The following is a 61,060-nucleotide window of genomic DNA, read 5'->3' as shown; positions in this document are numbered from 1 at the left end:
GGCCATTCTCCACGGCGGGGCTGCGGTCCCCGGCGCGGCTGGCGGGGGCCCAGGCTTCCCCGACGGCGGTGCCAGGTGGGCCCACTGCCGCGTCAGCACCGGCCCCGGGCACTAAATATAGCTGGGGTGGCCGGCAGTGGCCCAGCAGGGCCGCCAAGACATCAGGAAGTGCGGGGTAGGGAGCAAGCGTGCGGCAATGCTGCGGCGAGTGGGTGGCAAGCATGTGGCGAGTGCACGACTGCGCACCCGAGCCCCCCGCGCGTGTGCACCCCGCGGGGGGGTGGACGTGGCCACGTGCAGGCGGATGTCTGAGTTCCATGTGTTAAAACACGTGTGCAAGCGCTGCTGTCTGTGCACGGTGGGGTGCATGGGGCGGGACAGGGGCTGCAGTGTGCAACACTGCTTTGCATGGAGGGGCGTGCTCAAGCCGTCTGGGGTCTGCAGTGCGATGTTTTGCACAGTGGTGCCTGCACGGGAGGGGGTCTGGGATGCGTGGTGCAATGTGCCCTGCAGAGTAGTGCATAGGTGGGGGGTCTGGGGTGTGCAGTGCAATATGTTTTGCACAGTAGTGCATGCGCAGAGGGCCTGGAGCATGCAATGCGACATGGTTTGCAACACTTTTTTGCACAGTGGTGCAAATACAAGGGGGTCAGAGATGAGTGATGCAATGTGGGCAGCTCCAAAAAACCTTTTTGTGGGTCTCCAGAACATCTCCAGAACAGGCAGGCTGGCATGTGGGGAGCCTAGATCCTGCTATCCAAGAAAGCACCAAAACTTACCTGTATTCGCGCTGTGTTCTGCTGCCGTGCCCCCTTCTGCTCTAACACTCAAAGCCATCACTAGTCCCAGGCCTGCAACCCCCAGGAGAGACACCCCAACACAGAGCCACTGAACTCACTGCCATGGAGGTGCTTTATTGGGGGGATGTAAGGGGTCTCACCCAGGGGGCCAGCTCAGCTGCCGCCCCCCCAGCACATGGAGGTGCAGGTGGTAGACAGACTGGGCACCGTGCTTTCCATCGTTGATCACTGCCGGGAGAATGACAGGGGGTAAAGGACCCCTCTCCCCACACACCCCCAGCTGTCCTGGACCCCCCCAGGGAGTCCCATCCCAGGACCCCCACTCACCAACACGGTAGCCATCAGCCAGCCCCTCTGCCTGTGCTGTGCGTGCTGCCACTACCAGCAAGTGCCCCAGGAGCTGTGGGGTCGGGTGTGTTGAGAGGGTCACCACCCTGCATGTCACCTGCTCCTCAGTGTCCCCAGAAGCCCCCCTCCCCCAGACTCACCTCAGTGTCCTGAGGACCCACATGGCTGATCCGGGGGATGGGGCGCTTGGGGATCACCAGGAAGTGGGTGGGGGCTTGGGGGGCCACGTCACGGAAGACCAGGCACTGACAGGGGGAATGTAAGGTGGGCAGAGTGAGACCCACACACAGAGGTCCTGTACCCCCTGAAATCCCCCCTCCCCAAATCCAGGTGTGGACATTGCTGTCCCTCCTACTTTGTCGTCTTCATAGAGGATGGTGGCAGGCACGCTGCGGTCGATGATCTTGCTGAAGATGGTGGGCTGCCCGCCCTCCCCCTCGCTGGCTGCACGCTGCGCCTTGCCCACCTCCCCATCTGGGGGGTTCCGGTCCTGCCCCCCACGTCCCATCACGCACCGCTGGGCCAGGGGACAAAGAGGGGGTTTAGGGACCTGGGGATGAGGACCCTGTGGTGGCATGAGGGGGGTGTGTGTGTGTGTGTGTGTGCACATTGGGGTGTCAGGGGACATCATGGGGGTGTTAGGGGTATAAATGGGGGTTGCAAGGTGGGAGGGAGGGAGGATGGGGGGTGTCAGGAGTGCATGCTGGGATAAGGGGGGGTGAGGCATGGGGGGGATGCACATGGGGGTGATGAGGAACACAATTGGGGGTGATGGGTGAGGATGGTGGGGGTGCAAGTAAATAATGGGTGTGACACCGTCGGGGATGTGGGGTGATGGAGGCAGGGAGGGATGGGGAGCACATAAGGGTGCTGAAGGGTGCAGGAGGCACACGTAGGGTTGATGGAGGGGCTGCCATGCTGGTGACTGAGTTAGATGTGGGGATGACGGTGTCGTTGCTCATGAGGATGATATGGGGTGCAGGTGCGGGGTGATGGGGGAGATACCCATGGGGGTGACAAGGGGTGCGCTTATGTGGATCCCTGTGGGTTTCTGGGGTGCACGCTGGGGTAATGGGGGGCTGCCCAGGGGTGTGGCTGAAGGGTCCACAGGGGGGTGACGGCGAGGGCGGAAATTGCGGACTTCCCGACGGAGGTGTCCGATGTGGCGGGGTGGGTGGATGTCCATAGGGAGTCACAGGGGGCTGGTGCATACAGCGGTGACACACGCCGGGACGAGGTGGCCGCACACGCGCATTCCAAGACCCACTGCCGTGGGGCTTCGGCCCTCCGCGAACCTTGCCCGGGGGTGGGTGCAGAGGTGACCGTGGCCAAAAATGTGGTGGGGGAGCCACTGCCAGGACAGACCCCCCCACACCCCTCTCCCTCTGTCCCCCTCTCTTGCTCCCCCCCTTTCCCCCGTGCCCACCTGCCCCACGCGTGCCGCGCCACGAGCACCCCCGCATCGCGCTAATCCCCGCACCAGCACCGCCGCCATGGCCGACACGCGGCCCCGCCCCCTCACAAACTCTCGCTCCCCTTGGCTCCCAAACCCGTCACTCCACGACTGATCCCGCCCCCTTAAAGGGGCCGCGCCACAACGCAGCCGAAACGACCACACCCCCCGTTCCTTCACCACGAAGGGCAGCGGGGGGGCTCAGACACCCATCCATGGTTGATGTTTATTGGGGGGGTGGGAAGGGGTGTCAGAAACCCATCCGCGGGCGCTTTCGGCGGGGTTGGGAGGCGGAGGAGAGCTGGCTCTGGGAGGAGGGGATGCAGAGCTGGCTGGCCTGGCTGCTGGGGGGATCGGGGGGCTCGACGGGACTCTCAGCCCAGACGGCCAGGTAGTCCCGCAGCGTTTTCCGCCGCTCCTTGGGGATGCCGCGGCAGCGCAGGCTCTGGGAGGAGAGCAGGGCGGCTTCCTCGGGAGAATCGGGGGGCGGCGGGGAGCGCTGGCGGGGCTGGGGGGAGTCCCTGGGGGGCAGAGGTCCGGGGGAAGGCAGCGGGGGTCCCGAGTCGCTCAGCTCGGACAGCTCGGACTGGTAGGTGAGGGAGGAGGTGAAGCTGGCAGAGAGGCTGCGCCGACCCCGGGCTTGCTTCTGCCGGCGCCGCCTCTCCCGCAGCGCCCGCTGCCGCTCTGCCCGGTTGAAACCGCTCCTCTCCTCCCACCACTGCCCCCAGTCCCCGCACCAGGCCGCCGTCAGCCGGGCGCTCAGTGGGTCCGAGCCCCCCGAAGGCTCCGCGAGCTGCGGTAGGACAGGGGGTGGCGGGTGTGGGGGGTCCCAGGAGGGGATCCCGCCCCCTTCCCCCATGGCCTGGAGCAGCCGCTGCCGTGCCCGCCCGTGCAGGGGGTTGGGGGCTGCCGGCACCTCCAGGTCTTTGCGGGTGAAGAGACGCTTCTGGCTGAGGGTGAGGGGCCTGGAGCGGCGGGGGGACTCCCTGCAGACCTTGGAAAGACCCTTCAGCCAGCGGCGGTACTGCAGGGCAGCGGCTGGAGTGGACACGGCTGGGCAGGGCCGGGGGCTGGTACAGGGCTGCGGTGGGAGTTCAGGGTCCTCCAGAGATGCCGGTGTGCCCGCATCCTCCTCCTCGTTGATAATCACCTCCAGGTTGGACAAGTAGAAGGTTTGCTCCTCCTCCTCGATGAGAGGGGAAGAGCCAGGGGATGCTGTGGTCTCGTCCCCTGAGGTGGGTGCAGGTGCAGGGGCTTGCACTGTCTCATGGGTCAGCCTCTGGCAGAAGATGTCCCCAGCCTCGGAGAGCTGGAACACCATCAGGGATTCCCGCAGCCCCTCCTCCTTCACCGCAGCAGCCAGTCCTGTGGGGTCAGGGAACAAGTTCTCACTGGGCCTGGCCAGCAGTGGGGGCTGCCCCCACCCTACAGTACGCACACTCACTGCTGGCTCCTGTCTCCCACGTCCTTTTCCAGATTACCCTCTTCCTCGGGCTTGTTCAGGGTTTTGATTTTGTTTTTTGCCCAACACCCCAGGGCACAGGGAGGGCTGCACTCCCCCCTCCAGCCCACATCCTCCCCCCAGGACCTGAACCCCCGGGTGGTGTGGGACACCCACCAGCAGCCGGGGCTCCGAGGCGCTGCTGGAGCAGGTGGTGCCGGTGTGGGAGCTGGGCAGGCAGATGCTGCAGGCAGCTGGTGATGGGGTGCAGCTTCTGTGGTGGCCCTGCCAGCTGGCAGGCTGACCTGCTGCCCCCTGCAGAAGAACAAGCCAAAAATTATTTGGTGAGAAGCAATGCTGGAGAGAGAGAGGGAGGGGGGGGCAAGCCAGTCCCAGAAGTGAGGAGGCTGTGAGGGACGCGGGCATCAGGCAGTCCCAGCCCCACAGCACCCTCAGAGCTCTGTATCTCACCCTGATATTGCAGCAACAGCAGCTCCTGGGTGTGGGATGAGCCGAGCAGCACCTTATGGCTTCTCCCGGGGCCCCCCGGCGTCAGGTGGGCAAAGAGAGGGGGAGCCTTCATCATGTGTGCCCACTTCAGCACAGGCACCAGTGGCAACCGCTCGTCCAGCACGTACATGGAGAACTGGGATGGGAGGCACAGCTCAGCAGGGTCTGACCCAAACACACCACAGCAGTCCCCCTCAGCAGGGCAATCAATCCCTCTGCCCCGCAATTGCTGGGAGCCCTGTGTGCCCCTCCTGCCCCCCCCGCCACAACATAAGGTGAGACTCACCTGGGTGGTGACGAGGTGCTGGGAGGGGTGAGCCCTGCCCAGGTACATGGGCAGCACCACACGCTCACCCTGCTGGCAGTTGGCCTCCTCGCCCACCTTGAACAAGTCGAAGTGGCATCTCTCAGGGGCCTGCAGCAGCAGAGCGGGTTGCTGTCAGCACCCTGGGCTGGGAAACTCTCTTCCCCACCCGTCACCAGCTCCTTGCCCACTCTCCCAGGCTCACCCGGGCATCCAGGCACTGCAGGCCAGTGCGGTCAGCACAGCTCAGCACCCGTGGGTGGGCAGTGAAGTCACTCCAGCGCCATGGAGAGTGGTCCCGAAAAAACATGGTCTGGGGGTCGTGGCGGAGTCGCTGCAACCTGTGGAAAGAAAAGCAATGCCAGGGCAGGGCAGAGCTGCCCCTGTCTCACTTGCTTCCAGCAAGACCCAGGGGCCTGCGCTGAGTCTCCTCCCAGCCCCAAGTGCCCAATCTCACCGTGACTCGACGCTCCAGAGGTACACAGATCCGCTCTGGGTGCAGACGGCCAGCTCCCCGGGCAGGTGAGGGCTGCAGGGTGGATGGCATGGCATGGCTTCCTGCCAGGCAAGGAAGGCTGCAGAAGCAGCAGAACACCCTCCACATAAAGCTTTGTCTCCCCTGTACCTACCTGACAGTGAGGCAGGAGGCAGGCACGCTGGTGTGGATGACCTGCAGCGGGGTGGGGGCCACCCCCATCCTGGCTGGCACCCTCCAAACACCACAGTGATAATCTGAGCGAACACCAACGAAGTCTGGCCAGGGACAAGAAGCAACACATGAGATGGCAGTGTCCTGGGGGCTCCTGTCACCCCACAGTTCACCTGAGGTACTGATCCTGTCATCTGGACCCCAGGGCTGGCTCACCTTCCCCATCCACCCGGGCAGCAGCCACTTGCCGGATGAGGCCGTTGAGCTCAAACTGTACTGGGGAGCCTTGGGCATGGGGCAGCTCCTCCAGCACCACGTCCTGGAAATCTGGGATGCCACCAGCTAAGGACAATGCAACGCAACCCCTGCCTCTTCCCTCCCCAGGGACACCTCGCTGGGAAGGATACAGAGGTGGTTCATGGCTGGCCCACCAGGGTACACCAGGCGGCCTGTCTGTGCCCCCACCTCTTCAGGGGGCAGCCAAGCCAGTGCCCCCCCAGTTGGGCTGTCATCAAAGAGCAGGCCAGCCCACTGAAGCACCAGCTCCTCGTGCAGGCAGTCTGCCAGCAACCCCAAAGGCACCTCGAAGAGCCAGTCACGGCAGAGGTGGGAGAACCAGCGCAGGCGGGGGGAGAGGAACTGCCTGGGGCAGCCACTGCAGGGAAAGAGCTGGTGTCAGGTGTGGGGAGAGGGCAGAAGCCCCCCCAGCCTTCCCCAGGGCAGGGGATGTGAGGTTGCTCACTGCTTGGCCTCCAGACGGTCGATTTCTTCCATCAGGGCTGTCATCCGAATAGTGGTGTCCCGGGCTTGTCTCTGCAGGGAGGAAAAGGGGCTGAGGCTGAGGCTGGCAGCAGCAAGGAGGGGGGTGAGGGATGGCATTGTAACCCTGGATGCACACTGACCCTCAGCTTGGAGTTGCCAAGGTGGAAGTTTTGGTGCAGCAGCCGCCCCAGAGAGCCAAAGGCATCTTCAGGGTGATCCACAAAGAAGTGTCCCAGCTGTGCAGGAAGGACAGGGAAGGGTTGGGCTGTAGAGGGATCTTGCACCATCCCCCCTGGCTCCTCAGTGGGACACAACACCCCAAGCTCTACCTGCTTGGCAAAGTCCAGAGCAGCTCCAGACCTGCCTCCCCGAAGCTTCCTGCGCAGGAACCCGTGGTAAAGGATGTCCTGAGGCACAAGTGAGGGGATCCAGCAGCCTGTGAGGAGAGAGATGGATCTTTCTGGTTCTGCGTGAGTACTGGGCCTCTACTGAGTGACATCTCACCCATCCCTACTCCTCCTGCCAGAGCACTCCCGGGGAGAGCGCTGCTAAAGCTCCCAGAGATGTGGTGGGGATGGTGAGCTGCAGAGCAGCTCGGCGGGTGGGCTGAAGGGGCCCCTCCCGTCCCCCCGCGGCCCTCACTCGCGTTGGGAGGCACGCAGGGCACAGCGGCAGCCTCCGTGGGTTCCCAGCTCTCGCCTGTCCCGCCGCGGCGGGGCACGAACATCGCTTCCGTCTGCAGGGAGAGGAAGGAGAGAGGTGAGAGAGGGTCCGGCCCGGCCTCTCCAGACACCCCCAAACTCCCCGGGTCCGGGCAGGTCGGAATGCCCCGCGGCCTCACCTGGCAGCGGCCGGGACCGGCGTCCAGCACCTGCCCCTGCTCGCCCCACCCGGCGGCCGGAGCGGGGCCTCCCTCCTCCATGGGCGGCCCGCAGCCGAAGTACGAGGGGAAGAGAACGTCCGGGAACTCCATGGCCCCGGCGGGACGGGGCGGAGGGCGCTGGGGAGAGGTATGGGTTGGCCTGGGTCTGGTTAGGACTCAGCCGGGACAGGCGAAGCCGGGGGGTCCCGGGGTCAGCCCGGTCGGTCCCGGGTCCAGGAGCGGCAGCGGGTCAGAACCCGCGCGGAAAAGATGCCGCTGGCGGAAGTGACGTCACGCACCAATCAGCACCCGAGACTGGAGCGGGACAAGAGCGGCGCTGGAGGCAGCGCGCGGCGGGGCGCCACCGCACCCTGGCGGCCGGGAGGAGAAAACGCGCTCCTGCGGTCGCGTCTGGGGCGAGCGGCGGGGACCGGGACCGAGTCCGGCATGGGGGAGCGATGGGAAGCGGAGCGAGACCGGGAGCGGGACCAGGACCGGGAGGAACGTCTGGGAGTGGGCAGCGGGATCAGGATGGGCAGGGGCAGGGCGGTGGGGACCGGGATGGGACCGGTAGCGGGGAGCGATGGGGAATGGGAGGGACGAGCGGCGGGGACCGTGCTGGGCCGGGACCGGCACTGAGACAGCCACGAGGACCAGACCACATTGGGACAGGCATTTCCTCCGCTTCTTCGGACCCGGAGTAGCACAGGGGAACCACCCTCATGGCCTGTCCTGCCGTGGACACGCATCGTTCTCCGGGGCCGTGGGGGTCGTAGTGCAGCCCCAGACACTTGGGACACGTGGGACTGAAGGGGGAACAGACCCCCCTGTCCAGGCTGCAGTGCCTTTTACCCCGGCAGGGGGGCTGCAGGTGCCCCCTGAGGGTCCCGCCTGGCCCGGTACCCCTTTGGGTACCCACCCCCATGGGTGTCTGCATCCCGCAGAGCTGCGGTGGCGTCTTGGAGCCTTTGGGGGGCATTCTGGTGGACGACGACGCAGCCTTCCCAGCCCCCCTCCCGGGAGGGAAGGATCCCCGCCGTTCCGGCAAGGGGGGTGCGTTCTGAGAAGGGGCCCCTGGGCCGCCGCTCCCTCCGCAGATCCCGGATTAGTGGACGGGAGGCAGCGGTGCTGGCGGGGGGCAAAGGACCCTCGGGAGTCACCTGCTCGCCTCCGCCGCGGCCAAGGGGGACGGTGATGTCAGGGGATTCTGGGGATGATGTAAGAGAGTTTGGGAAAGAGGGATGAGGTCGTTTCCAGTCGGGATGCCCTCTTCCCTGCAGACGGTGCCCCACACCCCCTCTCCGTGACACCTGCTCTAGAAAATAAATATAATTTATGATAGTAGCCGCTATTAGAAAACCATCCGGCCCCCATTAAACAGCCCCCATATTTAGCCCCACCCCCCACCCCATAGGCAGCCGCCCTTACCGCCCCTATGTTGCCTTCCCAGGCCCTCGCTGCTTCCCACCCCTTCTCCATAAGACGCTCCTCTTTCTTCCCTACATTGTGGCCCCCTTGTCCCCTTTGCCCTCTTGTAGCCTGGCCTCATGGACACTTGCATGTCCCTGTCCCCAGCCCCATGTCCATATTCCCAGCCCAGCTCCCTGTCACCAGCCCGTGTCCCTCTTCCCGGCCCATATCCCTGTCCCTAGCCATTGCTCCTGTCCCAGCACCATGTCCCTGACTTCCAGTCTCGTATCTCTGTTCTCGGTCCCTTTTCCTGTCCCTAGCCTCATGTCACCATCCCCAGCCCATGCCCATGTCCCCATCCCGTGTCCGTGTCCTCAATCACCGTCCCTTTGCTGTAGGGACTGTGTCCCTGTCCCCAGCCCCAAGTCCCTGTCCCCAGCCCATCTCCGTATCTCCAGCCCATGTTCCGGTGTCCAGCCCAGCGTCTCCCTTCGTCCCCCAGCCCTATATCCCTACCGTACCCCGTGTCCCCGTTCCAAACCCGTGTTCCTGTCCCCAGACACATGTCCCCCATGCCCACCCGATGCCCCGAGCAGCGGCGGGGACACCCCCGGGTGTGCGGGTGCGTCCGTGTGTATGCGTGGTGTCACGGGGTCGTCCGGGGGGCTTGGGGCGCCGGTCCCTGCCCCCGGCGAGTGACGGGGCTGGTGGCCAATGTTGCCGGGGGGGCGGTCCCGGGGGGCGGGGCGGGTGACGTCATGGGAGCCGGTAACCGGCGGGGCTGCTGGCGGCGCGCAACCCACGGCAGCCGGCGCGGCGGCATGGGCCGGCGGGGCGGCGGGGGCGGCGGGGGCGGCGGGCAGCGGCGGCCGCTCGCCCCCCCCCTCCGCCTGCCGCTCCGGCTCCTGCCGCTCCTCCACCTCCTCTTCCTCCTTCTCCTCTTGCCGCCGCCCGGCGGTGAGTGCCGCGGGGCCGGGGGTGTGTGGCACACAGGATGGGGCACAAGCATTTTGGGGGGGGAGGCGGGGGGAGCTGAGTGATCGGTGGACGGTGCGGATGCCGTGGGGCGCAGGAGTGCGTCTGTAATGGGAATGTGGGGTACGGGGTGCTGTGGGGGTGTGCGTGCGTGCAGTGGGGCAGGAGGTCCGTGGGCTGTGGGGCGTGAGGTGCTCGGGTAGTGGGGCAGGGGGATGCGCTTGCGATGGGTACATGAGAAACGGGATGTGGGGTGTGCGATCAGTAGGGCAGGGGGTGGGTGAAAATGGCCACGGGTGTATGTGTGTGCCTGCTGTGGGGTGCAGGATACACAGGCAATGGGACACGAAGAGTCTGTGCAACAGGGGATGGGGTGCGCACGCAGTGGGGTTTGGGGCTTGCAAGCAACAGGGCACAGCGGTGTATCCAGATGAGTGTGGGGTGTGTGTGTGCAATGGGGAAAGGGATGGGACACAGAGATGTGTGTGTCCAGTGGGGCAGAAGGAGCGTGTGCAATAGGGCCCGACGTGGGTGCGATGGGACACAGAAATCCGTGTGCAACGGGGTGTTTGTGTGGGGCCATGGGGATGCATGTGCAGGGGTATACCAGATGCCCATGCAATGGGGTGCACTGGTGGGGCTGCAGACGCAGCTGGCGGTCAAGGCAGAGAGCTGTGAGCATGCGGTGGGGCAGCGGCGGTGGGCAGCCTGCGGAGAGGGAGATGCACAGGCAGCGAGTATCGGGATGTGGGGAGGAACACCGGCGGGATGGTGTGGGGCGATGGGAGCTGGCTTGGTGACGGGGCTGCGTGTGACCACGGGGGCCTTTCTGGAGGCTGTATGTGGGGGTATCCTCTGGGGAGGATGCAGCTGGCCGGGGGGCTGCCGGTGCCGTGGGGCGGGGGCCGCCGTGGGGCGGTGACGGGAGCTGTCCATGGTCCTGACCGCTGTTCGTGGTGCTGACCTCCCGCCGTCACCTGGGGCTGTGATCCGGGTTGTTGGGGGGTCCTGCGGCTCCGGCTGCTGTCCTAGGGCAGAGAGGTACTTGTGTTCCTCCTTTCCCCCCCACCTCATGGTTATAAAGTCCCCCTCTGTCCTCCAGCAACCCTCCCCCCCTTGCTCTGGTCATGGTGCTGTGGTGTTGTGGGTCCTCAGACTGACCTTCTGCCCAAGACCGTCTCCCCAAGCCTTGCCACGAGAGTGAGCATGGGACAAACACGCTGGGAGTACTCCCCCCCATGCCACCTCTTAGATATGTGCTCAATATCCTCTCCTCCCTGGGGCTGCTTGCCAGGTCACTCTCTCCACTCTGGAGTGGCTTGGTGGTTCATGGTGGGGGAGTTGGGATCAGGTGCTCTTGTATTGAGACAGGTATTTTGTTTCATGCCTGGCTTGTGCTGGCTGGCAGTGAAGGGGAGGGGGAGCTGCCTTTGTTTCAGGCAAGGGAGCAGATGCTGTCAGTGTACAGCCAGCTGGGGCTGCACACGCAGCAAAAACACACGTGCACACAAGCACATGCGCGCACACTCAGCCAGGCACAAGCTGTGCAAACATCACTCTTCTTCTAAACTATCCCACTTCCCACTGCATGAGTCCTCCTGTCCACAGACTTGCACCCAGCCCATCATCTGCTGGTATCTGTCTTGCCAGTACCATCTGGTACCCTTGCCGCACATCTTGTGCAGAGATGCATCTCATCTTTGGTGTATCTCTGGGGAATAATGGATAGGTCTTACAGTCTGGGATGGGGGGAGAGAATCAATGGTAGGGTGAAGTTACACCTGCTGTCTGGAGAGTAGTTCTCCCTTGTCTCTACTGCGCCAAAGAAGTGGCTGCCCCTCTGGTCCTCAGGCTCCTGAAAATCAAAGTGTCAGACAGTTGAGCATGGGGAGGTGGCCCCAGTGTGTGTGTGGGTTTGCAGGAAGTGTCTTGCAGACAGGGGACTGTGCCCAGCCACACTCACCCACGCATGTAGGCATGCACGCCTCCGCTTTGCAGTGTACGCAGAAAGCACCCACGTGTGCATATGTGCAACATATGTGCACCATCCCTCCTTCGCAAACCATGGGAGAGCTGATATGCTGTGCAGGAAGTGCACTGCTTGCTCCTTCTCATGGCTCTGGGATGGGACTCTGTGGTTTATGATGGGGTCTGTGCTGAGTCTCCTCGGCAAGCAGAGAAGGGGGAATCTGTGTCCCTGTGAGACCTGACCCACTGGGGCAGGAGCTGAAGCGATGAGGAATGAACATTTATTACAGGTAAATTTCAGGGAGCTGGTCCTCACTGAAGAGGATTATGAGTTGGGAGCAGTGAGCTGCACCTGTTCAGAGCCTGAGCAACCATGGCTAGTTGCTCCACAGGCTCTGGAGGATGAGTGCCCACAGCTCAGGGAACTGGGCTTGAGGCAGTGCTGAACCAGGCACAATGCAGGTTGTTCTAGGGCTGGGAGATGCAGCTGGGCACAACTGGCATCAGCCACGGAGACACATTGAAATGGCACAGCCCCCCGCCCCTCCTGCCTCAGGGCTGCTGATTCTGGGTCTTGTTCAGAGTCTGGGTGTGTGGGGCTGGTCTGGGAGAAGTGCTGCACCTCTCTAGTTGCTCACCCCACTGAGAGTCCCTTGGGTGTCCTCTGCAGATGGGCTCTTTGCAACCGACTACTTCACCCGCACACCACGCAAGCTCAGCCCCTTCCGCTCCTTTGCCAGCATTGAGCTGTTCCACTTCCACATCCCTGAGGACACGGTAATTGCTGTCTGGAACCTTATCACCTTCAAGGAGCAAGGTGGCACATTTGGGGATCAATGTCCAGACCGTAGCATCACTGTGTGAGTAAGCAGCCTGCTCTGTGTTTTGTTCCTGCCTGTTTCTGCCTGCACTTGCTGCCCCTGTCCAGACTTACCAGGGAGCCTGCCTGCTCCGGTCTGCTTCTTGTGCGTATATGCAGACAGATAGAGGAGCACTCACACATGCAGCACAGGTATGCACAGGTGCCTGTATGCACGCACACACACACACACACACACACACACATGCTTACTCTCTGTGACTCTTCTTCCCAGGGCCGGTGCAGGCTCCACTCTTTTGTGCATCTCATACACGAACAGTTTTGCTTGAACACCCACCATCAGGAAAGCTCACAGCCTTGAGCAAGGTCTCAGATGACAGATGGCTTCCCCATTATGTCTTTGAGCTTCCTAATAACATGGAGGACAGACCCTTCACATGTAGGGCAGGCTGTCCCTGCCTGCTCTCTGCTAATTGCCTTCTCTCCTGCAGGTATTTTCGCTCCGGGGCTCCCTCCGTCATTAACCCACTGCACACGCATTTCCCCAGGGACACAGCTGTCCCTGGCTCCTTTGCACTAACCCTCACTTGGACCCTGCCCAACCGCACCACCGGGGTGTTCAATGTCACCAGTCCACTGCCCGGGGACTGGTTCCTGGCTGCCCACCTCCCCAAAGATGAGGGCAAGATCTCCGTCAAGGTGAAGGGCTTGGGGGGGACCTTGGGGACAGCAGGGCTCACTGCAGGGCTCTGCTGGGATATGACTGTCCTGGGCTGGCAGTGCCCAGGGCAGGTGTCCCAAGTAGGGGATATGGGGGGCAGGAGGCTACTGCATCTCTTGCTGGGGGTCCTGGACACATCCAGATGCAGGGCACCTGGCCAGACTGCATCCCAACACCTCGCTGTGGTGCAGGGTCAGCAGTGGGGGGATGGTGGCTCTGTGCAGCTGGTCCCCTCTGGGCCCGTGCTGACTGTCCTACTGGTGCAGGGTCTCTACGAGGAGTGCCAGTATCTCTTCCAGCCACAGCTGATCGTCCAGCGCCTGGTTAACATTGCTGTGCTGTACCCTGGTTACGTCACAGAGCAGAGCATGGCCCCCCACAACCGCTCCTGCCTCTACAAGTGAGTGTGGGAGGGTCTCTGAAGAAGAGGGCATCCCCAGGGTGGAGATTTTTTGGGGTGCTCCATCCTGCTGGCTTGCTTTCCCAACCTTTGTTGATTCCTGCTGAGGGGTAGGACCTGATCCTGCTGTCCCACAGGGTGTTTGTGCCCAGCTACACATCGCGGGTGCTGGTGGAGGTGCTGCGGTGCCGTGGGTCGGAGGGCTGCCCACTCTGGCTGCGTGTGAGAGCCAAGGCTCCCCCCTTGCACAACTCCACAGCGCTGGACTGCCGGGAACATGCTCCCTGCCAGCTGGCACTGGACCTACCCTTCTGGCAGCACTGGTACTATGTGCTGGTGGAGAAACACCCCGGGGTGCCAGGCACTGTCTCCTTCCAGGTGACCGTGCAGCTCACAGGTGAGGGGCCACAGGGAGGTGTGGGTGGAGGGCATGGTCTCTACTCTGCTTGGGTGACTGGTAAAAGATGTCTACAGGATCTGGCCCCGGTTGAGTGCAGGGTGATGCCCACCTCTGCTGAAATAGGGACACCAGGGGGTGTTTGGGATGGGATGCAGATGAAGGTGAGCATTGAGCAAGAAGGGGAGGTGGGATCTAAGAGGGTGCTGGAGGGGCTGTGTGTGATGCTGAGGCTGATGACTCTGCTCTCCCCAGACTGCTCTCGACCCAGCCTGGCCCGGCCACCGTTCCTGCCCTCCAGTGCCTCCATGAACATGCCCCACTCCTTCGGCTCTGCTGGTGGGCTGGGGCTGGGGGACAGCCCTCCACCTGACAGCCCTAATGGCACGAAGTACCCGTTCCCTGTTCCCACCTCATCACCTGCTGGCGAGCAGTGCTGGCCAGTCCGCCCCACACTGCGCAATGAGCTGGACACCTTCTCTGTCCACTTCTACATCTTCTTTGGGCCCAATGTCTCGGTGCCACCTGACCGCCCTGCAGTCTTTGTCATCAACCTCCTGCCAGTGCTGGACAGTGGTGGGGTGCTCAACCTGGAGCTGCGGCTCAATGTGGTAAGGTTGTTACTGTGCCCGGGGTTGGGGGTGGGCTGGGAGACAGATGATGTCAGGGCTGCAGTAAGGTCTGGAACAGGGTTTGGGATAATAATTTGTGAGCTCTTGGGTGATGGAGCACAGATTAGGCTGCTCCAAGGGCAGGATGATGGCCTTGAGGTGTTCTTGAGTGATGGGGTGTGGGTTAAGGCACTGCTAGGTGGTGTGCTGTGATAGGGGTGCTGTCAGAGAAGGGTACATCCCTGGCACTGGCTTAGGCCAATCTCCTCTTCTGCTGCCAGAGCTCTCTGTGTGGTGAGAATGTGACAGTGTTTGGGTGTCTCAACCATGAAGTCCCCCTGACATCTGGTGACAACTCATCGGTCACCTGTGAGACGGGTAGGCTGAACTGTGCGTGTCCATCGAGAGACTGGGGGGGAAGATGGCAGAGGCTATTGGGGGCATCTGTCCCTGCTCTGGAGCCTGGTACAGGTTGCTCTGTCCCTGTCCCAGCTCTGTCTAGGGGAAGGGGCTTTCCCTTGCCTTGCTCACCCAGAGCTCTCCCTGCCCACAGAGTCCCTGGCAGGCTTCCTGCTCTCTGTCAACACCACAGCCAGCCTCAGCCGCCTGCGGATCCCCTACCCACAGACGGGCAGCTGGTACCTGAGCCTGCGTTCACTTTGTGCCACAGAGCATGGGTAAGAGCCCTGGCATGTACCCTCCCTGTGCTCCTAGAGGGATGTCCCCACTGTGGCCTGCATCTACGTGTGCTGTGGGTCCGTGGATGCTCCTGGCCTCTGGTCTGCATGTCACTGCTCACGTATGTGCACGTGGCTTCGTGGGCTGTGTGTCACCATCTGAGTGCCTGTGTGGGCATAGGCGGTTCTGTCTTGCTCCTGCTCGACCATCTGTGAGTCCCTGTGGCTCTTCCCTCCATCTCTCGGTGAGGAAGTGCCTGTCAGCTTGCAAACTCCATGTGCATCTGTTGGTGCCTGCCTGTCTCCCTGGCTGTGCCCATCTGTACCCATGCCCAGGAGGGGACGGGGCTGTCACTGCGAGGACAGGGCTTGGCTGTGCCCATGAGGGGGCAGCTCTGGTCAGGCTGCTGTGCCTCTGCTCTGCTCGGCACCTCCAGGGACAGCTCCTGTGTCTGCTTGAGAGCTCTGCGGAGGAGAGGGGCTGTTGTGTGCATGTTCTCTGAGTGTTCTGTGCCCTCCAGACGGTGCTGTGTGCGTGTTGGCAAGTTCTTGTTATGATAATTTCACAGAAAATATTGACTAATGGAAAATTTTTGTACCAAGAGAACTTAACCTTCTTTTTAGAGGAACTTTGAGCATTAGACTAGATGTACTTGTGTTGAAAGGGTTTTAATCCCTTGAAAATACGTGGGATATTTGTGTATGACTTAAGGAAGCAAACAAACCAAAACTCATCCTTCCTGTGCATCTAGCAAGAGTCCACAGAAAGAACAAATTTTTTTCCACATGGCTTTCCCCCTCTTCCAGGAAAATCTTACAATGTACCTGGAGGTTTTTCTCTGATTGCCTTGCAGAGAGACCTGTGCAGAACTGGGTGTTTGGTGCACACATGCAGGCAGCACTGCAGGCATGCTGGGGTACACATGCACAGGCAGCTTTGTGTGTGCATGTGGGTCTGTGACAGCTGACAGGGCTGTGTGTGTTCTACGTGCAGGCGTGTGCAGATTCAACTGTGCAAGGACAGGCAGGGACAGCAGGCAGATGTGCTGGTGTGCCCTGAGCATGCATGCCACTGGTGCTCTGTGTGTGTGTGTGTTTGTATGTGCTGGGGTGCCTAAGTGTGCACTGGCAGGAGCTGGTGCACACTGCCAGGACACCAGCCAGTCTGTGCTCCTGTTTAATGGAGCTGCCAAGGTGCTCGGTGTGACCAGAGCCCTGTTCATGGGTCCCGTGCCTGCTCTGACCCTCGTGCTGCATTTCAAGTCCGTGCTTCTGTATTGCCAAGTTGTGGTCAGTCCTTCCCCAGAGCAGTCACACTCAAGGATAGCCAGGCACAGTGTTTTCACACCAAAATCCAGATGAAATAGGAGTCAGCTGAGTGTGTTGCTAAAGGCAAAGTGAGTCTGAGCACTGAGCACCTCCTGCTCACCCATCCTGGCACGGACATCCACAGCACACGACATCCTTGGGGACCAGCTCTCAGCTGCCATATGTAGCACTAAGGCAGCTCACTCAGTCCCTGGGTCTCCCATCCTCTGCCAAACCTGGGTGTGATCAGGGCCTCTGGCAGAGGCAGGAGCTGCTCAAGGGGTCACGGCCGAGGGCTGACATCCTCCTCTTTCACCACAGGTTCGAGCCCTGCACCAACGTGACGGCCGAGGTGTACCTGCGCGCCTACCTCTCGCCCTGCATCAATGACTGCGGCATCTACGGGCAGTGCAAGCTGCTGCGCACCAACAACTACCTGTACGCTGCCTGCGAGTGCAAAGCCGGTGAGAGCTGCCACAGCGCCCTCTGCACCCAGGGACCCCCCCGGCATCCTCCCCTCTTCGTCGGGGCTTGTGCACCGCATTAGTCCCACCCGCTGCCACACCAGCTCCCGGCAGGACCTTGGGAGGGGGCTTCCCTGCTCCCTCCCTGGCCCCTGCCGGTGCTGCAAGGGTGATGGCTCTCCCTGGCCACAGGCTGGAACGGCTGGGGCTGCACGGACAACGCCGAGGCTTTCTCCTATGGCTTCCAGCTCCTCTCCACGCTGCTGCTGTGCCTCAGCAATGTCATGTTCGTGCCTCCTGTGGCCATTGCCGTCCGCAGCCACTACCTCCTGGAAGCTGCTGTCTATATCTTCACTATGTTCTTCTCCACTGTGAGCGGGGGTGGCTGGGGTGGCAGGAAAGGGGCCGGGGCTGTGTGGGATGGCTTTCACACCCTTTTTCCCTCTACCCTAGTTCTACCATGCCTGTGATCAGCCAGGCATCGTGGTGTTTTGCATCATGGAGTATGATGTTCTACAGTTCTGTGACTTCCTAGGCTCCCTCATGTCTGTGTGGGTCACTGTCATTGCCATGGCCCGGCTGCAGCCCTTGGTCAAGCAGGCAAGTGTGGGAGGACATCTGTGGGGTGGGCAAGGAGGGGACCCATCCTGATGGGTGCTCTGTTGCCCCACAGGTGCTGTACCTGCTGGGGGCCATGCTGCTCTCCATGGCTCTGCAGATGGATCGCCACGGGCTATGGAACCTGCTGGGGCCCAGCCTCTTCGCCTTAGGGATCATGGCCATTGCCTGGGTAAGGCCCTTTCCTCTTATACCCCTATTCCATCTGCTCTCAGCATCCTGCCTAGCTCTCCAGCCCCACTCCTCTGGGAGCATCTCCCCTCCGCTGCCTCTGCCCTTCTCCATGAATACTCCTCCCTGGCTCTTGGAGGTTGTGACATAGCAGCACAGACTCTGTGCCTGTCCCTGCCGGGGCTGCCTCTCCCAAAAAACTTTTCCACTGTGAGGGTGACAGATCACTAGAACAGGCTTCCCAGGAAGATTGTGGAGCCTCCTTCTTTGGAGACTTTTGGAGACTTTCAAAACCCACCTGGAGGCATTCCTGTGTGGCCCGGCTGAGGCTGATCCGGCTTTGGCGGGGTGGGGTGTGTGTGTGTGTGTGTGTGTTGGACTCCGTGATCTCTAGAGGTCCCTTCCAACCCTTAAAATTCTGTGACTGACCCTGTCACCCCCCCTGCTTGCTTTCCCACCACAGACAGCTCGCACCATCCGTCGCCGCCACTGCTACCCACCCACCTGGAAGCGCTGGGCTTTCTACCTCTGCCCGGGAGCGCTGATCGCAGCGGCCGCTGTGCTGCTTTACGCCTTCGTGGAGACGGAGGAGAACTACTTCTACATCCACAGCATCTGGCACCTGCTCATCGCCGGCAGCGTCGGCTTCTTGCTGCCACCCCGTGCCAAACCCCGCAGGCGCCTGGGGCCGCTGCCCCGGCGCAAGGGCTGCGGGTACCAGCTCTGCATCAATGAACAGGAGGAGCTGGGGCTTGTTGACCCAGCTGTGGCCTCCATCAACAGCATTTGTACCAGCTGATGCTGACGGCAGCCCGGACTCCTCCAGCGCCCCGTGGGGCCCAGTGCTCAACCTCTTTACAGGCTGCCCATCCTTGGGAGCACCAGGACTCCTCTGGGTGGGTGCGCAGCCACCCGTGCCACCCTGTTCTTGCAATTACAGCCTGGTTGAACTTGTCTCCAGGAATTCTGAGGCTCAGTCCAGTGCAGAGCGTGGGGAGGGGGGAGAGGAGGGGGTCGGAGGAGGCTCGAGGGTCAGCTGGGCCCACGCTCCTCTCTTTGATGAGCCATGGAAGTGCCCCTGTGTGGCAGATGGAACGGCAGGAATCTCTTGCCAGGAATCTCTCAGGCTCTTGCTGAAGGGTCTGTAGCAAAAGCTGCTGTTCTGTGGTGGACTGCTCTGGGCCTGACACAGTTCCAGTAAGGTGGGCTGCAAGAGCTGGGCGTCCAGGCGCTGTGGTCTTTTGGCTTGCTGCAGGGCAGGCTGCAGAGCTGGGATGGCTTTTCCATGGCACTGTGCTTTCACAGGAAAGTTGTTATGCCTGATTCACAGGAAGCTGTTGTGCTGTGCCAGGGCACCAGGGTTATCCCTCAGAAAACAGCAGGACCGTGGGGAGCCTGCAGCCCCAGGGGAAGCTGTGGCTGGGCAGTGGTTCTCTTGCTGCCTGCCATGGTGATGCAGGGAGCTGTGTGCTGCCTGCAGGGCCATGTCCCCAGAAACCTACAGCCCCTCAGTGTCACCATGCTACCTAAAGCAGCCTGTCTCAGTGGGTTGACCCAAGCAGGAGCAGTGGAGCAGGGATCCTGTCTCCTTGTTTTTGCCATTATTCATGAGCAGCTGACTGGTCTCTGCTGAGTGCTGAGCATCACTGAGGGGGCATTGCATGGACCGTACTCCCCATGTGGTTAAGACAACCCTGTCTCAGCCCCTGTTTCTTAGTCTGCTCTGTGATCAGACCCATGGACTTAGCACCCTCAGGAGGCATGGTGGTGGCCGTGGTGTGGTGGCAAACACCTGGACTGTGTGTGTAGCTCAAAGACAGGGCATTTACACCTGCTACTGCAGCTCAGAGGGGGAAAGATGGACCAAAGATGACAGGGGAAACCCCACTGCTTCTTCTACTGCCCATGTCAGGGGGTATGGAACTACATTCTTTTTTAGGTCCCATCCATCCTAAACCATTGTGTGATTCTATGATTCTCACCCCTCTGAGGACTGCTTCCCTGGGCTCTTCCCAACCCTGCAGGTGAGTCCCCAGGGAAAGCTCTGGAGTCCCATCTTGGCTCAGCAGAGCCCACCTGCCAGCAAACCCCTCCCCATACCCCAGGGACAAAGTCTGACACAGAGAGATTTACTGGATGCCTAACAGGATTAGCAACTGTGGGCGGGCAGGCAGCTATGTAATAGGATTGCAATCTAATTAAACCTGCTGCTTGGGAGCTGGGCCCCAGCTGTCTGGAGCAGGGTAGGCTCGGGGGGCTGCAGGAGTGGCAGTCAGGGACGGTGAGGTTGGGGTGGGCAGAGCAGAAGGAGCAGTGGTCTAGTCAGGTGGTGGTGTGCTCAGAGCTTTGCTGCCTGCACCTCCAGGCCCTGTGGAGGATGATGGCTGCAGGGTGTGTTGGGCAGCCTGGGGTGGCTGGGCAGGAGCCACGGTCACTCCTGCCCTTCTTACCCCGAGGGCTTACCCTCCAGTACTCTATCAGCCATGCAAAATGCCCTATCTGGTCCAATCGGCTGTCTGATTAAGGATTAATTTTTCAATTAAAAACATTACTCACCTCACCAAGTCCAATTGCATCCCCTGAGCAGTAGCAGCACCCAGAGAACAAGGAGCTCAGCTTCAGATTTCACATCAGCCACACGCTGGAGTGTGGTGATCACTGAGTGTGGGGCTCAAGCCTAGCGAGTGGTCCTGCACAAATGCACCCTGATTTCATGGAGATGGCAGTGGTCCATGCAGCCTCCTCAGCCCTCCCTTATCCCCCAGGCCACTGCTGCAGGTCTGAAGCACAAACCTGGCCACTTGCCAAGACTGTGCAGACCTTGCGAAAACAGAGCCCAGTCAGCATGTGGTGGGATGCACAAACCCTTTGGAAGCATCTTCTGCAGGCCTTGGCCTGCCCCACAGCAGGCACCATGATACAGTTCTTACCCCTCAAGTGGTCCTGGCAGAAGTGGGCAGGGGTCTGAGCCTGCAGGGCAGCCCAGGGAAGCCCTGAGGAGCCACTCACCAGTGCTGCCACACTCCCCTTCTCTGGGCTGCCAGAGTGGCTCCCTCTCTTTTTAATTAAACCTGCGACTGCATTTTTCATCTCAAGGACAGGCCAAGTGGCCAACTGTGCTGTTGGGGAGGGAGCTCAGCCAAGCAGCACTGGAGGGGAATCAGGCACTCTCTGTCAGTCCAGCTCATCTTCCAGGGTCCTCAGGCTGCTGGCTGGGAGCTGGGAATTCCTCTCTTCACTTCATCGTCCATCCCCTGTGGGGCAAAAAGCCATCATCCCCTTGCCCAGGAGGCTGGCATGGCTCAGGGGGTGCAAGTGCAGGACATGAAGTCTTGCAGGACTGGAAGGGTTTTGCTCAGTGCTGCTGGCACCAAACCTGGCCAAACTGCCCTGTCCTCTGGGACAGTCAGCACAGGGTGTGCAGCTCAGTTTCTCCCACCACACCAGTCTGGGAATGTGCTGGGGCACCCCATGGCAGACTCTGCAGCATCTCAGCCACCTTTCTTTCATCACAGCCAGCCTCTCCATCCCTGTGGGGCTGTGTGAGCTTTGCTGGTGCTCTCCCCATGCTGCCCACCCTGTGAAGATGTGCTTGGGGAGAAGGCTGGGCTCTGCCTTTCCCCTCTGCTCAGACTGTTAGGGTCTCTGTGATCATCCCTCCTACCACACCCTCCAGTGTAAACAGCCTTACTGATGGTCTATCCCTGCCTCTTCCAGGCACAGCAACGGTGTAACCATGGCAACAGTGTCCCTATGACAACCAGGTACATCTGACATCCCCACGGCAACCAACTCCCTGAACAGTCGGTGAAGAGCTACAGTTCCTTGGTGCTGGGCAGGAACGGTGTGTGTGGGGGGGTTGAGCCACATCAGGGCAGGTGGCTGCAGGAATGTGGGGACAGACAAAGCTGGGAAGGGCTTGGATTGGGTCTTTAGGGCAAGATGAGCCTCTGTGGTCTCTGTCCTGTCAGGGAAGCTGCAGGGGACACAGATGATACAGGAGAAGGGGGTGGCCCTGAGGAGGGCATCACCCCAGCTAAGCCTCCTGCATCCCAGCCCTGTCGTTCCTGCTGCCTGGGCTGCCAGTGCTATCCTGCTGGCATTCCCCTCATCAGCCATGTTCTTCTCAGAAATGCATATCCCAAAGGCCTTGTTCATGCTCCCTCCCACCACCTCCCATCCTGGCCCCAGCCCCCCACTGCAGGTGCAGGGATGCTCTGCTGGCTGCCTGCATCCTGCCCTCCCCTCCCAGGCCCGGCTCACCAGGCAGCAGCCCTGACGCAGTCTGTCGTTGCAGAAGGCATTTGCACGCCATGCAACTTTAATGTGTCAGGCCTGAATTATTGAGCCCTGCAGTGGGCTGCGTGCGTGCAGGCAGGACCCCTCTCCCCTCCTCCTCTCCCTGCCTGAGCAGGCAGCAGCAGTGATGGTGGTGGGGCAGGTGGAGGGTCCCAGCTCTTGGGGTCTCTCTGGGTGCAGGAGGGTGCCCCTTGCTAGCCTCAGGGGCAGGTGTGGGTATCGCCAGATTGGTCACCTGGGGGTTGGTGGTACCCAAAGCATGGCAATGACTCGTCAGGGTGCAGGGATAGGGATGCCCCAAAGCTGGTCTGTCCCCACATCCCTGCAACCTCATGAAACCCAGAGGTATCAGAGGTATCAGATCCCCACTGCTGCCCTGGGAGGTCCTCTCACCCTTTCTTCTCACTCTGATGCTAGTGAGACAGAGCCTTTCCACCACAGTCAATGTAAATCCTGCTGTGGGTGCAGCCAGAACTTGCTCCCTGGCTGGGCATTACAGTCACCATGCCATTCTGAGGATGATGAAGGGCTGGACAGTGACCTGTCTGCTCTCTTCTATTGCAATTTGTCTAATGCACCCTGCAGTCACTCAATGATTTTCTCATCAGAGTAGCAAGCCCTGACCTCCCCCTTTGTGCAGACCCATCCATCACCCACAGCAGGCACTGGAGCCACAGACATTGTGAGCCACCAGCCCTGCTCTGTCCCTGGCTGTCCCTCAGCCCTGCAGACAGTGGGCTTGCCATGGCCAGCCTGGGGGAAGCAGATGTGCACATACAGAAGGAACCTGTGTCTCCTGAAGCAGCACAGGAGGAGTATGCTTGCCCACCCCTCCCTCTTCCCCACCTCCTAGCCCTGTCTGTGTCTCACTCTCCCTCAGCCATCCCCAGCCCTCCTTCTTTGTCAAGGACCCCTCAAGGCTTCAGCCCCCATCTATTGGGTGCTGGGTGGGAGCCAGGCAGCCACAAGCAGGAGATAAAGCTACAGATGGAGCAAGTCCAGGCACAGTGCATGCTCCTGTGTTGTTCCTGCCATGGGGCATCTCTCCAGCTCCCTACTCTGGGGCAGCACTGTGCCATGAGGTACCTGTCCCATGTAACTGGGACAGAGTTGAGTGTGACAAAGGCAGCTCAGGGCGGGGACAAGGGACTTGGAAATGGACACAGGGCACAGGGAACCAGCCTTGCCCCAGCAGTGCCCACAAGATGTGAAGTGTGTGAGAAAGCAGCAGGGTGGCAGGGCATGCCCTGGTCTTGCATGAGAGGTCCATCAAAATGAGGGGCAAATGGCTTAGCCGTGCTCAGAGGGACTGGAGCATGGCAGAGGGGCTGTGTCAGGGGAAAACAAGGAGCTGCCAGGGTTGCCTGGATAGATGGAAAGAGTGGACAGGGAAAGGGGACACTGTGACATGGGAGAGCTGGCAAATGTGGGGATGATGCAAAGCAGCACGATTCTTAGCTGCTAGTAATTGAGTTTCTTGGAAAGGTGGAATCCGTGAGGGAGCAAGACTCAGGACTTCATCCTTGGCAATTTAGAAAAAGGCTGCAGAAGAGCTGCTCTGCCAAGCAGAAAAGCCACTTGAGTCATGCTTAACTTCATCAAGGGAACTGCATAGAAATCAGGGAGCTTGCTAGAAGAAATTAATAGAGCAGCCAGAAGGGCAGAGTGCCTGGAGACAGCTCAGAGCAGCATGCTGGAGACTTCCAGTAAATGAACGGGTCCTTTAACGAGATTTTCAGGGCCAATGCAGCCAAGAAGCAGAGTGGGGTGGGTGAAGGGATGGGAAAGGTCATTCCTCAAGGAGAGGAGAGGCGTCAAAATGAAGAGCACAGGAGAGGGAATGAAGATACATGGAAAACCAGAGTAAAACAACCCACAAAAAGGTTTGCAGGAAGAGCTTGGCAACGGCATGAAGTTGTCAGTAATTTTCCCATGCCAACTTTGAGGCATTGCTGCAGCAATGAGGCTTTGGGGGGAGGTCCAGGGGTGCACCAGAGTGCTGCTACCTGGACCTGCCTCCTCTGGGATGAATCTTGGCGTAGGACCTGCGTGTCCTGCAAGCTTTTTGCCTTTTTATGTTAGGATAAGGCAGTCAAGTGTTTCTCGGAGCTGACATCCAGTGCCCATATATGAACACAGAGGGATTCTGCTGAAGAAGCAGCCTCGGTGTGTTGCAGCCAGCGAGCAAGAAGGAAAGGATTTCCCATGGGCTGTGATTGCCAGAACTATGTCTGCAAGCACAAAATGCAGCTGTGCTCACTGTCAAGTGGTAGGAAATGCAGGCGGTTATTCTTGTGAGAAATCAGCCTCTCACTGACAGAAATCAAACTGCTACACCAAATGCAGTCCTGGATGAATCTCTCAAAAGAAGAAAGCCCATAGAGGAAGACAAAAACATTTTAAAGGAGGCAGAAAATGTTTTCCATGGGGTGCAAAGCCACTACTCCCTTTATGGCTTGCAGATTAAAGTTTTCTCATAAAAACCCTTTCCCCCCTCTCAAATACCTCCACTAGAATTTCTCTCAAGAGAGCCAAGTGCTAAGCAATAAGTTGCTATGTATGAACAGTGTTCCCCATGGAAGCTGTATTAAAGAAATCACACTGAATCTTCCTGTTGGTGTGCGAGTGGTGCCTACACCAAGGGGAATATTACAGTTTATTCTTACTTTTTATGAAAAAGCTTCACCACCTCCAGGGCTAAAACCCAGGGCTCCGCATTTGGAGGAGGAATATTCTGGCTAAAATTAAATGGACTTGGAACAAGAGCAATCCAGAGGCTGCCGGCTCAGCAGCAGGGGAGGTAATTCCCGGTGGGCTCCAGGCCGCTGTGTCCTCCAAAGAAGCTTTGCCCCAGGGCTCGCCTGCAGTCAGCAAATCTCCTGCCAGCACAGCTACAAATCCCAGACGAGCCCGTGAGGGTTGTTGTTCTAATTAACTAACGAAGGCATCTCCTCAGGGGGAAGATGGATAATCTGAGCTGGAGGCTTCCTCCGCGTTTGGGGGAGGGGAGGGGGGGGTCCTGGAGCAATGCCCAACCCCTCTTGAGGGACCTCATAAGCATTAGTACACCCCGAGGATCAGTGTGTCAAGTGCTCCCAGCCACTGAGCACCTTCTTTTATGCTGCCTTCAATTGAAATTCAGTCTCAGACCCAGGTGACCTCTGGTGCAGGGCTGCTTTCAAAAACCTTTCCAGCCCTGTCCTCTACCCAGTGGGTCTGGAGGCAGCTCTGCTGCTCACATCCCCGAGTTATCATTTCTGTCTCATCCTCTCTGCTGCGATCTGGAGGTTCTGTTTGTTTGTTTTGTTTCCTTCCAGGAAAATTACATGAGAAAAATTAGAGTCTGGCAAGGGTGAAGTCTGTACAGAATCTCCCTGAGCAGCAGCCATGTGCAGCACAAGGAGGATACACTTCAAAGGGGGGAGCTGCTTCATTAAAAAAGTGAGCTAGAGCTCTTGACATCAAGATAAACACCCCGATGCACTTCAAAGCAGTTTCCTCTCCTTGTCCTTAGATATCCTCTCTCTCCTCTCCATTACACCTTTTGCAGTAACAGTACTGTTTCCTCTGTCCTGCACCATATCCAGTCTGGATGGTTATTTGGTGGGGAAGATGCTGGGAACGACTTTACAGGACATGAACATGAGCCTGAGTGTTTTGGCACTGTTTTCTGGCCCACCTATGAAGGCCTAATAAAACCTTACACCTTGCTAAAAGAAAGGTGGCCAAGACTCTACCTTCCCTCAGATCCATACTGAGCATGGGATGGAATACTTGATCTGTTCTATTTTGGGTCACCTGTCTGGTCTGGTCTTCTCCTCCCCATAGGAGGGTCACAGGTGTGACCCTTTTCCCTCCCTTTTATTTCCAGTGCACAGTGCATACCACTCTTCAGTGATAACTATAAGCATCGAGTGTTATCAGCCCTAGCATCTATTCAGTCAATATTGGAAAACATGCTGCTAGTTTCAGAAAGTGCAGTTACTAAGAAGAGGTTTCACTGGAAAGTAAAATCAGTAAAAAAGAAAACTGGTTCTGCACTAGGTCAGAGCAGGACAGAGTTGCCAGTGAAAGTGCCTCCATTTCCATGGAAAAGCATCACATCTTTAGAAAAAAGAGAAATAGGGAAGTGGCCAAGGGCTGCCTGGGGATGCCTCCATGGCTAGAGGTGTCCCTCCCTGCAGACCCATCCCTGGCAGCCAGGCTGGTGTCCATCAGCCTGGGGGAATGCAGCTCCCTTGCACCCTAACAGCAGGGTCGGCACCAGAGCTAGGCTGCAGGGTGAGCCGTGGCCAGGGGGAGGGTGTGGGGGGTGTCTGTGTGCCCTCACCTGGTCACCCCAGGGTGTGTGGCACCATTTGGGGCAGGAAAGGAGAGAGGCTGGTACGGTGGATAAGCCACAGAGAGGAGAGGGACAGGAGCAGGAAAACACAGGGTAGAGCCCAAATGTGCTCTCAGGGTTGTCATTTGTGTCATGCTGATGGTGCTTCTGCTTTCCGGGGTGGGACCGGGCTCCAGTAGGCACAGAGCATCATCCCCGGGGAACAGTGTACCAGTGACAACAGGGTACAGAGACAAAAGGTCCACTGCCTGCTTCATCAGCACCTACAAACGTGCTATTATATGTTGTACCTGTTGTTATGTAAAGGATCTGGACAGCTGCTTACCCCAGATCCTCCCTCATTGGCATCCCTTCAGTGCACGGTTCCCTGTGCAGATGGGTGAGCTGGAACTGCCCAGTGATGGTGAAGGTCACCACTCTGCACCCCAGGGTCTTGCTGAAAAGGGGCTGGGGCCCCCCTGGGCCTCCCTTGCACTTAAGATGGGAGTAAGATGGAGTCACCCCATGATTTTGGGGCAGGGTGCAGTGCGAGTGCCACAGCGTGCCCCTGCAGGACACCCCCACCCCAGCAGCCCCCTCCTCAACCCGGGTGGGGAGAGTAAAGCAAGCCCCGGGAGGGGTAGTTCCCCAACTTTGCACGGAGGGGGTGATCTCCACTTCTGGGGATAAGGGGGCAAAGGGGCCGGTGAATAAACCCAGGTGCATCCCGGAGGGACCCGAGGTGCTGCAGGGGTCCGCGACCCCCCTCCCGTGACGTCACGGGGAGGCCCCTCCCCTCTGCAACACTGGCCACGCCCTCGACAGGGAGGCGAGGCTTAAATGGCTCCACCCCCTTATCTATCTAATCTCCTATTGGCTGCAGAGCTGTCACTCTGCTCCCCATGTCCTGCAAGCCCCGACCACGACTTTATCCCACTGCGCCCCGTTGTGCCCCTCCAGAGCCCCATCACTACCCTGCTGCACTCCAGCGTGCTGGCGCTGCACCCTGACTGCACCCTGCTGCATCCCACTGCACCCCCCTGCACCTCACTGCACATCACTGTCCCCTCACTGCCCCTCTGCAGGCAGTGAACCCCCCCGAGGGGACAGTGTCCAGAGCTGCCAAAGTCAGGAGCAGAGCCCCTGTGGGAGCACCATCCCTACCAGGGCTGTCCCCACTCCCAGCAGTCCCTGTGGGCCCTGTCCTACACCATGGGGCTGCTGAGCCTCTGCAGGACATCCCTTCTCTCTCACCCAGGGCTTGCAGATGGCGTGGGACAAGGGGTGGTGCCACAAGAGGTAATGGGCTTCCCCAGCACACACGCTTCTTCCCTTCACACCCACGCTTCTCCCCTGCCAGATGCTGGCATTGTGGCACATCCTTGCCAAAACCCTCAGGCTCACTAGTGCTCTAGCACCTGCTGTCCCTGGCTACTTCGATGCTGGCCCCGTTGGGACTTATCTCTGCCTGTCTCTATAGATTGGCCACATATGGGGTGCTTCAGCCAACTGGCATGGGCTGCTCATCCTGGTGATGTGTACCATGGGCCATGTGGATGTTTGGAGTCACCTGGAGGAGTTTAGAGTCATCTGGAGGAGCTAAGGTGCCCTGACAAGCCCCTGGTAGATGGTGTTTCTGGGGGGAAAGGTGCTCCAGGCAGGGGTGTGCAAGCAGGAAGGTCAGGATTTTGTGAACACGGTGCTGTGGAGCTAGAGGTACTACAATCGTGAAATTCTGAGAAGCGTTGGCCCTAGTACATCCTCAAGATGATGACTGCTTCAATGTTGATTGCTTGCCCATTTTCCTGGCTGGGCTTCACCTGGAGCAGACCAGCCTCTGTGCAGGGCCCCTCTTCTCCTGGGTGAAGCAGGAGGTCACCCGACAGCCCTCCAGCAAGTGGCATGGCAGGACTACTGCCCTGATGTCTACCTGCCCTACAGCAGTAACCTCAACTATATCCTCTCCTTGGATGTGCCCAAGACATTCAGGAGGCAGCTGGCACATCCACCTCATCCCCACAGAAGGTGTAGGCATCCTGGTGGAGGTGATGGTGGGTTTGCTTTGCCAGTGGCTGCTTTGCCAATCACAACATGCCATGGCACGTCTGCAACTACTGCTACCTGATGGAGATCCGAGCCCTAAGTTCCCTGGGACCAGAAGGGTATCACAGCAACATGCTGCAAGTTTGAGGCGATGCCTATGACACCCCCACCTGGTCCACTGGAACCAACCCACCAAGGATCTGGTGGCTGAGGGACCATGGCTGCAGCACACTCTGGCTGCCCAGCCCTGGTGCTGCCCAGCATTGCCCATCCCGGCCCCTTCCCCAGTAGCAGCCTCATTGCCTTTCACAGCCCAGCAGAACATTTGCCAGGCCAGGGTCCTGCCAGCCCCAGGGACAACTGGAAGTCACCAAGGAGTGGGCAGAGGCAGAGAAAGTACTTCTGTTCTGTGGTGTGTGGCCTGGGAGTTTCTAGAGGTCTATAAATAGCAAAGTTCCTCTTCTGCTCATCTTGAAAGTGAGAAGGGAAACATGCCCCCAGAGAAGGGGAAATCATTGGTCGATTGTTGTCACTGGTACAAAAGTTATTTTTAATGTTATTAAAATGTCTCTCTTCTATAAACTTTCAAAATATCTGGGGCCTCTGCTATAAAGATTTGTGCCATGGCTGTGTAGCGAAGTGGTTGCTCCTGGAGCTGGTGGCACTCACAGGGGGTTGCAGCCAGTGGTGGGGGACACCTGAGGCTCCTCTTTGTGATCCAGGGAGATGTGGGGAACATCAGGGGAGCAGGGCACCCCGGTGTCACCCTCAAAAAGTGGCATGTGGGGGTTGTAGTGGTTGAGGGGGCTGAGGTGGGTCTGTGGCCGGAGCAGGAGCTGGTGCAGGGTCTCGCCCACCTGCACCAGGCTGTGTGAGAGGAGGTGGAGGTGGGAGATGGTGTCACTGGCCAGGCTCTCCAGCAGTGCCTGCTGCTGCTGGGATGTCTGCAGGATCTGCACCAGCAGCTGCTGGATGCTCTGGAGCAAGCCTGCCACGCCAGAACCTGAGGAGAGATGGGTGTCAGTAGCAGCAAAACCTCACCATGGCTCTGAGAGCCCCGTGAGAGGCTGTTGGGATGGGGCAGGGAGAACCCACTGTGCAGGCTTGTGTCTGATGCCTCCTGACCCGCTGCTGGCTGCTCGCTTATGGCAGCCATCCCAGGGGAGCTCAGGGCTGAGGTGCCCACTGGCAGCACTCGGTCTCCTCTTCCCATTGCTGGCGATGTCTCACCAGGAAAACCTGCCACAATGGTTTGGTGTGGAGGGAGCAACCAAAGCGCTGGAGCCACTCAAGCTCCCTGCTCAGTCTGACCCTGCTGCAGAGCCCTGGGAGAGCAGGGCAGAACAGAGCTGCTCCTTGGAGCAGAGGGAATTGTTTGAAGTTGCAGAGTCTTACCAGCCTTCTGTTCATCTCTTTCCTGCTTCAGGGAAGCGTGACAGCCTGGAAGGAGAGCAGACACAGACACAGTGAGCTGTGCATGGTGGCTGGAGGGTGGTACTCACCCAGGAGAAGAAGGGGAGGGAAGCAGTGACTGGTGTCTGCAATGAGAACTGTGTCAGACCCTGCTTACACAGCCAAGGGGGTTTACTGAGCTAAGCAGGGCAAGGAAAGCCTTACATGGCACAGTGAGGGGTGCAGGTGGCACTCCAGAGATGTGGCTCCCACCAGCTGCTGGGAGAGAGCAGAGAGGAGAGATGCGCTGTCTGATGGGACCTGCTGAGGGACACCACCATGCCGGGATCTGCCCAGCTTTCCCTGGCCAGCCCTGCAGCCTGACATGCCCTAGCCACAGCTCCACAGCTCCCTGCAGGGCCCCAAAGTGTTTCATGAGCTAGATACAAAAGCAGGAGTCACTCACCCACCACTGCAATGCAGCCACCTCTGGGCTGGACGCAGCAGCGGCGTAGCAGCACGCAGCAACACTACACAACAGATTAGGGCTGGAAGTGAAGGAGAATCCCACATCCACTTGAAACTGCAGGGGGAATTTAGGGAGACAGAAGGCAGTTACCCAGTGTGGGATGCTGGCATGCGGTGCCCATGCAAATCAGACCCAGGGATGTATCCTGCATCACCTTTGTGTCAGACCCTGGGAGTGTGCACAGTGAGGGTGGTGCAGGATCTGCCCCTGGGTGGGCTGCAGGGCAGGGAAGCTGCAGATACCTCTGGCCCTCACAGCCAATCCTAACTCATCTGAAGCTTTACTGGGGAAAGGGGGAGCCAGGACCTGCCAAGGGAAGGGGGGATCACATGCCCTGCAGAGCTGCACAGCCATGAAAGCCCAAAGGTCTGATTTGGGCCACTGTCCCTTAGGGACTTCGAGCCCCACAACCTGCCACAAGGCAACCAGTTGTCTTGCCATGCCCTTTGGCTGGGTCAGGGCTGGGGAACTCCTCCTGCCCCATCCCAGCCATCCCCATCCCCTCACTCTCTGGGGCCAAAGACTGGAGAGAGAAGCCTCAGCACCCTCATCAGTAAGCACCCCTGCTGAGGGACTCATGATGGGATGCCCCCAACCCTCTAGGCCTCCCCTGTTGCCCTCATGCTGACATGGCCTTGGGCTGGAGCCATGGCCATGCAGCCTGGTGCAGCAGGGCAGAGCAGTGCTTACAGCTCGCCAGCTCATCCTTCACGGACTGCAGTGTGCCTGTGGTGTCCCCACCAACATCGTGCTCTGCAGGGGAAGGATGAGGAAGACCTCATTACGTTTCAGTAATTACGATACAAGGAGTCCCAGCCACCCTATGTCCAGGAATAGCCCCATTTCAGATGCATGAGCCCATGGGTACCTGGCGGTTCTGGTGAGGGTGAAGAACGGGTGGTGAGGGCTGACCTGCCCTTCCTGGGGGGCAGCTTCACCAGGTCTAGAGGAAAAGGAAGGGATTATCACGGGGCTCTGGGTGGCCATGCAGCACCAGTGCTCCCCCAGTATCCCACACTCAGCCACCTTGCCAAGCCCACCCTCCCATCCCCACCACCCACCTGGCATCCTCCGCTCCCCGAAAACGGGCCGCCCAGCCGCCTTCCAGATGCTCTTCATGGCTCGGTAGTGAGAGGGCAGGCGAGGTGAGTGGCAGCCGGCCCTCCGGCGTGTCTCCCGTTCCGAGTGGAAAGCCTGCTTGAGTGCCTTCCACTTGGACCGGCACTGAGCCACGGTGCGCCCGTAGCCGGATGCTGCCAGCCCTTGGGAGATCTCCCTCCACAGAGCCTCGTTGGGTCGAGACGTCGAGGCCATGAGCAGGGCGGCCTCCCCTGAACCCCTCACCAAAGCCAGCAGCCTGCTGACCTCTGTCTGCGTCCAGGCTCGCCCACGGGGCATGCTTTCCGGGGTGAGGGTGGGAAAGCTCGGCCCCAGGTCGGTGGTGAGGCTGGGAAGGGCTGGGCTCAGCCCCTCGAGGATCGGCCGTGCAGTCCCGAGAGTGCACCGGGGTGCACCGCCGGGAGCTGCACGGGGAGTCGTGCCTGGAGCTGCACCAGGAGCACCCAGAATCCGCCGGAATTTTCACCGACAGCTGCCGAGAGCTGCAGCGGGAATCGCACCGGGAGCTGCGGGAATCTTGCACCGGGGGGCCGCACCGGGAGCCCCTTGGAGTTGCACCGGGATCTCCACCGGTAGCCGCCGGAAGCTGAACCGGGAGCCAGATCGGTATCCGCGCCGAGAACAGCCGGGGGCCGCACAGTGATCCGTGCCGGGGATCTCCGGGAGCCGCGCCGAGTTCCGCACCCAGCGCCCCTGTTACACACCGGGAACCGCGCCGGGAGCTGCCGGGAGTCTCCGGAGCCGCACCGAGCATGTGCGGGCCCAGGAGGAGCCGCTGGGAAACGTAGTCCCGGCCCCGCCATCCCGTAGTCCCTCATCAGCAGCCAGCCCGGCGTGGGGTAGCTTCTGGCTGCCTGCATCCCCGGCACTGCCTGCCCTGCTCGGCAGTAAGGGTGTAGGATCCCTGGGCAGGACAATCCCTGGAATGTCTGAAGCCACGGCCCCCGACCCCTGAGGGTCGAGGTCACCCATCATGTCAAACCCTCAGAGGCTGGATGGAGCATCCCAACCCCCTGCTTTCCAGAGCTGAGATGCAGCTACAGTCCCATACAAAAAGCATCAACAGAAACCACATCTGAGCAATCCCCCCCATGGCCTTGCTGCTTCAAGAGCAGGGAGCCTGGGCAGGTACCCCAAGGATACCCAGGTCCCCTGCACAGTTCCTAGGGCAGGTCTGCTGAACACTGAGGAGTTAGGACAGGGGAAACAGCCTCAAAAGGGCTGCCCAGCCCAGACCTGGGCCCAGGTCCATACTAGCAGCTATCACCACCTTTTGCTGCCCCAAAGCCAGGGGTATGGGATTCCACCATGCTGGGAATGCCTGGACCCCAGCCTGGCTGGAGCTTCCCGTTGACCCAGCGTCAGGCAGCACTGCAACTCCCCCAGAGTTTTGGCCCAGCTGGTGCCCCTGGGGACCTTATGGGGAAGTGACACTTTCCATTTCACATCAAACCTGTCTGCCTAAGGCGGCTGGGAAGGGGGTTACTGCTTCACCCGTGAGGTGTAGAGCAAAGAGACCAAGGGAGGGATGGAAGAAGGGGTCACATACACAGATCTGCGCTTGCCCCCCACACCAGGTAATGACACGCTGCTCCCTGGCCCTGGCACCCCAGCTCTCCCAGAGGCTTCCCTCCCCTCCTGCAGCCCCTTGTCCTCTGCAGGACTCTTCCTGCAGGCCTGCTCCCCTTTCGGGCATTCTCTTCCAAATATCTCCTCTCCAGCCCCCCTGCAGTCTGCTTGCTCTCAGGGTGGAGAGCAGGAGGGGCTGGAGGGCCCTGGGTGCACCCCAGTGCCACTGTGCACAAACACAGCCCTGGCTCTGCTCTCACCACCCTATGCCAAGTGCTGTTTGCAGGGACGCAACTTCTAGAAGGGCCAAGGTGTTGTAAACAGGCTTTCCTTCAGTTTTCCTGAGCTCTCCCACTGCCTTCGGAGACCCTCCTCAGGGCTGACAGATCTTTCCTGCACGGGGGTTCCCTACTCTTCCTACCAAGCCCTCAGAGCCCTGGTTAACTCCCTTTTGTCAGCTCCTCAGCAGCCGGCGTGGCTGCCCTGGTGCTGGGCATCCCTCAGCCTGGGTCTCCTCTCCCTGCTGCTCCTGATGGCACAAATCATCCTTGTTGGCTTGAACTTCCACTGTGAGTACTTTGCTTGTTCCTGCACCTCTCCAGCCAGTGTCTTGGGTTGGGGGTGGCACCATGAGGCTAGTGTACCAACAGACCTGCAGCTTGCCCACCAAGCTGGTCCCTCCTGCTTGGGGCTGAGAATGTTGTGGTTTCTGGGGCAAGTAGAAAAATTGGTGATGCAAGACCTCACCTGCCTGGTTGGGAGAGGAAGTTGGGGGGACTGTGTGGGCCTGGGGATGGTGCTGGGGCATTCCACTCCACCACAGTGGAGTGAAATGGAGACAGGAGGGAGAGTGGTGATACTGAAACCAAAAGGCAGAAGCACTTTCCCCGAAAGCCTGTCATGTCATGGGCTCCCACGCACAGCAAAACCGGCAAGGACCTTGGTGGGCTTAGCTGGCTAGTCACGTAAAGGTGGGGGACACCCTCAACTGCAGCCATGGGGCTGTCCTTTGGGAGAGGGCTCTGGGTGCTTCTGGGAGCAGGAGCCCTAGATTGGCAGGGATACTCCTATGCTCTTCTTCTGTAGATTTGAGAGAACAGGTGAGCTGCACCCATGGTCCCTGGAGCACAGAGTACAGCCCCAGCTATGGGCAGCAGGCAATGAAAGGTAAGAGAGCCCATCACGCTCCTGCAAGAGGTATGGTAAGGGCCTTTCAAGAGGCAAAATCTGTTCCTACTCTAGAATGTGTCCCTTCCTCCGCCCTTGCTGCCTGTTCCCTGGCTCCTGGCATGAAGAGCTGCCCCAGCACTGCCGAGTAGGCTGTGCTGCTGGTAGCCCTTCAGAAGAGATGACCCCAGCACAGCTCAGGGTCACCTGGACAGGCCACAAGCACCAGGGTTCCAGATGCAATGACTGTCCATGTGCTGGACAGCATCAGGCTCTCTCTATCAACCAGTCTCTGCTGAAGCTGAAATCTTAACTGCAGTCCCAGTGCTTTGCAGGTGATGTTTGTATTGCACCCCTAAACCTGGAGCTCCACTCCCTGACACAGCTGCCTGGTACCAACACTTTAATCTAACCAAACCCCCTACGCTGATGTTCCCTCTGGGGAGCTGGGGCTGGGAGGTGGGCTCCAGAATAAGGGCAAGTGGGTCGTCCCGTCTGTGGTGAAGCAGCTATAGGACTACAATGAGTTGGTTGGAATCTTGGCTGCTCATTGTCACCCTCCTGAGCCCTGGGCTGGGGGTTGGCAGCACCCATTGCCAGCTGCCCCATCCAGGCTGTTTTTCTGGTGTGCAGGACAATGTCAGTTCTGCCCATCTGGCTGGCTATGGGATGCAGGGCAGTGCTACTACTTCTCCTCTGCCAAAAGGAGCTGGGAGCAGAGCAGCAAGGAGTGCCACTCCAGAGAGGCACAGCTGGTCACCATCCAATCCAATGCCACCCTGGTTAGTGTGCCCAGCCTGGTCTATCCCAACTTTCCACTGCCATCAGGCAGTGTTGGTGACCACTGCAAGGTCCCTCAGCCACCACCCAGCCATCATCAGCATCATTTCAGCTCCCTGAGTCTGATCAATGTGCCCAAAGCCTAGCAAAGGCTCCAGGAGGCAGGGAACTGGTGATGCTGTGTACCTATAGTGCACAGCCCCCATCAGTAATCATATGGCTGGGTGGTCACCTGGTCACCTGGTCAGGCTGTTCACCTGTGGGAGCTCATGTACATTTTCTTATGCACTAGGCTTTCCTGACACGCACAGCAAACATGGAAGTCTTCTACGTGGGGCTGAAGAAGGATGGCTCTAGGACTGACTGGAAGTGGCTGGATGGCACCCCACTGAAGGGGTGAGACAATCAACTTGTCCCCAGCCCAGGCTGCTGAGAGCCCAGCAGCACCAGGGCTCAGGGGGGTGATAGGAGGACAGGCAGCTCAGTAGCATGTTAGGATGTGCTGCAACTGTTCATCTTCCCAGGACTGCACTGGGGTGTTTTAGGGAATGGAGGATTGCAGGGTGCCCACTCCCTGCTCGGATGAGGGTCTGGGTGGTACTCCAAAAGAAAGTTCCCAACACGGGGTTTTAGCTTTGCCCCTCGTAACTTCTGTGCAGCCTCTTGTCTCTGACTGTAAGAGTTGCTGCTGGGAAAATTCCACCCCACCTCTACTCACCCCCTCCCACCCCACTCCATCTTGATCTCTCACTGCAGGCTCTTCCCAATCCAGCGCTCCACCAGCTCCTTCCTGGCCTGTGGCCGGCTGTCAGGCTCAGGGCTCTCCAGTGGTCTGTGCAAGGACACCCTTGGCTGGATCTGCCAGAAGAGTGCAGCCACCCTGCAGTGGCTCCGGTCCTCACCCCCAGCCTTCCTCTGGGGAAACACCACCTACACCTGTGTGGGGCCCTGGTGACCATGGGGATCCCCAGCCTGGCTGTCTTACCACTCTCAACCCCACCTGACCCTACCACATGGGCATCTCTGGGTGTCACTTCCTCCTCACTCAGATCTTTTTACTCCCCTGGATCTCTGTGCTTTGGCAATAAACTCTGGCAGTTGGATGCTGTGGCTGGCTTTGGGAGTGGTGGGATGAGGTCTTTCAGCTCACTGACCCAGCCACACTGCTGCCTGGTGGGAAATGGCAACAGTGGCTGCACTAAAGGAAGTGGACAGGAGTCAGCATCAATGCAAATATTGCCTGCAATAAAATCCTCACTGCCTGCATGGAGCATCTCCTGTACAGAACGGAGCAGGTTCCCCAGAACTCTGGGCTTTGTGATCATGGTGGCTGCCTCGGGGATGTGCATCTCAGAAAAGGCAGCTGAGACCTGACCTCTGCTGTTCTGGTCCCACAGAGTTGAACAGCAGACTGTCTCCCAGTGCTTGCCCTCTCTGAGCGGGTCACAGCAAAAGCCCTCACTCTGCGTTGAGGACAGGTGATGTGCAAGAGCCTAGAAAGCCTTCTGGGGCTTGGCATGGAGGGGTTTGTTCCTGGGGTTCATTATGGCTTTGGTATAGACCACCTGGGTTGTCCATCAGAACACACCTTTGGCATGGGCATCCCTGGGACTCTCTACTGGCACAAGCAGAGGAGCAAGCCCACAGTCACTGCATCCTGTCTCCTGGGCAGAGGCTGGGATGGGGAAGGTGATGGCCCTGCCATGGCAAGTAAACAGGGGCTCTCAGGGCTCCTGTCAGCCTAGAGAGTTGGGTGCAGAACTTGCTGCCTGGGATAGAGATCAATCACTTCCCCACACACCCAAAGAAAGGGTGGCCTCAGAAATAGCACTGCTTTTTTGCAAATAAATCATTCACTTCTGCTTTTCTGTACATAAAGAAATGCCTCCACTCCATGTCATCTTGGCCCCAGCCTGCCACTTGAACACAGCACAGCAGGGCGGGTTTGAGTCCAGGTGCTGTTGTCCAGGGTGGCATGACCCGGAGTGTGGTCTACTGAAGTTCAACACAGCCCTTCAGTGCCCCACATCCCCCAGTGAGGATGACAGCCCCTATGAGAATGTGACCGTGGGGCAGCCAGCTGCAGCAGCACCCAGCACAGGTGAGAACCCAGCCACAGCCACCATTGCTGTGGGGGTGCCCTGGCATGGGATGATGGGAGGGAGAGGAAGGGCAAAAGAAAGTGAAGGCAATGGGAAGCAATGGGAATGCACTGTGAGGCGGTGGAATGGCAAAGGCAAAGGTGTCAACGCTGGATGGGAAAGGATGGGCAAGACAGGGCACAGGGACTCATCCACAACCATCGTCATGCCTCTGCTCACCCCTCTGTTCACCCAAGGCTGCTTCTCTCTCCCCGTACTACCCAGCTACCCCCAAACCGTGAAGGACCCATCCCTCTTCAACTCACAGCAAGCCCCCATGGACACCGTGGCCGCCACCAGCAGCAGGCAGGTTACCAACAATCCCACAGGGATGCACCACCGCCAGGAACAGCACCCTGCAAGACACAACCAGCCACGGCTATCACCTGGTGCGATGGAAAGCCCCAGGCAGCTCCAGGACCTCCTGCCTGCAGGCAGCATGATGGCACAGGTGGCACCCTGTGGGCGCTACGTCTCTTCAAATATGAGAGTCGGAGCACCCTGAAACACCCGCCTCTGACAATGCCAGGATTTCCCTGGGTCCCCGGGATGCCACCGGGGCAGTCACCTGAGCTGGGCTGGGCCCTGTCCTCATCCTGCCCCGCTGGTGCTCTCTGCGTGGTCTCGTAGGGGCTCTCCGCTTCGTCCATGCCGAGGGCTGTTGGAAGAAGGCAGGGGACAGTGGCTGAGTCCATGGGGCCAAGCATGGTGGAGGTAGTGTGGGAGCTCAGGCCAATTCTCACCTGCTTCCAGTGCATGGCTGGCCCCGCTCCGGCCCCCCATCACCTTGGCAAACCTCAGGTCAGCATAAACCAGTCGCTGGGCCATGTGGGCAAGTGCTGGGCAAGTCCCAAGCCCCGCTGGCTCTCACCCTGCCTTGGGATGGTTTTCTGGGAAGGTCCTGCCTCCTGCTGATCTCGTTGTCTCTTGGGGCTGCAAAGGAGAAGTGCAGCCGGTGTTTACAGAAGCAGAAGTTTGCTCTGAGCTGCAGCAGATGGGACCAGTGAGGCACGGCTGCAGGGACCCGGACCCTCTTCATTGGCCCCAGTGCTACTGGCCCATCCCCTCCTACACCCTGAAAGTGCTAAGGGTCCCCCTGGGCATGCAGCAGAACCAGGGCATCACAGCCTGAGGTCAAGGCAGTGGCAGAGCAAGGATGGACCCAAGTCACTGGGCCAAGGGAGAGCTGGGGGACAGCAGGACACAGGAGCACATTGCCCTGCGAGCAGACTGGTGGGAGGCTGGAGGTCATCATGGATGCAAATTTCTCCTCCCAGCCTCTGGGAGTGGGAATTTCCCCAGGATGTAACTTCTGCCACTGCTTCTCATCCTTTCCCTGGTCCTTTAATAGAAGAACCTGGTTTTGGTATTGCTCCAGTCTCAGCCCAGTGATTTGCAGAGCAATGACACCTGCACTGCCATCCCTTCCCCAGACCAGAACCTCAGTATTCTCACTGAGCATGTGCCCCTCAGCCCCAGGCTCCAGCATCTCAGATGTACATCCAGAGAAAGGCAGGATCCAGAAGGAAGGTTGAGGTCCAGACTAGCTGGGCACACCTGGACACAGCCAGGGCACACAGGACAGGACTGGAGATGTGCAGCTGTGCTGCTGGAGCACAACACTGCAAGATCACACTCCATCACCTCTGCAAGAGCACAGGAGCAGTGGAGAAAGGCAGAAATCATGGCCAGCTACAAAGGGAAGAGAAAGGAGGTTTGGGAAGCTAGAGGTTGAGCATCTTCCACTCAGTCCTGAGGAAGAAGATGCAACATGTCCTCCTGGACACACAGTGGTCCAGGGAAGACACGGTGGTGGCTGTGAGGAGCACAGAAGGATTTACTAAGGGTAAGTTGCACCTGACCAACCTGTATGGTGCTGGGGACAAGGGGACAGCAATGGGGGACATACATCATGACCCTGTGGAGGCTGGGACATCATCCACTGTGGTCTCCTTGCTGTCAGAATGGGGAGAAATGACCAGCAGAAGGGCAGAAGGGAAAGACCTCACACTGCAATGCCAAAAACCCTTATATATGTCAGCATAAAGATTTCTTCAGATCAGCAATGCACAAAGAGGGGGGCAGACCCAGAGCCACCAGCTTCCAAGTGGAAGCCATCCTTGCTCTCCCCTGCCTCACATTTGGCTTGATTCTCCACAGGCTGAGCCCTGTACCCCTGCCCCCATCTGCACCAGCCCACCATCCTCCCAGGGGAGGAGGCGTGGAAAGGGAAAGGACAGCGTCACCAAGGCCACTGGCTGTGCACCAATCCCTGAGACCTTCCTGCTGCCATCTTCTTCATCTAGTAGCAAACTTCTGCTTCTGCAGAACCCACAGTTCTCCTTCACAGCCCTGAGAGAAGAAGAGACTGCGGCAGAGCAGGAGCCATTGGGGCCATTGGGGCAGCACAGGGAATGGCCCAGAGTGTGATCTATGCTGACCTGAAGTTCAGCACAGCCCCCGATGAGGATGACAGCCCCTATGAGAATGTGACCCTGGGGCAGCCAGCTCCAGCAGCACCCAGCACAGGTGAGAACCCTACCATGGCCACCACTGCTGAGGGGATGATGCTCTGGTTTGGGTTGGGCTCCAGGCCCTGGGCAGTGGGTGATGGCCCCAGGACCATGGGGTGATGCCCGGGGCCTCATCTCTTGCAGGGTGCTGGCTCCGGCGATGGCGTCTCCCTGTGTGGCTGCTGGCAGCCACCCTGCTGCTGCTGCTGCTGGTGGCCACTGTGGCCCTGGGGGCTTGCTGTGAGTTGGGAGGGGGTTTTGGGGTGGGAGGCAGGGGAATGAGGGAGCAGCAGGAGCAGGTTTGGGGCTTGGGGCTGGGCTGCTGAGGTTGGTGCCGGGGGGGTGCTGGGCTGCTGGTGGCCTGGGGCCAGCGCAACCTGAGCTGCCTGCAGTGCCTCCCACTGCCTTCCCAGTGGCTCATACTGCCTCCCACTGAATCCAACTCTCTCCCAATGTCTTCCCAGTGGTTCCCATCGCCTTTCCATTGCTTCTCACTGTCTTCTCTCTCCAGCCCATTGCCTCCCCACTGTAACCCATTACCAGACTGTTGCCTTCCCACTGCACCCCGCTCCACCCCACTACTTTCCCACTGTTTCACCATTTCTTCCCCACTGACTCCCCATTGCTCCCATCACCGTGCCATTACCTCACACTCTCCCCACTGCCTCCCCTCCTCTTACGAACACCGGGGCTTCCAGGCCCTTCCCAATGACACCCCCATGTCCACTCCTGCCTCCGCAGTCTCACACTCTTATCCCACTGCCCCCACCTAGCACCGTGCTCTGGGAGCATGCCCGCTCCCGTGTCTGTCCCCGTTGCCCGGGGCTGCCCCATCGCCACGGCCCAGCTTGAGGCAGACACCAGCTGACCCAGGCTGTCCCCAGACTGGCAGGTGACCGCAGGATGCAGGACACCTCCCGGGAGCACGTGGCCGAGCAGGGCCGCCTCTCGCAGGAGGTGAGCGACCGGGAGCGGAGCCTGGAGCAGGCGCGGCTGGAGCTGGCGTGGGCCCGAGCGGAGCTGCAGCGAGCGTGGAGCGAGGGGAACGGCAGCCGGGCGGAGCTGGGCAGGCTGGGCTCCGAGCTGGAGCGTGTCACGGGGGTCCTGGGGAGGACGCAGAAGGAGCTGCAGGAGTTGCAGGGGCAGCTCAACAGCACCCAGGACACCGTGAGCAGGCTGCGCGCCTGCGTGAACACAGGTGGGGCAGTGGCGGAGCAAGGGGGGGGACTGGCGGTGATGCTGCCGGAGAGATGTGGGGGCTGACCCCGGCCACGCTGGGCATCCCCCCACCCCGAGCATCCCGTGGGTGGGCGAGCGCCTGAGCCCTGCCCCTGCCTGCCCCCAGATTGCTGCCCCCCAGGCTGGGTGCTCTACAGGAGCAAGTGCCTCTTCATCTCTGTGGGGCGGGACTCATGGGTGAGCAGTGACCGGGACTGCAGAGAGAGATCTTCTCAGCTGCTGGTCCGAGGCGACTGGCCGGCATTGTCTGTGCCGGTAAGGAGCAGGGGGCTCTGGGACCCAAGGAGGCTGGGGGCAATGTGGCAGCTGGTTAGACCCCATCTTCTCTTTCCACAGCATTTTGTCAAGGCATCAGGTGCCATGCACTGGATTGGAGCAAAACTGCCTTCGGGTAGGAAGGAGAGTGTTGTATGGAAGGGCAGCAAGGATTTTGATAGGTAAGTGCAGTGTTCCTTGACACAAGCACCTACCCTTTAGTCATGCTGGGGAGGTGCTGTTTCACCCCTCTGAGACCCTGAGACCCGCAAAAGAGATGATGCTCCAATAATCAGTGTCCAGGGGTGGGGGCTCTGGGCCAGGGGAAAGGAATATGGCCCTTCTACTGACAGGTCCCAGTGCCAGCCACCCTGCCTCCCCTAATGGCACTGGGACTTGTGGGAAGAAGTGACCATGGTGAGGATGCTGCTGTTGTGTCTCTGAGACCTGCCTTCTCTCCTAGCAGACATACTCCATACTGTGGGGTAACAGTTAATGGAAACATAGATGGTTCCCAATGTTGGAAAAGGCACTCCTGGATCTGCGAACAGCTCCCTAAGCTGACCAGCACATCTGAGAGCCTCCTTCCTCTCCTACTGAAGTAGTGACTGGGCTGTCACCCCGTTCCATGGCAGAACTAGGGGAGAGGAGCTGGGGGTGCACCCAGAGTTCATCTCCCCTGTGCACATGTTGCATCAACCACATTGCAAAGCACTGGGAAAGGTTGTCTGTATTTTAAAGCAAGGCTCATGGAAAACAGACCTTTCTCCCCTCTCTTGCACTGACATGTACATTTGCACCACCTTGCACCAGCTCATGGTGTGTGGTTGTTCAGCACAGCTGACGGTGACGCCCAGGAGGGACCTGCCATGCTGCCCCGAGGATGCTGAAGGTGCAGGATGTGCCATTCTCATCTCTCTGGAGCTGGTGGGATAATGGTACCCAACCTTTTCTCTTCAGGAAGTCCTTTTGGTTTGTTGCCTTCCCTTCCCTCAGCATCCAAAGCTCCCACCTTACCCTCTCTCCTGCCTCCATCACTTATCTGGGGCTTTGGGTTGGGCTTTGCCTGGGGATGATGCAGGTAGTGGGTGCCATCAGCATGAGAAACCTCTTAGACCATGGGAAGAGGTGGAGGAACACTGGGGAACTCTGAGATCATGGGGGAAATAGGGAAACACTGGGACCATGGGGGAGATAGGGGTGAACTGGGGAGCCCTAAGGTCAAGGATGGGGTGAATGAAGGATCCCTGAGACCATGGAGGGAAAAGGGGAGCCTGAGGCCACGAGGGAAGTGTTGATGCAGTGGAGATCCCTGACACCATGGAAAGCAAATGAGGGAGCCTTGATGCCATGGGAGGAAATGGAGATGCAGCAAGGAGACTTCAGACAGTGTGTGTGTGTGGGGGGGGGGAGGCATTGGGGAGGCCTGGGGGCATGGGGAAAAGGGGAGAGCCCTGCCACCATGGGGAAAGATCCTTAATTCCATGGTGGGAACTAAGGTGACGAGTGAGATGAGGGATTCGTACTCCAGACCCAGCTGGAGTACGTGGGGTACCCAGGGGCAGTGCTGGGCAGCCTTGTCTCATTCAGTGTTTCTGCAGAGAGGAGGATGAGGTGGAGATCACTTCATTAAGCTGGATGTGGGCAGCTCCTGAGAGATGAGGTGTGAAAGGAAGCTGATGGAGCCAGCCCACAGAATGGCAAGGCTGGGACAGGATTGCAGGAGGTTCCCTGCAATCTCCACGATCATGCAAAACAAGAACTTGCTGTGTCTGGCTTATCCTGACATGGTCTCCTTGGGGTCCAGAGGCTCAGGCTCCCTGGTGCCCTGACCTCCAACCACCACTGTCCACAGTGCCATTGGGCTCTACCACCACGAAGACACACTGCTGACTGCTGTCCAGCCTCTGGGTCATGGGTCCCCAGGCCTGTTCAGCACAGCTGCTTGGTCACCCAGCTTCCTGCTTGGGGCTTCTCCTTCCTTACCTGATGCAAGACTTGCCCTTGCCTCCATCCAAAACCAGCAAGGAAGAAACCCACTACCTTGTTTCTCCAGGCCCCTCTGTACACCAGTCCCTTGTTCCAGTATACCCACTGCTGCCCAGTTAATTATTGACCCCAGATGGCCGAGGCCATCCCCACCCCATCATCCTGGGCACCAGTGAAGATCAAGGAGCATCAGCCCCAGGATTTACAGAGATGTTGCCAGCTGGATGACAGCATCTCTGACACTGCTCTGCAGACCTCCCCACCATCCAGCTTCTTCTGCTCTTCTCCTAGCCACATCTCCCCATTCTGTCAGCAAGGAGACCATGGGAAACCATGTCCCAGATTTCAAAGGTTCATGAAAATTTTTGTCCATTGCTCTGTCTCTGTCCACAGCCCAATGTTCTCACAGCAGCAAGCAGGTCAGGCAGGAGTCACTTGCCCTTGGCAAATCCTGCCTGGCTTTTCCCATCCACGAGCATGTTCTCCATGGGCCTGGACCATTACATGCCTGGGAGGATGTGCTCTATGTTGTTCCTGAGATCAAGGCTGTGCTCCAACTGGGAGCTGTGCACAGTCTGTGACCAAGGGCAGGTGATGGAGGGAGGGGAGAAGGCAGGACAGGAGCCAGCTGCAGAGATGAGGGAGTGAGAGTAAAACCAAAGGACTCCCCCAGGGGGACAGTTTCCATCGTACCCAGCTTCAGAAGGTGCCAGAGGCACCTCCCAAACCTGGCTCAACAGAAGACAGCAGAGGTGAGCAAGGCTCAATACCAGAATCTGTTCCCTGGATCAGGGGAGCCAGGACAGGAGGGCAGGGGATGCAAACATGGGGATGAGTATGGAACACAGAAACATTGTCTCTTTTCCTTAAGTCTTGTTTTCTAAGGTAGATACCTTCTTTTTCAACATGTATCCCCAGACCTTCCCAATGCAGCTGAGGCAACAGTGCTCAGGGATGTAGCTGTGCAGGAGGAAAAGGGTGTCTTTGCACCCCAGACCCTACCCATGAGTGATGGAATAGAAGCCTCAGAGTTCACCACTTGTCTGGGAGAAGAGAGATGGTCTTGAAAGGACTGCTCAGATTTGGGGACTTCTCACAGATCCATGGAAAATATGCAGAACAGAACTGTTTTCCTATCTTTCCATTAATTATCGCAGGACAAAAATGGAACGTAGTGGACCTAGAAGGGAAGGAACAAATGAGAGGTGCCACCACCATGGTCCCAGTTACCTGCCAGACCTGTAGTGCCCGCTGGGACCTAGGGCACCTTAGACTGGGCAGGAAGGGAAGAGCACTGACCATGCTCAGGTTTCACCCCTATGGCTAGGACAGGTGCCTAAATAGTGCCAAGCACTTCTACCCGTGATGGTGAAGGTGGGAGAGGTACAGGTGGCAAAGATAGAACAGCTTACTCTTCGTCCGACATCTGACTTTCATCTCTCCCTCCAATCCAGTAAAATAAAGGTGTCATCTCCAAAAAGTGCTGTGGGTAGAGAAGCTGACAGACGCCTTCCCCATGTCCAGAACTTTCCTAGGCACCTGGTGCCAGGGAGCAGGTGCCATGCCCCTCCCCTCAGACCACAGAAGGGACACCCATTGTTTGTGGTGTCACCAAGCACCTCCACAAATGCCATTGGCCCCAATGGGTGTGCCCAACCCCTGCCACATTGCCCCCAGCCTCCTTGGGTCCCAGAGCCCCCTGCTCCTTACCGGCACAGACAATGCCGGCCAGTCGCCTCGGACCAGCAGCTGAGAAGATCTCTCTCTGCAGTCCCGGTCACTGCTCACCCATGAGTCCCGCCCCACAGAGATGAAGAGGCACTTGCTCCTGTAGAGCACCCAGCCTGGGGGGCAGCAATCTGGGGGCAGGCAGGGGCAGGGCTCAGGCGCTCGCCCACCCACGGGATGCTCGGGGTGGGGGGATGCCCAGCGTGGCCGGGGTCAGCCCCCACATCTCTCCGGCAGCATCACCGCCAGTCCCCCCCCTTGCTCCGCCACTGCCCCACCTGTGTTCACGCAGGCGCGCAGCCTGCTCACGGTGTCCTGGGTGCTGTTGAGCTGCCCCTGCAACTCCTGCAGCTCCTTCTGCGTCCTCCCCAGGACCCCCGTGACACGCTCCAGCTCGGAGCCCAGCCTGCCCAGCTCCGCCCGGCTGCCGTTCCCCTCGCTCCACGCTCGCTGCAGCTCCGCTCGGGCCCACGCCAGCTCCAGCCGCGCCTGCTCCAGGCTCCGCTCCCGGTCGCTCACCTCCTGCGAGAGGCGGCCCTGCTCGGCCACGTGCTCCCGGGAGGTGTCCTGCATCCTGCGGGTCACCTGCCAGTCTGGGGACAGCCTGGGTCAGCTGGTGTCTGCCTCAAGCTGGGCCGTGGCGATGGGGCAGCCCCGGGCAACGGGGACAGACACGGGAGCGGGCATGCTCCCAGAGCACGGTGCTAGGTGGGGGCAGTGGGATAAGAGTGTGAGACTGCGGAGGCAGGAGTGGACATGGGGGTGTCATTGGGAAGGGCCTGGAAGCCCCGGTGTTCGTAAGAGGAGGGGAGGCAGTGGGGGAGAGTGTGAGGTAATGGCACGGTGATGGGAGCAATGGGGAGTCAGTGGGGAAGAAATGGTGAAACAGTGGGAAAGTAGTGGGGTGGAGCGGGGTGCAGTGGGAAGGCAACAGTCTGGTAATGGGTTACAGTGGGGAGGCAATGGGCTGGAGAGAGAAGACAGTGAGAAGCAATGGAAAGGCGATGGGAACCACTGGGAAGACATTGGGAGAGAGTTGGATTCAGTGGGAGGCAGTATGAGCCACTGGGAAGGCAGTGGGAGGCACTGCAGGCAGCTCAGGTTGCGCTGGCCCCAGGCCACCAGCAGCCCAGCACCCCCCGGCACCAACCTCAGCAGCCCAGCCCCAAGCCCCAAACCTGCTCCTGCTGCTCCCTCATTCCCCTGCCTCCCACCCCAAAACCCCCTCCCAACTCACAGCAAGCCCCCAGGGCCACAGTGGCCACCAGCAGCAGCAGCAGCAGGGTGGCTGCCAGCAGCCACACAGGGAGACGCCATCGCCGGAGCCAGCACCCTGCAAGAGATGAGGCCCCGGGCATCACCCCATGGTCCTGGGGCCATCACCCACTGCCCAGGGCCTGGAGCCCAACCCAAACCAGAGCATCATCCCCTCAGCAGTGGTGGCCATGGTAGGGTTCTCACCTGTGCTGGGTGCTGCTGGAGCTGGCTGCCCCAGGGTCACATTCTCATAGGGGCTGTCATCCTCATCGGGGGCTGTGCTGAACTTCAGGTCAGCATAGATCACACTCTGGGCCATTCCCTGTGCTGCCCCAATGGCCCCAATGGCTCCTGCTCTGCCGCAGTCTCTTCTTCTCTCAGGGCTGTGAAGGAGAACTGTGGGTTCTGCAGAAGCAGAAGTTTGCTACTAGATGAAGAAGATGGCAGCAGGAAGGTCTCAGGGATTGGTGCACAGCCAGTGGCCTTGGTGACGCTGTCCTTTCCCTTTCCACGCCTCCTCCCCTGGGAGGATGGTGGGCTGGTGCAGATGGGGGCAGGGGTACAGGGCTCAGCCTGTGGAGAATCAAGCCAAATGTGAGGCAGGGGAGAGCAAGGATGGCTTCCACTTGGAAGCTGGTGGCTCTGGGTCTGCCCCCCTCTTTGTGCATTGCTGATCTGAAGAAATCTTTATGCTGACATATATAAGGGTTTTTGGCATTGCAGTGTGAGGTCTTTCCCTTCTGCCCTTCTGCTGGTCATTTCTCCCCATTCTGACAGCAAGGAGACCACAGTGGATGATGTCCCAGCCTCCACAGGGTCATGATGTATGTCCCCCATTGCTGTCCCCTTGTCCCCAGCACCATACAGGTTGGTCAGGTGCAACTTACCCTTAGTAAATCCTTCTGTGCTCCTCACAGCCACCACCGTGTCTTCCCTGGACCACTGTGTGTCCAGGAGGACATGTTGCATCTTCTTCCTCAGGACTGAGTGGAAGATGCTCAACCTCTAGCTTCCCAAACCTCCTTTCTCTTCCCTTTGTAGCTGGCCATGATTTCTGCCTTTCTCCACTGCTCCTGTGCTCTTGCAGAGGTGACGGAGTGTGATCTTGCAGTGTTGTGCTCCAGCAGCACAGCTGCACATCTCCAGTCCTGTCCTGTGTGCCCTGGCTGTGTCCAGGTGTGCCCAGCTAGTCTGGACCTCAACCTTCCTTCTGGATCCTGCCTTTCTCTGGATGTACATCTGAGATGCTGGAGCCTGGGGCTGAGGGGCACATGCTCAGTGAGAATACTGAGGTTCTGGTCTGGGGAAGGGATGGCAGTGCAGGTGTCATTGCTCTGCAAATCACTGGGCTGAGACTGGAGCAATACCAAAACCAGGTTCTTCTATTAAAGGACCAGGGAAAGGATGAGAAGCAGTGGCAGAAGTTACATCCTGGGGAAATTCCCACTCCCAGAGGCTGGGAGGAGAAATTTGCATCCATGATGACCTCCAGCCTCCCACCAGTCTGCTCGCAGGGCAATGTGCTCCTGTGTCCTGCTGTCCCCCAGCTCTCCCTTGGCCCAGTGACTTGGGTCCATCCTTGCTCTGCCACTGCCTTGACCTCAGGCTGTGATGCCCTGGTTCTGCTGCATGCCCAGGGGGACCCTTAGCACTTTCAGGGTGTAGGAGGGGATGGGCCAGTAGCACTGGGGCCAATGAAGAGGGTCCGGGTCCCTGCAGCCGTGCCTCACTGGTCCCATCTGCTGCAGCTCAGAGCAAACTTCTGCTTCTGTAAACACCGGCTGCACTTCTCCTTTGCAGCCCCAAGAGACAACGAGATCAGCAGGAGGCAGGACCTTCCCAGAAAACCATCCCAAGGCAGGGTGAGAGCCAGCGGGGCTTGGGACTTGCCCAGCACTTGCCCACATGGCCCAGCGACTGGTTTATGCTGACCTGAGGTTTGCCAAGGTGATGGGGGGCCGGAGCGGGGCCAGCCATGCACTGGAAGCAGGTGAGAATTGGCCTGAGCTCCCACACTACCTCCACCATGCTTGGCCCCATGGACTCAGCCACTGTCCCCTGCCTTCTTCCAACAGCCCTCGGCATGGACGAAGCGGAGAGCCCCTACGAGACCACGCAGAGAGCACCAGCGGGGCAGGATGAGGACAGGGCCCAGCCCAGCTCAGGTGACTGCCCGGTGGCATCCCGGGGACCCAGGGAAATCCTGGCATTGTCAGAGGCGGGTGTTTCAGGGTGCTCCGACTCTCATATTTGAAGAGACGTAGCGCCCACAGGGTGCCACCTGTGCCATCATGCTGCCTGCAGGCAGGAGGTCCTGGAGCTGCCTGGGGCTTTCCATCGCACCAGGTGATAGCCGTGGCTGGTTGTGTCTTGCAGGGTGCTGTTCCTGGCGGTGGTGCATCCCTGTGGGATTGTTGGTAACCTGCCTGCTGCTGGTGGCGGCCACGGTGTCCATGGGGGCTTGCTGTGAGTTGAAGAGGGATGGGTCCTTCACGGTTTGGGGGTAGCTGGGTAGTACGGGGAGAGAGAAGCAGCCTTGGGTGAACAGAGGGGTGAGCAGAGGCATGACGATGGTTGTGGATGAGTCCCTGTGCCCTGTCTTGCCCATCCTTTCCCATCCAGCGTTGACACCTTTGCCTTTGCCATTCCACCGCCTCACAGTGCATTCCCATTGCTTCCCATTGCCTTCACTTTCTTTTGCCCTTCCTCTCCCTCCCCTTGTCTTCAACTTGCCCACTCCTCACCCTTCTCTCACCTTCCCTTGCCTCCCATTGACTCCCCTTCCTTTTCCCCTCTGATAACTTCTATTGCCTTTCCATTGACTTCCCTCTACCTTCCATTGCTTTACCACTGCTTTCCCTTTCCTACCTATTGCCTTTCCCTCCTAGTAATATCTTTGGGGCTGCCTTGTCCTTCCCATGATCCAGCCATGCCCCCTGTGCCCCGGGAAGGCTGGCTCAGTCCCGTGTCTGTCCCCTTTGCCCGGGGCTGCCCCATCGCCACGGCCCAGCTGACCCAGGCTGTCCCCAGACTGGCAGGTGACCCGCAGGATGCAGGACACCTCCCGGGAGCACGTGGCCGAGCAGGGCCGCCTCTCGCAGGAGGTGAGCGACCGGGAGCGGAGCCTGGAGCAGGCGCGGCTGGAGCTGGCGTGGGCCCGAGCGGAGCTGCAGCGAGCGTGGAGCGAGGGGAACGGCAGCCGGGCGGAGCTGGGCAGGCTGGGCTCCGAGCTGGAGCGTGTCACGGGGGTCCTGGGGAGGACGCAGAAGGAGCTGCAGGAGTTGCAGGGGCAGCTCAACAGCAGCGAGAGCACGGTGGCCATCCTACGCTCCTGCACGGCTATAGGTAGGGCAGAGGAAGAGCAGGAATGGGGTACCCGAGGGGATTGGCTCTTTTGGCCACACGGTGAGGACAGGGTGGGCTAAAGGCTGGAGCTCTGCCTGAAGCAGAGGCTGAGTCTGTGTTGCCTCCTGGGAAGATGTGGGGCTGTTTCCGCTCCTCATCCCGGGGCATTTGTTGGCTGAGCAAGCACCTGAACTGTACCCCTGCCTCCAGACTGCTGCCCTTCAGGCTGGCTGCTGTACAGAGGCAAGTGCCTCTTCATCTCATCGGAGAAGAAGACATGGGAGGGGAGCAGAGATGAGTGTGAGAAGAAATATTCTCAGCTCCTGATCACCAAATCGTGGAGTCGCTGGACCGTGCCGGTAGGATGCTGCTGGGACCTGAGGTGTATTCATCCGCGGGCTCCCCAAGTGAGCCAATACCACTCTGGGGGTTCCTGGCTTGCTGAAATGTTGGAGGGTGCAAGGCTGACCTCTGGAGCACATGGCTGGTGGTTGACACAGGGCAGAGTCTTTGCCACCCCTGGATGCTTCCTAGGCTGGTGTGGAGCAACAGGGATGCTCAGCTGTCCGGCCCTATGGTCCCCTTGGGGCGATGACTGCCCCCTGCAAACACCACAGCATGTAAGTACCAATCAAAAAGCCATTAACAGGCCATTTTTCTTCTTTCCAAGACCTTCCTGAAGAATGCGGACATCCCATACTGGATTGGGCTGCAGAAGAGCAGCTTCCCCTGGTATGACTATGGTGGGCTGGAGGAAGTGTACCCAGAAGGAGAGGGTGTCTCAGATGTCTGGTTCTGGGTGGATGGCTCCCTTTATGAAAGGTATGTGGCAGTGTGGCCACTTGCTGAAATCCCCTGTCCTCCAGCACGGCTTTAAGAAGCAGTTTGAATCTCACCCATACCCAGTCTCAGGCTCAGGTACTGGGCAAAAAGGAGCATCAAAGCTACTGAGGCGGAGAGGAGGTGGTGCAGTGGTGGGATGAAGTGCTTAGAGCCCATCTAAGTAGATAGCTAGGACTTTGGGGGAGGCGTGTGCAGGGGAGGCATGGGCAGGAGGCAATGAGAAGGGACAAAAGAAGCCACAAATTTTATCTGGGCCATAGCCAAAGCTTTTGAACACCATCTCCATCCCTCACATGCTTCCCCAGACCCTCCTCAAGGGGAAATCAACCCTTCACACCCACAGAAGGTCCTGAGCTCCTCTCTGGCACGTGCACCCCTTCCCCAGACTGCTACCGCTTCCTCTTGTGGTGTCTGAGATCAGTGGGGAGGAACAGACCCATCTGGCCCAGTGCAGGGTGCCCACCTCCTACTAGCTGCCTAACCCTCAGTCCTCAGCCCTAGGATGGGGTGCTGCACCCCACCATGGTCTCCTGGAGCAGAGGAGCTCCTTCCACCATATACATGCCCTTGGAGAGGTAGAGACAAGATCTCTCCACATCCTGGCACTGCAGGGATGAAATATCCCCCAGCAGCCAGGCTGAGGTTCAAGTACAGGGTAGGTTGAGGTGATCATAATTGAAGCAAACCTTTTGCAGAGGGCTTCTTCTTTCTTCCCAGTGAAGGGTAGGGATGTATGAGCTGAAGCTTCAGCATGTGGAATCAGGAGGGGAGGGTGAGGGGATCTCTACTTTGCAGCATTCATCCCCTCCCATGTGAGCAGCCATCAGCAGCCATGGCTGCCTGGGCTGGGGAGTGGTGGATAGGGTGGTGGCAGCCCCCTTGATGTGTTGTGTGCCCATCCAGGCCATGGCAGTGGAAGTCAAACGGGTCCTGTGCTGTAATAAGTCATGGGAACATCAAGCCTGCCCTCTGTACTGGTCCCAAAGACCTGAACTTCTGGATCTGTGAGAAGGAGGCCGGGCCGAGCTCACCTTTCATGTGATGTGATGGCATCTGAGCCCAGCACTGCTGTGGTGAGTGTGCTCTGCTGAGCCTTGGGGTGCACAGGACCCGTGGGGTTTCTGAAGAGGAAAGAGGGGATCCTGGGCATTTGTGTGGGGCATGATGACCTGCTTCCTTGGAAAGCAAGAGGGATGCAGGCATCTCCCTGTGCTGAACAGAGCCTGTTCATCCCTTTGCTGCCATGGGAGAAGCAGGGATAGCAGGGGAAGCTCAAAAGATCCCCTATAAGCTTTGGTGCAGCAAAGGGGCAAGACTGGGAAAAACTTTGCAAGTTGCCTTCCCAGTGCCACTGTGTGGGGTGGTGTCTGGGCAGCACCTCACACTCACCATCTGCCTTCCTTTGCAGCACCTGCACCCTGCACCACCTCTGCTTCAAGCCCTTGCTGCACCCATGCCTGGGATGATACATCCAAGCAAGCAACCCCCTTCCCTCTCACAGACCCCTGCCCATGGGCTGCCCAGGTTCTTCTCATCCCCCTGCTGGGGGATGCTTTGGCACCATGCGGGCTGGGGTAGGCAGCAGCAGTGGTTGTTTTCCTTCCAGCTCACGTGCTTCAGCAGAAGGGACAATGCTGGGCCCCACAGCTCACCTGCATGGGGGCATGACGGGTCTCCCCAAGCAGCAGGGCTGATGTGCAATGGGGACCCAAGATCCAGCCCCAGTGCTCAGTGCTGCAGCCCTGCAACCTTCCCAGCATGGAGCGAGCTGCAGTGCTGGCATGCAAGGATGTGGGACTCGGGGAGGGCACAGCCCCATATCCAGCCAGGCCACCCCCTCACACCAGAAACCTTCTGCCAGGCCCCATCTCAGGAGCAGCTTGGCCACAGCTTTTAGCAGCAACTCACGAAAGAACAGCGTAGGCAAAGCCTCAGCACCCCAGGAGCGAAGCTGCACCTGAACCCACCAGCATCTTGGTTTTTGGTTTTGTTTTGCTTTTTTGCTAATTAAAGAGGAATGACCTTTAGGACTGTGCAGTGTGATAGCACCTTTCAAAAGTGAAAGCAATGCTGGTGATTGCTGGCAGACCGACAGCACTTTGTGACACAAGTCACCAGGACTTAAAATAGTTTCTACACACCAGTACATGTGAAGATTAAGCAAAATAGCCCTGATGTAACATTGCAGCCAGGCAAGAGCAGAGGAAGTCATGTTCAACCAGGCGAAGATAGTCTCAATCTATTACGGGGTCGTGTGTGCCATATATAGTTTATTAATTGCTGTGTGATTAATAGCTGGCTTGAAGAGCAAAAGGGTTGCTAAAGGCAGGCTTTTTGGAGGTGGCACGTGTCCATTCTTGTCCAGTGGATAAACCCATCGTGTAGCAATAAAGTGACACAGCTTGTCGGCTCTTTGCATTCTTGTATACCACTGCAAACATGATGCAAACTCACAGAATATAAATTATACATGGGACTTTAACCAAAGCCAGTTCAACTGAGATGGCCACTATGGGAGCACTGAGGTGTTGGGTTGAGCCATGCTGGCTTCTTGTCCCCAAGGGGCTCCCCTCTGTGTCTGATGTGTATCCACGAGACAAAAGCAGCAGCCTGAGTTGCTAGGACATTCAGTTTTTATTGAACACTTTAAATAAGCTGGGTATATATTACTAGCAATTATTATTATTATTATTAATATTAAAAAAAAAACAACCACAATAGTTCTGCATTCACCAGTGCATTGTGCAGGAGGGAGGAAAGCCGGCTCCCACCCTTGCCAGGGGCAGGGCAGCCTGGCCAAGCTGCCCACCAGCCCCTTATCCCCTGTGCCAGGATGGCACCACAGCCCTGTGTACCAGGGGGATGCAGGGTGCTGTGCCGGCTCAGCACCCAACCCTCAGCTTTGGGTGGCCAGAGGCAACCCCAGTGCTGGCAATCCTTCCCATGCACTGCCCCATGGGCATCGCCCTTCTCCTGGCCCCCTGCATACCCCTCCCCACTGTGGATAGGCTGTGCTCCCCGTTTGTGGGGAAGCACAGGTACACCCACCAGCCCCACAGTATCCCCAAACACTCACAAACACATGCTGACCCCCTCTGCCCAGCCCCGCTCACCCCCCCAGCCTGGGAGGCTGCAGGGGGGGCTCTTGGTTCTCCTGGGGGTGCAGGCTCAGTGAGCTCCTGGAAGGAGAGTCCTATGTCCAGGGTTTGAGCTCCAGGGACCCCACAGGGGACCAGCCCTGCCACATGGGGCAGTGCTGGAGCCTGCTCGGGGCAGGGGTGTTATTGCACTTCAGTCCCTGGCAGGGACCCAGCCCACCCCTGGGGCTCCCCGCAGATCCCCAAGGCTGATCCTAGTGGGATGGGTGCCTGAGTGCCTGGGAAGCTCTGTAGCAGCCACGGCACCACAGCCACCAGGAACAGATCAAGTGAGGAGGTGGGAATGCACCGGGCCCCTGCACCACCTCAGGGGGGGTCTGAGGGGCAGCCGGACAGAGCCCTGCTCCCCAGGGATCCCTGGCACTAGGACTGTGCCTCCGGCAGCTTCAGGCTGGGCTCCGCCAGCACTGGCCCCGGGACTTTCTGGTGGCGTCCCTGGTCGTGACAGAGGAGGCTCTTGGGCTCGCAGTTGAGGTTCTGGTAGCGAGGTGGGCTGGGTGCTGGCCGGTGGCAGAAGGAGGTAAAGCTGAAGGGCCCCAAGCAGCAGCCGGGGCAGGGCAGCACCTCATCCTGCTCCAGCACCACACCAGAGCTGTGCCCGGGCAGCATGGCAGAGCGCTCCGTCCGCTCCAGCGCAGCCGCACAGGAGATGCTCAGCTCGGAGAAGCCGTGCTCCAGCCCGCTGCCCCAGGCCAGGGGTTTGCTGACCACCACGTGGTTGTTGTTGAAGAGGAGCCCGTTGGGGGCTCCTGGATCCGGCTGCCAGGGTTGGGCACCCGAGGATGCTGTGCGGATGAAGTTGTTGTTGGGGGGGGGCTGCGGTGGCTCGAGGCTGTCGGAACCGCAGTCCATCCACTCCTCTGCCCTGGGGCTGGAGGGGGAGGCTCGCCCCCGAGCTGGAGGAGGAAGGAGGGCAGGGGGCTGGGGGCTGTTGTTGAGGTGGCAAAAATCCACGCCCAGCGCCGGGCCCTCCCGGCGTGGCAGCTCGGGGGAGGAGGGCAGTGAGTGGCATCTACGGGGGGTGGCAGTGGGGGATGAGAAGTCACACTGCACCTCCACGGCAGGCTCGGGTGTCACGGGGGTGCTGAGCTGGAGTGGGGCGGGAGGTGGCAGGTCGAAGGTGAGCGAGATGACCGACTTGCTCGGCGTGTCGAAGAGCTTGATCTTCCCCCCCTTCAGGTCCTCGCGCTGGGAGAAGGGGTTGACGCGGGGGGATGTCTCCTTGGTCCTGGCCCCACTGTAAGGCTCCGGTGGCCGCAGCAGGGAAGGGGATTTGGGGGGGAACATGTCAGACTGGCTGCGGGACAGGCGCTGGTCTGGCTGCAGGTGCTGCGTCCCCAGCTCGCGAAGGGGGGACTGCTTGGTGCATCCGGCTGCCCTCCCGGCTACTCCTGGGCACATGGACAGGAGCATGTCACCAGCTGCCAGCAGCTCCGGGTGTGGGGTGCCATGGGGTGCCATGGGTGCTGGGGACCCAACAACCCAGGAGCACAAGCCTCAGGGAGGGGAACAATGACTGGTCCCATCCCGCAGACCTTGTGCAACCCCAGCCTCCTTCCCCTATGGGGAAGATGGGATGGCTGCGGGCTAATGGGACACCCCACATCCCCTCTCCTTGCATCCCCCATAAGGCCTGTCCCTGGGGCACCCACGTACCATTGAGTGCAGCTGCTGTGCCAGGCGTGGGCAGGCTCTCCCCAGTGCTGAAGGGGGTGGTCCCGGTGCCCTCCAAGCCCAGCTGGTGCTGCAGGACAACCTCCAGGCACTGCGTGATTTCCAGGAACGAGGGGCGGGAGGTGGGCTCCATCTGTGAGCAAGAGGGGTTACGGGTGAGCTGTGCAGCCCACCCCCAGCACCCCAGAGAGCCCTGCCCAACAGAGGCAGCTCCCTGCCTCAGCCCCAACATCCCCCTGTCCTGCCCCATCTGAGACTGGAGGAAAGCTCACACTGCAGCAGTGGAAAGTGAGCTGGAGGAAGGCTGCCGGGCAGTCAATTCCCACCATGGTGCGGAACGTGGTGATGTCCAGGCCAAAATCCTGTGCCAGGGAAAGCAGGAGTAGTGAGGTTGGGGCCCTGGCATTTCCCCCAGGTTAGGTCAAGGTTGGGGGATGCTGGTGCACAGATTCCTCCCGCTCTCTGCCTGAATGCTACCATCCCCTTCTCCCACTTGGTCTGACTCCAGGCTCCAAGGATAGGTTACTGGTAGAGAGCAACCCTCCCTAGGGAGCAGCACTTGCTGCTGGGAGACATCTGGAATACCAGCACCCCTGCCTCAAGATGCAGGGCAGCTTCTGCACAGAAGCATGGCACCCCTCACTTGGCAAAGCAGCCCCAGCCCCAGTGTCACTGCCCATTGCCCCCCCTATGCCATCCCCATCCCCAGGAATCACCTCAGTGCGGGGCAGGTAGTCGGGGTCAGCGGGGACGCGGGCGATGGTCTCGCAGAGGATGATGCCGTACGCGAACACATCGGCCTGCAGGGAGCAGGGAGTCACTGCGGCCCCAAGGCAATCTGCCCACATTTCTGTGAACACACAGCCCCTCTTTGCCCCCCATGGAACCCTGCCAGGGGCCCTGCCACCTCCCCACCAGGGGGCCCCACAGCCCTCTTCCTTCCCTCCATGTGCCCCACTGCCCCCCCCCATGCCGAATCCTGCAAAGCCCTGGTGGTACCCGGTTGGACACAGCCCCACATGTGGCAGCCGCAGAGCCTCCTCACCTTCTCGTTGTAGATCTCCCCTCGCAGCACCTCAGGAGCCATCCAGTACGGGGAGCCCACCACGGCCAGTGGCTCCTTCTCACAACCCTCGCTAGGAGACATGATAGGACATCAGGGGCTGCCCTCAGCCCCCTGCCCCTTTCCAATACACTATCCACTGCTAGGGCAAATCTGGATTGTCATCTCCACCTCCCTGCCTGGGCTAAGCCTCCTTCATACATCCCATAAGCTCCCCTTCCCACTCACACCATCCCCTTCTCCATCCCCTTCAAGCTAGCCCAAAATGTGTCCACCTGACCCCAAGATCCCACCGCTGGACCATCCCCACTGTCCCTCATTCCTGGCCTTCTAGCTGCATCCCAAATGTCCATCACTCCCCAGATCCTGCTCCAAGTGGGCTGGAAACCTCCCACTCCAAGGATGGGGATGGACACTGCCCACGCACCTGTAGGTGGGAATCTTCTCTGCTAAGCCGAAGTCACCCACTACAGCCGTGTAGCCATTGGCCTCGCAGCGCACCAGGCAGTTCTGGGGACACAGGAGGGCTTTGTCACACCAACCATGCCAGCCTGCTTGGCTAGCAACCACTACCAGGATGCCCTGGCACAGCATGGCCTCCTGCTCCCCAGCTCACCGTGCCTGGGGAAGCCCCATGTGGGTGTGGGACAAGAGCAATGAGATGCCTTGGAGCATCCTGTACCTTGGAGGTGAGGTCACGGTGGAAGATGCCCTTGGAGTGCAGGTAGCGCAGGCCACGGGCAATGTCGAGGGCCAGCTTGACACGCATGGACCAGGACAGGGGCACAGGGCTGTCCAGCAGCTGCTCCAGGTTCCCACCGTTGATGTACTGATGGGAAGAGCCAGGACATCACATCACTGTGACACTGCCCACCTCCCATACTGCTGGATGCTCATCTCTCATCTCACTGCATCCCCCAACCACCCCAGGGCACAGCCCTTCAGTAGACCTTGCCCTGCACATGTGCCACAGGCTGAGAAAGTGTTTCCACAGCCATCACTGTCCCCTTCCCAAGCCTGCAGGAATGGTGAGACTCAGAGCCACTGCTCTGCTCTCACCTCTGTCAGTGCATGCAGCTGTCCTTGGTGTACACACACCCCCATGAACCTGCAAGACAGAGGAGACATGAGAGTGGGGCACAAGGGGCACCAGCCCCGGGAGCTCACCCAGCACCGGTATCAGCTCCAAACACCCCCCTGCTGGGGAAAGGGTTGCAATGGAGATGGGTAGCAGGGGAGCAGGTCCCACCTGAGGATGTTGGGGTGTGAGAGGCGATTCATCAGCTGCACCTCCCGCAGCATGTTGGCCCGGTTGCTGGTCAGCTTGTTCATCTTCAGCACCATGATCTGCCCTGACTGGCGGTGCCGCACCTGGAGGGGGGTGTAGGGGTAGCTGGGGCCGTGTCTCCACATCCCCTCTGGACACCAGTCTGCACCCAGCACCCAACCCAGCCTTAGGGGTAGGAGATGAGCACCCCACACACCCAAGGCATGGAGCACCTCAGGGACAGAAAGGGGAGGGTCTCCTAGCACAGCAGCACCCCAGGAACCCCCAGTGCTCATGACACACATGTCCATCCTCCCTGGGGCACCCTGTTTGTTCCACTCCTCCCACCACACCACACTGCCCAGAATGGCAGTAGCAGCTCCTGCAAGCTGAGCCCCCCTGCTGCAAGGACAGGTAGATGCAGGACTGAGGTGCAGTAGAGAGGCCTTCTTTTGGGTCAGTAACTCCCGGCCAGACATGGGGTAGATGACTTCAAACCAGTCCTGGGATGGGCTGACACTGCCCTGATGCATGACCTAGCCCTACAGGGCATGGCACAGGGACAAGACTGTATATTTACAGCCCAACGCTGTCATTCGAGCTGGGGCCCTGGCCCCCCTCCAGGAACAACAGCTGGAAGCACAGGCAAGGACAGACACCCCTGCTGCAGCCCCCCGCTACGTGCAGGGTGACAGATGACCACGGGATCCCCTGCCTTTGCACTGTGCTGAACATCCCCTCCTGAGCAGACTCAGGGGGTGGGGTGGGACCCCCCTCCCTCCAGAGCAGCAGCTGGTGTGGGAGACACCCTGGCAGATCCCAGCTGCCCCCCAGCACACGCCGAGCTGTGTGTGGAGGCGCAGGCATTCCTCGACACTGCCGTCAGCTCCCTGCTCTTCTCCTTTTTAGTCAATGCTGGTTGAGGCTGCTGTGCTGGTGCCAGCCCGTGGTCTGCCCCACACCACAGGAATTGCCTCCCTGGGCAAAACACCCAGGGGCTGGCTAAAGGCAGGGTACTCATTGTCCCCTATCCTGCTCGCAACTCAGCCCCTCTCCCCATCCCAGCACGGGGGAGGCTGCTGGTGTCGTGGGCCCTCTGAGGTTCTGTTCTCACTCCACAGCTGGCATTGCTTCAGTGAACCAAGGCCCTGGGGTGCATGCTGAGATGGGGACCCATCCAGCACCCAGTACCCAGGGAATGGGAAGCAGACAGCACCCACAAAGGGCCTGGGGTTGAAATCAGTGCTTTATAAAGATCCCTGGGCATGTCTAGGGGAACCAAGGACAACCCTGGGCAGAATGAAAGTCAGAGGCAATAATCATCCAGTGTGACCTGGCCATGCTACCCCGGCTCACTGAATTCATTCAGAAGCTCTGAATAATTCAGCAGCTGCCTGCCCCTGGGCATCCTGCTCTGGTTACACCTGTGTCACATCCAGCCAGCTCCAGCCAGCCAGCCTGGAACCCCTGCCTGAGAGTTGTAGCAGCAGAGACCAGGGTGGACCCTGCACAAGTGAGGAGGGGACACCCCAGACACCTGCCATCTGGGTGCTTTAACCTGGCCCCCACTGTGGTGCAAAAAGGGAGGATGGGTTCACACCATGTCTCCTCGCTGAAGGCAAAACCCATCCCAGGGTGACAGCACTGTTCCTGCTGTGGGGAGCATGGCTCCTCCGGCCCTGTACACACCCAGGGTACACACTCCACCTGGTGTCACTCCGGGTCCTACTCATGCCCACTGCTCAGCTCAGCCTACCCCATCACTATCCTACAATGCCTGACATGAATGCCAGCCCTGTCCTGGTGTCCTAGAGTTCCCTGTCCACACCTTGGAGGCACCCCTACCCCATCCCCACCATCCCTGCTTTCCTTCCAGCCCATCTACACGCGCTGGGAAGCTGGAAGCAGCACCAGTCTCAATAACAGGGCTCCCAGCCTGGCTCCAGTGGCTGTGGAGGCTTTAAGGAGGGAGACCCGCCTGGCCAGAACTCCCTGCAGAGTCAGGGACAAAGGAGCCAGAGCCTGGAGAAGCACCAGTGCCCCTGGTGCTGTGTGCTGCCCAGCAAAGCCCAGCATTCCCAACTCATCTCGCTGGCGGCAGGGCTGCCTTCCCTTCCCACGCTGTGTGGGGCTGGCAGGACTGGCTCGGTTGGTTTGACTGGCACCAGGACCCGGCGCCAGGAGACCCGGCTCTACAGCACAGGCGGGCTCAGCCCTGAGCATGGCTGCGGGTGGCAAGGCTCCGGCACCCACGGTGGAAATGCCGGGTGTCACGCACAGGGCTGGCACTGGATGGCCTTGGAATGTGGGACTAGCTGGGTCTGGGCCAACAGCAGTATCCCTGCATCAGGGAGCAGTCCCCCCGCCCCTCCCACTCCCCTTCCTCCCCCCTACTGCCTCCCTCCCCTTCCCCTCCATAATCAGGATGTGCTCGTGGCTTAATTTCTCATTAACAAGCCTCCTGTTACTGCAGTGGGCTGGGTCAGGTCTGAGTGCAGCCATGTGGTGCCTTAACGCTTTAATCCTGGGGGAGGAAAGGTCTGGTGAAAGTCTTTCCCATGGGATTTCTCCCAGAAAACCCAGGAGCCCCCGGCAAGCACAGCACAGCCTGGTTACCCTTCTCCAGGGCTCCATCCCCAGGGGCCTGGAGTGCTCCATGAGGCTTCGAGGGCAGCCCCAGCTCAATGCACATTGAGCACGACCCCTCTGAGGGTGTCCAGCACTCCGAGAATGTTTTCCAGGGTTCCAGGCCAGCCCCTGCCTGGCCTGGCAGGGAAGGGAGAAAACCCTCTTGGGTTTTCCACTGCCTCCCACATGTTGGGGGCCAGTTTACCCAGTCTGCCTGGGAGCTAGCACCAGCCTTGCACCAAGAAGAAGCAGGCACAGCAAAGAAAGGAGCAATCCAAGACCCTGGCTGGGGGGGAGGGGTCCACACTAAGGGGGTTTTCCCCCCAGCCACCACCCAGAGAAGTCATGGGGCAGCAGAGCCATCCTGGGCAGGATGGTGTTCCCCCTCGCCTCTCCACACTCTGGCATGATGCCCAGGAATCCCAGCGCATTCCCTGGAGCTGAGCTCAGCCAGACAGCCATGCCGGGGTATGGGGGGAGGACAAGCTCCCACCCACGAACCAAGTCCCTCACTGGTGCCCCCCCAGCACGGCCCCTCAGTTGGCTGCTTTGTGGGGACACCACGGTGGAGCTGCGGTGGGGTGGGGTGTCACACAGCATTTCGGCCCCCATCCCATCTGTTGCCAGTGCACAGAGCTGGGGGATGGGACAGGGCTGGCTGCGGCCCCAGCCTGGGCACAAGGGATCTGAGCTCTTTTAACAGCGGAAATTAGAGTCTTATTTAAAGAGCATGCTAATCAGGGTGAGCAGACGGCCTGCTCCCTCCCTGCAGCCGGCACTCCTGTCTAGACAAGGGGGGAAGCTGTCCCACCAGTCCCCCACACCCTGGGGTCTCAGCAGCCAGCATCCCTCCACCCCACACTTGCATATCACCCCACTCGACACACCTCCAGTGCAGAGGACTGCACTGGAAAGGCACAAGACACACAGGGACATCACCCTGCACCCCTCGCCCTGCATCTCCGTTCTCCAGCAGGCAGGGAAAGACAGGAGGGCAGGCAGGGGAGCGAGCAATGCCACCGGTAATCCCACAGCCACCCACGACAGCTGTGTCTGAGCTGCTGGGGATATA

The 61,060-nt window shown here is 59.5% G+C and overlaps 9 protein-coding genes across 14 annotated transcripts in view; 4 read left to right on the top strand and 5 right to left on the bottom strand.

Moving 5' to 3' along the window:
- Positions 1-888: 888 nt before the first annotated feature.
- Positions 889-2,659, bottom strand: HINT2 (histidine triad nucleotide binding protein 2). 4 transcript variants are annotated; one of them, XM_030467296.1, is made up of 5 exons: positions 2,590-2,659; positions 1,504-1,665; positions 1,289-1,393; positions 1,128-1,200; positions 889-1,028 (listed from the first exon to the last, which is right to left on the bottom strand). In XM_030467296.1, exons 1-5 carry the CDS (start codon positions 2,641-2,643, stop codon positions 937-939), a joined length of 486 nt encoding a protein of 161 aa, XP_030323156.1. In that variant the 5' UTR covers positions 2,644-2,659; the 3' UTR covers positions 889-936. The 4 variants fall into 4 exon arrangements, with proteins under 4 accessions (XP_030323156.1, XP_030323154.1, XP_030323155.1 ...); XM_030467294.1 differs by having other exon boundaries at positions 1,504-1,698; positions 2,575-2,657; XM_030467295.1 differs by having other exon boundaries at positions 2,575-2,657.
- Positions 2,660-2,846: 187 nt separating this feature from the next.
- Positions 2,847-7,365, bottom strand: TAF1C (TATA-box binding protein associated factor, RNA polymerase I subunit C). Its single transcript, XM_030467331.1, has 14 exons — positions 7,109-7,365; positions 6,910-7,003; positions 6,597-6,703; positions 6,408-6,503; positions 6,248-6,318; positions 5,913-6,160; positions 5,722-5,832; positions 5,486-5,609; positions 5,314-5,385; positions 5,062-5,197; positions 4,839-4,967; positions 4,514-4,688; positions 4,220-4,357; positions 2,847-3,966 (listed from the first exon to the last, which is right to left on the bottom strand). The coding sequence occupies exons 1-14, from the start codon at positions 7,238-7,240 to the stop codon at positions 2,852-2,854; spliced, it is 2,748 nt and encodes a 915-aa protein (XP_030323191.1). The 5' UTR covers positions 7,241-7,365; the 3' UTR covers positions 2,847-2,851.
- A 2,930-nt stretch (positions 7,366-10,295) lies between these two features.
- Positions 10,296-18,624, top strand: TMEM8B (transmembrane protein 8B). The gene is made up of 13 exons (XM_030466850.1): positions 10,296-10,362; positions 12,153-12,342; positions 12,794-13,001; positions 13,290-13,423; positions 13,561-13,820; positions 14,076-14,431; positions 14,713-14,809; positions 14,985-15,108; positions 16,738-16,880; positions 17,073-17,251; positions 17,334-17,480; positions 17,554-17,670; positions 18,133-18,624. Exons 1-13 carry the CDS (start codon positions 10,296-10,298, stop codon positions 18,466-18,468), a joined length of 2,358 nt encoding a protein of 785 aa, XP_030322710.1. The 3' UTR covers positions 18,469-18,624.
- A 10,246-nt stretch (positions 18,625-28,870) lies between these two features.
- LOC115599868 lies at positions 28,871-32,175 on the bottom strand. The gene is made up of 8 exons (XM_030466849.1): positions 31,873-32,175; positions 31,315-31,831; positions 31,122-31,196; positions 30,944-31,006; positions 29,950-30,003; positions 29,728-29,772; positions 29,428-29,571; positions 28,871-29,335 (listed from the first exon to the last, which is right to left on the bottom strand). The coding sequence occupies exons 1-8, from the start codon at positions 32,173-32,175 to the stop codon at positions 28,998-29,000; spliced, it is 1,539 nt and encodes a 512-aa protein (XP_030322709.1). The 3' UTR covers positions 28,871-28,997.
- A 725-nt stretch (positions 32,176-32,900) lies between these two features.
- On the top strand, positions 32,901-35,843 carry LOC103532406 (killer cell lectin-like receptor subfamily G member 1). The gene is made up of 6 exons (XM_008498158.2): positions 32,901-32,949; positions 33,400-33,510; positions 34,028-34,108; positions 34,742-34,890; positions 35,181-35,284; positions 35,645-35,843. The coding sequence occupies exons 1-6, from the start codon at positions 32,901-32,903 to the stop codon at positions 35,841-35,843; spliced, it is 693 nt and encodes a 230-aa protein (XP_008496380.2).
- Positions 35,844-39,383: 3,540 nt separating this feature from the next.
- Positions 39,384-41,896, top strand: LOC115599894 (B-cell differentiation antigen CD72-like). The gene is given in 7 exon segments (XM_030467380.1): positions 39,384-39,558; positions 39,687-39,782; positions 40,427-40,438; positions 40,441-40,740; positions 40,888-41,036; positions 41,118-41,218; positions 41,503-41,896. Coding segments are annotated over 7 exon segments (912 nt in total). The 5' UTR covers positions 39,384-39,443; the 3' UTR covers positions 41,642-41,896.
- Positions 41,897-43,883: 1,987 nt separating this feature from the next.
- LOC115599893 (B-cell differentiation antigen CD72-like) lies at positions 43,884-46,389 on the bottom strand. 3 transcript variants are annotated; one of them, XM_030467376.1, is made up of 6 exons: positions 46,215-46,389; positions 45,991-46,086; positions 45,032-45,346; positions 44,736-44,884; positions 44,438-44,523; positions 43,884-44,205 (listed from the first exon to the last, which is right to left on the bottom strand). In XM_030467376.1, exons 1-6 carry the CDS (start codon positions 46,327-46,329, stop codon positions 44,058-44,060), a joined length of 909 nt encoding a protein of 302 aa, XP_030323236.1. In that variant the 5' UTR covers positions 46,330-46,389; the 3' UTR covers positions 43,884-44,057. The 3 variants fall into 3 exon arrangements, with proteins under 3 accessions (XP_030323236.1, XP_030323237.1, XP_030323238.1); XM_030467377.1 differs by having other exon boundaries at positions 44,438-44,508; XM_030467378.1 differs by lacking the exon at positions 44,438-44,523 and having other exon boundaries at positions 44,083-44,205.
- Positions 46,390-47,915: 1,526 nt separating this feature from the next.
- On the top strand, positions 47,916-51,629 carry LOC103532442 (B-cell differentiation antigen CD72). Its single transcript, XM_030467375.1, has 8 exons — positions 47,916-48,000; positions 48,086-48,175; positions 48,387-48,476; positions 49,041-49,355; positions 49,566-49,714; positions 50,026-50,177; positions 51,102-51,271; positions 51,607-51,629. The coding sequence occupies exons 1-7, from the start codon at positions 47,916-47,918 to the stop codon at positions 51,238-51,240; spliced, it is 1,020 nt and encodes a 339-aa protein (XP_030323235.1). The 3' UTR covers positions 51,241-51,271; positions 51,607-51,629.
- A 1,196-nt stretch (positions 51,630-52,825) lies between these two features.
- Positions 52,826-61,060, bottom strand: part of TESK1 (testis associated actin remodelling kinase 1) — an 11,652-nt gene continuing 3,417 nt past the window's right edge. Inside the window, exons 2-10 of the mRNA XM_030467744.1 lie at positions 57,343-57,464; positions 57,153-57,201; positions 56,776-56,922; positions 56,521-56,603; positions 56,076-56,166; positions 55,747-55,830; positions 55,303-55,392; positions 55,013-55,163; positions 52,826-54,747 (exon numbers count right to left, since the gene is read on the bottom strand). Coding sequence (XP_030323604.1) covers positions 53,720-54,747; positions 55,013-55,163; positions 55,303-55,392; positions 55,747-55,830; positions 56,076-56,166; positions 56,521-56,603; positions 56,776-56,922; positions 57,153-57,201; positions 57,343-57,464 — 1,845 coding nt within the window. The 3' untranslated portion in view covers positions 52,826-53,719. The remainder of the gene's footprint in view (positions 54,748-55,012; positions 55,164-55,302; positions 55,393-55,746; positions 55,831-56,075; positions 56,167-56,520; positions 56,604-56,775; positions 56,923-57,152; positions 57,202-57,342; positions 57,465-61,060) is intronic.

The sequence above is a fragment of the Calypte anna genome, chromosome Z (genome assembly GCF_003957555.1).
Source record: "Calypte anna isolate BGI_N300 chromosome Z, bCalAnn1_v1.p, whole genome shotgun sequence".
Taxonomy (NCBI): domain Eukaryota; kingdom Metazoa; phylum Chordata; class Aves; order Apodiformes; family Trochilidae; genus Calypte; species Calypte anna.
This window is presented reverse-complemented; position numbering and strand designations above follow the sequence as displayed.

Coding starts and splice junctions, on each gene's coding strand:
- HINT2 (XM_030467294.1), bottom strand. CDS start 2,643: ATGGCGGCGGTGCTGGTGCGGGGATTAGCGCGATGCGGGGGTGCTCGT. Junction 1,394..1,503: donor TCCTCTATGAAGACGACAAA/GTAGGAGGGACA, acceptor TCCCCCTGTCAG/TGCCTGGTCTTCCGTGACGT. Junction 1,029..1,127: donor GGCTGATGGCTACCGTGTTG/GTGAGTGGGGGT, acceptor TTCTCCCGGCAG/TGATCAACGATGGAAAGCAC.
- TAF1C (XM_030467331.1), bottom strand. CDS start 7,240: ATGGAGTTCCCGGACGTTCTCTTCCCCTCGTACTTCGGCTGCGGGCCG. Junction 6,704..6,909: donor CTGCGTGCCTCCCAACGCGA/GTGAGGGCCGCG, acceptor CTCTCCTCACAG/GCTGCTGGATCCCCTCACTT. Junction 4,689..4,838: donor AGCACCTCGTCACCACCCAG/GTGAGTCTCACC, acceptor CTCCCATCCCAG/TTCTCCATGTACGTGCTGGA.
- TMEM8B (XM_030466850.1), top strand. CDS start 10,296: ATGGGAGCTGGCTTGGTGACGGGGCTGCGTGTGACCACGGGGGCCTTT. Junction 10,363..12,152: donor TCTGGAGGCTGTATGTGGGG/GTATCCTCTGGG, acceptor TGTCCTCTGCAG/ATGGGCTCTTTGCAACCGAC. Junction 13,002..13,289: donor AGGGCAAGATCTCCGTCAAG/GTGAAGGGCTTG, acceptor CTACTGGTGCAG/GGTCTCTACGAGGAGTGCCA.
- LOC115599868 (XM_030466849.1), bottom strand. CDS start 32,175: ATGGCGGGGCCGGGACTACGTTTCCCAGCGGCTCCTCCTGGGCCCGCA. Junction 30,004..30,943: donor GAAGGATGAGCTGGCGAGCT/GTAAGCACTGCT, acceptor GCTCTCTCCCAG/CAGCTGGTGGGAGCCACATC. Junction 29,572..29,727: donor AAGAGATGAACAGAAGGCTG/GTAAGACTCTGC, acceptor CCATTGTGGCAG/GTTTTCCTGGTGAGACATCG.
- LOC103532406 (XM_008498158.2), top strand. CDS start 32,901: ATGGAAGAAGGGGTCACATACACAGATCTGCGCTTGCCCCCCACACCA. Junction 32,950..33,399: donor GCGCTTGCCCCCCACACCAG/GTAATGACACGC, acceptor CCCTTTTGTCAG/CTCCTCAGCAGCCGGCGTGG. Junction 33,511..34,027: donor TGTTGGCTTGAACTTCCACT/GTGAGTACTTTG, acceptor CTTCTTCTGTAG/ATTTGAGAGAACAGGTGAGC.
- LOC115599893 (XM_030467376.1), bottom strand. CDS start 46,329: ATGGCCCAGAGTGTGATCTATGCTGACCTGAAGTTCAGCACAGCCCCC. Junction 45,347..45,990: donor TGTGGCCCTGGGGGCTTGCT/GTGAGTTGGGAG, acceptor GGCTGTCCCCAG/ACTGGCAGGTGACCCGCAGG. Junction 44,206..44,437: donor AGTCAGATGTCGGACGAAGA/GTAAGCTGTTCT, acceptor CTTCCCTTCTAG/GTCCACTACGTTCCATTTTT.
- LOC103532442 (XM_030467375.1), top strand. CDS start 47,916: ATGGCCCAGCGACTGGTTTATGCTGACCTGAGGTTTGCCAAGGTGATG. Junction 48,176..48,386: donor CAGGGCCCAGCCCAGCTCAG/GTGACTGCCCGG, acceptor TGTGTCTTGCAG/GGTGCTGTTCCTGGCGGTGG. Junction 48,477..49,040: donor GGTGTCCATGGGGGCTTGCT/GTGAGTTGAAGA, acceptor GGCTGTCCCCAG/ACTGGCAGGTGACCCGCAGG.